The sequence below is a fragment of the Chelonia mydas genome, chromosome 12, assembly GCF_015237465.2.
Source record: "Chelonia mydas isolate rCheMyd1 chromosome 12, rCheMyd1.pri.v2, whole genome shotgun sequence".
NCBI lineage: Eukaryota > Metazoa > Chordata > Testudines > Cheloniidae > Chelonia > Chelonia mydas.
The window spans coordinates 6,088,065-6,158,293 of NC_051252.2; the positions used below are offsets into that span (position 1 = coordinate 6,088,065).

General features: G+C 48.0%; 2 protein-coding genes across 7 annotated transcripts in view; both read left to right on the top strand.

Annotated features, from left to right (window-relative positions):
* The first annotated feature begins 1,922 nt into the window (after positions 1-1,922).
* CSNK2A2 (casein kinase 2 alpha 2) lies at positions 1,923-44,756 on the top strand. Of its 5 annotated transcripts, XR_005222180.2 has the most exons (13): positions 1,924-2,088; positions 3,039-3,150; positions 16,624-16,725; positions 17,765-17,815; positions 25,586-25,645; positions 27,765-27,848; positions 29,661-29,771; positions 29,989-30,090; positions 30,530-30,630; positions 32,093-32,241; positions 32,534-32,627; positions 37,348-37,595; positions 44,398-44,756. XR_005222180.2 is itself a non-coding variant. In XM_043526284.1 (12 exons), exons 1-11 carry the CDS (start codon positions 1,985-1,987, stop codon positions 32,608-32,610), a joined length of 1,053 nt encoding a protein of 350 aa, XP_043382219.1. In that variant the 5' UTR covers positions 1,923-1,984; the 3' UTR covers positions 32,611-32,627; positions 33,088-33,982. The 5 variants fall into 5 exon arrangements, 4 of the variants coding, with proteins under 4 accessions (XP_043382219.1, XP_037733307.1, XP_043382220.1 ...); XM_043526284.1 differs by lacking the exons at positions 37,348-37,595; positions 44,398-44,756 and adding an exon at positions 33,088-33,982 and having other exon boundaries at positions 1,923-2,088; XM_037877378.2 differs by having other exon boundaries at positions 37,348-44,756.
* Positions 44,757-59,926: 15,170 nt separating this feature from the next.
* The window catches only part of CFAP20 (cilia and flagella associated protein 20), a 16,948-nt gene continuing 6,645 nt past the window's right edge, over positions 59,927-70,229 (top strand). Inside the window, exon 1 of one of the 2 annotated variants that reach the window (XM_037877795.2) lies at positions 59,927-60,178. In XM_037877795.2, the coding sequence (XP_037733723.1) occupies positions 60,095-60,178 (84 nt within the window). In that variant the 5' untranslated portion in view covers positions 59,927-60,094. The remainder of the gene's footprint in view (positions 60,179-70,229) is intronic. The other variant, XM_037877794.2, reaches the window with a different exon arrangement.

Consider the following 70,229-nt stretch of genomic DNA (forward strand, 5'->3'; position numbering starts at 1 on the left):
CAAAGGAGACCAGGGCAGGCTAGGTTTAAAATGGTTCCCTTTATTCTGAGGTCCGCTGTGTCTTTTAGCCACCACTGCACGTTGGGGATGGTGTGAGTGGTGCCATGGTGTTTAGCTTGAAATGGTGGTGGGGTACGCAGGAGGTGATCGTGTAGAAGCAGCAGTAAGGTTGGATGGAGATGGAGAAGTAGGTGATGGAGGGTGTGTGATGGAGACTTTGGGGGGACTGAACAACTAGGAAGGAGATCTTAGGCTCTGAGATGTGGGGTGGGACCTGGTTGGATGGGGAGTTGCAGGGCTCTGGGACCTTTGGCTTGTAGGGGGTTCTAGGACATGTTGGATTTCAGGGTTATGGAGCTGGAATGGAGTGGAGGCTCAGTAAGGCTCAGGGTCTGTGGCAATAGAATAGGGAATTAAAGGATTAGGGGGATTAGGAAGAGAGGTGAGGGGTTATAGGCCTTTAGTGGGGAATTATAAAACAGTGAAGATTGTGGATTATAGGGCTCTATGGATAGCGGGGTGTGGGAGATTTATAGGGTTTTGGGGTAAAAGGGATTATACCACTTGGGTTTGGAGAAGGGTTACAGGTCTCTAGGAGTAGGAGGGAGGTTGGGGGTCAAAGGGATTATAGGGCTTTAGGGATAGGTGGGAAGACCGGGGGTCGTGGGGATTTAGGGGCTCCAGAGGGCATGGTTGTAGGGCTTTAGGCATAGGTGGGGGTCATGGGGCAGGGTTAGAGGGCTCCAGGGGTGGGTGGGAGTTATGGGGTTGGGTCATGGGGCTCTAGGGGTGGGTGAGGCTCGTGGGGCGGTGTCGGAGGGCTCTGGCGGTGGGCGGGGTCAGAGGTCTCTGGGGTGGGTTGGGGTCGTGGGGTGGGGTCGGAGGGCTCTGGAAGTGGGCGGGGTTGGAGGGCTCTGGAAGTGGGCGGGGTCAGAGTACTCTGGGGTGGGTGGGGGTCGTGCGGCGGGGTCGGAAGGCTCTGGAAGGGGGCGGGGTCGGAGTCAGAGGGCTCTGGAAGTGGGCGGAGTCAGAGGGCTCTGGGGTGGGGGGGGTCGTGGGGCGGGGTCGGAGGGCTCTGGAAGTGGGCGGGGTCAGAGGGCTCTGGAAGTGGGCGGGGTCGGAGGGCTCTGGAAGTGGGCGGGGTCGGAGGGCTCTGACGGTGGGCGGGGTCGGAAGGCTCTGGAAGGGGGCGGGGTCGGAGTCAGAGGGCTCTGGCGGTGGGCGGGGTCGGAGGGCTCTTGGGTGGGTGGGGGTCGTGGGGCGGGGTCGGAGGGCTCTGGAAGTGGGCGGGGTCAGAGTACTCTGGGGTGGGGGGGTCGTGGGGCGGGGTCGGAGGGCTCTGGAAGTGGGCGGGGTCGGAAGGCTCTGGAAGGGGGCGGGGTCGGAGTCAGAGGGCTCTGGCGGTGGGCGGGGTCGGAGGGCTCTGGGGTGGGTGGGGGTCGTGGGGCGGGGTCAGAGGGCTCTGGCGGCGGGCGGGGTCGGAAGGCTCTGGAAGGGGGCGGGGTCGGAGTCAGAGGGCTCTGGCGGCGGGCGGGGTCGGAGGGCTCTTGGGGTAGCTGGGGCTCACGGCCGCAACAGAGCGCGAGCGGCTGCGCGGAGTCCCCCCGGCCGCAGGGGTCGCTGTGCCCCGCCCGCCCAGCCGGTCTCCGCCGCAGACTCTCTTGCTGGCTGGGCCGCGGCCGCCGGATCAGCCCCTTTTCCGGGTTCGCTGCGCTGCGCTCGGGGCCGGCTCAGGCTGCCGCCGCCGCCGCTGGGGATCGGGCCTCGGGCAGAGACCGCGCGGGACCCGGAGCCCGGCCCGCCAGCCCCGCCCCCCCCCCCGCCGGGCCGGGACCGGCCCCCCCGCCCCGCTCCCCCCCCCCGGGCCGGCCTGGCTCTGCTGCCCCCCGCCGCCGCCCTCCTGCGCTCCGTGCCCCGCCTCGGCAGCCCCGCCGGCCCCCTCCGCCGCCGCCTCCTGCAGCCGCCCCCGCCGCTCGCCCCCGCCATGCCCGGCCCGGCCGCCGGCAGCAGGGCCCGGGTCTACGCCGAGGTGAACAGCCTGAGGAGCCGCGAGTACTGGGACTACGAGGCGCACGTCCCGAGCTGGGGGTAAAGCGGCCCCCGCCCCGAGCCGGGCTGGGGGGGGGCTGGGCTGAGGCGCAGGGGACTGGAGGGAGGGGGCTGGGCCGCAGCAGGGGGGCTGGGCCGCTGGGGACCGGGAGGGTGCAGTGGCGGGATTGGGCTGAGACGCCGCGGTGGGGCCTGGGGTGAGGTGGTGGCTGGGGCTCTGGGAGCTGGTGAGTGGGCGGGGGGGGCGCAGGCTGGAGATCCTCCCCCCAACTCAGGGCCCTCCCCCCAGTCCTGTCTTAGGGAGACCCCGCTGCTGCCACCCACACTCCGAAGCGGGGGCAAGGGGGAGCCCGATATGCGGAGCCTTCACCCCTCTGCCAGACACAGGGCCGGGGGGTGGATGGGAACTGCCCCCCACCCCATGACTAGATCTTCAGGTGGGTGGTGGAGTCTGGTCCCGAGTGCGCCCCAAGGATCTGCATTAGGGGAGTTGGTACTGCCCCTCATGGCACGGGGAACCTGCCCGCGAAGCCCACCCCAGAAACAACCTTGCAGTAGCCTCGGTGAGAGCAGATGCCCAGGGGTGGGTGGAGATCTCCGAGCTGCCAGGGTCTCTCTTCCTTCCTGAGAAGGATATTAAACGCTGGGGAGAGAGCAGGCTCAATGGGGGAGGGGGGGTGTCACAGTGCCCCCTCCCCTCTTCTCTGTGGGGCTGTGTGACAGAGAGGAGATGGTTGTGGGCACCTGTCCTGCAAACTGACCTATTTGATTAAAGGTTTTTCTCAACCTAGAGAGGGCCTAGAGAGACTAGTTTGAGGATGGGTTTGCAGAATGTAGCTGTTTCAAGCCTGCCCCCTCACCAGGAATCAGATCACTTAATGCACAGAGCTGTCTCCAAGTGCTTTGGATGCAAAGGGCTAATCGGGCAGGGAGGAAGGAGAATTCCAGCCCAGTAGCCTGTCAGTTATTTTCCTTTTCGCTGTCCACAGTAATCAGGACGATTACCAACTGGTTCGGAAACTCGGCAGGGGAAAATACAGCGAAGTCTTTGAGGCCATAAACATTACCAACAACGAGAGAGTGGTTGTGAAAATCCTCAAGGTGAGTGTCCAGTTGATGATCATTAGTCTTTTTTGAGCTGGAAAAGTGTAGGGAAGGGGACATCTTGCTAGGGTTTTCGGGGGGCATGGAGAGGTGTCTCATAAACCTGGGTTTCAGCCCTGCCCCCTCTGATGTTGGGGTGCTGGATTACATCTCTGGAAACACATTTTCAACTTGTGTCCTGTAGTGATGTTTTAATCTTTCTCCCCTCCCACCCTGGGTAGTAGGAGTCATGGGGTGCTTGTCAGATTGAGACTGTGAGCTCTTTGGGACAGGAATGCTGTGCGTCCTGATGTTTGAATGAGACTGATGTGCTGTCTGCACTTGGTAAATAATATCTGGCAATGTTTGTCTAAAATGGCATGTGAACTGTCCTGTCAACAGTAATGTGAAGCCTTGAGGGGGAATCCTTCCATTAACCTTTAAATGATTGGCATTTAACTGTGACAGAGCCAGGCTGTATAGATTTCTGGGAAAGCAAACTAAGTCTTGGACTTGGTACTCTAGAAAGTATATCGGATGGCAAATTCCTGGATAAAGTATATTGGATGGCAAATTCCTGGATCTTTAACATTAGTAGTAAACATAATTGAAAATCAAGGCAAAGGAGGAAACTTGTTTACCATCACTCACTGCATGGTATGTTCTGATCTGGTAACATCCCCATGATAGTGGCACGTTAAAGACACAACTACAGAGGTAGCTATTAAAATCCTAATGGTTTGGGACAGCCAAGTGCTCCATAGTGGCATGTGGGGAGTGCAGTTTCTGATATCTGCGAGCACTGGAAGCAGCATGCTCAGCCTGTGAAAGGACCAATAACTGCATTATTTAGCAGCAGACCATTCAGCTGATTAAGGAAGGATATTAAAGGGGAGAGAAATAAGAGATTGATGAATTAACAGAATGCTTTGGCTTTGCAGTGGTTGGCAGCTGCAGTCCTTGTCCACCATCATTTTCTTGCTTTCCCTCCTAATGTACAGAAGCCCGCTTCCAACACTAGAAATGCTGAGAACTCCGACATGCATCAATCCTCAGTGCTACAATTGGGGTAGGCTGGCTGTACTTAAGGAGTGGCCCCTCAGCCGCTGTGGCTAGTAGCTAACTGCCATGCAGGCATGGCTCTTTTTGGCAGAGCAGCATATATCTGTCAGCCTGCGAATTGGCTACTAGGTCTGACAGAGTTTGCTCCAACAAAATCCCCTTGGTAGCCCAGGCTGCTCTGATTGCGTGGCTGGCCAGCTGGCATTGGCTCTGCTCCTTTCCTTTCTCCTTCAGGACCAGGTGGTCTGCTCATCCAGGGTCTCTGATTTCTTAATTGGGGTTCAGAATTAAGGTGGCAGTGATCTGAATCTTCAGTGAGCGTCTCCACACCAAACAGTTGGCTAGTTGGACGGTATATTCATATGTAGAAGTGAGGCTTGCATGTTGTAGCTGAATTTTTTTGGTTTACTGTTCAGGCCTGTCCCTCCTTTGAATGCTGCTGCCATGATCCATGCATTTGTTTGTCACTCTAAGGGCACAAAAGTCAGCATTTAAAGAGAGAATATTAAAAGGTAGCCAGAGTATAATTGTCATATGGAGAGATGTCTCTAGACTAAGCACAGGAAACCATATGCTTCTGTTTACCACCAGTCTGGCAAATCCACCCTACGGCTTTGGTGGTGGACCTTCAGATGGCTGATCCAGTGCCAGGAGAACACATGTATCACCATATGCAAATGGGTGCCAGTGAGCCACTGCTGCGAGGAAAGGGTCTTCTGAAATCTTCCTGTCTCTCTTCCTCCCCCTTCCTGCCCAAAGGGCCTGCAGTGGGATGATATCTTCTTCCTGTTGTAGACTGGATCCATGTCCATTTTGGGAGCCTGTCAGCATCACTTGTGAGTCAGTTGGAGAGAGTCATTTGAGCAAGGCAAGGCGTTCCCTCTCCCCAGGGTCTGAGTGTGCTGCTCCAGCAATGCACCTAGTGTCTGCTGGGCCTGGAAGTGAGATTGAACTGTCAGTGTGTTGTGCTGCCCTTAGGCCTCAGGCTGACATTGTTCACTTCCGTGTGTAAACAGCATTCCTGGAGTCACATTGTGAAAGCAGGAAATACAGGAAGATAAAGATGAGCTTTCTTCAAAGTGGAAACTGGATTAGTAAAAGGCAACTTTCAGATTGCCACCTTGTGTGTGGTGCAAAATCATAGCACATGTAGATAATACGTCACAATCTGATCTACATGGATTACTTAGTTTCCTGTCACTACGTCTGTAACAATTAAGCCTATTTGTGTATTCTTGAGTTTTAGTAAATAGGATGCCTCTTTCTGGCCCTCAGAATTCAGCCTCTCGTCTGTGAAAGGAAAAATTAAATTTAACACGTGCGTGTGGCTTAAAAAAATCACTTGCTGGTGGATAAACCTATTTAGCATCTTAATTTTTTTGTCACATTTCCTGCAGTGCAGAGCTGTTTGTATGTATTGCTGCACCCTCTAATGGGGTGCTCTCCTAGTCCTCGTTCAGTGTGCAGCTTGACACAGTGCTTCATGAACTAGACAAAAAGAACCGGAGGACTTGGGGCACCTTAGAGACTAACCCATTTATTTGAGCATAAGCTTTCGTGGGCTACAGCTCACTTCATCGGATGCTGTAGTTCACGAAAGCATATGCTCAAATAAATGGGTTAGTCTCTAAGGTGCCACAAGTCCTCCTGTTCTTTTTGCGAATGCAGACTAGCACGGCTGCTACTCTGAAACCTGTTAACTAGACAGGTGTTCAATATTTTTACCGTCACTGTTCAATACAGCCCCATGTCTTATCTGCTGCATGCCACACTGCACTGATGTGTTCTTTATAGGCTTTTCTGTGGCTCTTACCACCGTAATGGCTGAGTTCCTGACCTCACCCCTGTGATATCAGGAAGTTTTATCGTGGTTTCTCAGATGCAAAACTGAGCTACAGAGGGGGTGGGGTGGGGAGAGAGAGAGAGACTTGTCAGAAGTCGCACAGAAAGTCTGTGAAAGAAGCAAGAATACAGCCTAGATTTCCTAAGTCCCAGTCCTCTGCCTTAACCATTCTTCTCCCATAGCCTCTTGCCTCATTTGGTACATGCCAAATAGCTTTTACAGTGAATGAGGGCAGGATGCTGCAGGCTCCAACTTCATTTCAGGACACACCATACAACTGTGGTGAATAAGGCAGGATGCTCTGGACCATATCCTATTTCACTACAAAACCTTGCGTCATGCGCTGTGAGCATGTCATTAGATATTGTCATAGTGCATCTGCACAAGACTGTGCTGGCAACCTTAACTTTGTCACTTCCTGACTTTTGAGTGCTTCACTTGCCAACCTTAATGCTCTTTTAATGTAACGTTTTTGTATGAAACGTCCCAAGCGTGTGTGTGTTTTATTTTAAGCAAACGAAGAAAGCAAGTTCCTCCAGATCCCACTGTAGCGCGACAACAATTAAATGCTCTGTGGTGCACCATATGTACAGTCAGTGAGTCGGAAACCCTTGCCTTGTGCCATGTGCGCTTTTAGAGATCACTTCCACAGCAATCAGCTGTTAAAAGTGAGGTCCACTTGTTTGGCCTTTGCACTCTTCCAGTGGTGCAAAGAATCTGTAAGGCCACCCGAAGCAGGCACCACCTATGAACCAGGCTACTGAGGGTTTTCCTAGTATGGAGTATTTTTTGGGTGATGTACCTACCTCTCTGCCAGCTTAGGGTGTGTAAGGCATGCCCTTCAGTGTAGGGGAGTATGGTCAGGGTGCTGCTGTGCTCCGGTGATTTCCATCTGGTGTAACTGCCTCTTGGGGGGGGGGGGGGGGGGGAGGCGGCATTAGCAATTGAAGTTAGAACAGCCTCGGGGATGCTCTAATTTTATGGGAAGGGCCAAGCCAATCTGAGGATCGAGAGACATGCAAAGATGGCACATGGCCACTGTTGCCTCCCACTCAGGTCCTATCCCAAGAACAGCTCAGCCGGACCAAGGATTGAGCCCTGAAATTCTGCTGCACAGCCAAAGGAATACCAGGGCATCATCTATTTGGTGCCAGTTCCCGTTATGTAATGTGCATACATATTCTCAATGGAATATCAGAGTTATCTAACATAATCCAGTGCAGATGTCCAAAGTCTGATTTGATTTTTTTTTTAAACATCATAACTCAAACCCAGTCAAACTGGATTTTCACTGGACCAGGGAAAGGACCATCTACAATTTACGTGCTGTACACCTGCCAAATTTCAAGTTTTCCATCACCTTCTGCTGAGTTAGAATCATAGAATCATAGAATATCAGGGTTGGAAGGGACCCCAGAAGGTCATCTAGTCCAACCCCCTGCTCAAAGCAGGACCAAGTCCCAGTTAAATCATCCCAGCCAGGGCTTTGTCAAGCCTGACCTTAAAAACCTGTAAGGAAGGAGATTCTACCACCTCCCTAGGTAACGCATTCCAGTGTTTCACCACCCTCTTAGTGAAAAAGTTTTTCCTAATATCCAATCTAAACCTCCCCCATTGCAACTTGAGACCATTACTCCTCGTTCTGTCATCTGCTACCATTGAGAACAGTCTAGAGCCATCCTCTTTGGAACCCCCTTTCAGGTAGTTGAAAGCAGCTATCAAATCCCCCCTCATTCTTCTCTTCTGCAGACTAAACAATCCCAGCTCCCTCAGCCTCTCCTCATAAGTCATGTGCTCTAGACCCCTAATCATTTTTGTTGCCCTTCGCTGGACTCTTTCCAATTTATCCACATCCTTCTTGTAGTGTGGGGCCCAAAACTGGACACAGTACTCCAGATGAGGCCTCACCAGTGTCGAATAGAGGGGAACGATCACGTCCCTCGATCTGCTCGCTATGCCCCTACTTATACATCCCAAAATGCCATTGGCCTTCTTGGCAACAAGGGCACACTGCTGACTCATATCCAGCTTCTCGTCCACTGTCACCCCTAGGTCCTTTTCCGCAGAACTGCTGCCTAGCCATTCGGTCCCTAGTCTGTAGCGGTGCATTGGGTTCTTCCGTCCTAAGTGCAGGACCCTGCACTTATCCTTATTGAACCTCATCAGATTTCTTTTGGCCCAATCCTCCAATTTGTCTAGGTCCTTCTGTATCCTATCCCTCCCCTCCAGCGTATCTACCACTCCTCCCAGTTTAGTATCATCCGCAAATTTGCTGAGAGTGCAATCCACACCATCCTCCAGATCATTTATGAAGATATTGAACAAAACCGGCCCCAGGACCGACCCCTGGGGCACTCCACTTGACACCGGCTGCCAACTAGACATGGAGCCATTGATCACTACCCGTTGAGCCCGACAATCTAGCCAGCTTTCTACCCACCTTATAGTGCATTCATCCAGCCCATACTTCCTTAACTTGCTGACAAGAATGCTGTGGGAGACCGTGTCAAAAGCTTTGCTAAAGTCAAGAAACAATACATCCACTGCTTTCCCTTCATCCACAGAACCAGTAATCTCATCATAAAAGGCGATTAGATTAGTCAGGCATGACCTTCCCTTGGTGAATCCATGCTGACTGTTCCTGATCACTTTCCTCTCCTCTAAGTGCTTCAGGATTGATTCTTTGAGGACCTGCTCCATGATTTTTCCAGGGACTGAGGTGAGGCTGACTGGCCTGTAGTTCCCATAGTTGCTAAAGCTATTTTAAAAAAAACCCCGAAACTTGGCTGCAGTCATTTTTTCTTAATGGGGGACGGGGACGGGACACTTTTTTCAATCCCTCTGTGCCTGAAAATGGCTCATCTGTTTTGCCTAAAACCTCAGGGAGCCCGCCCTCCCCTTTTCTGAAGGTAAGAACAAGCATAGCAAATTGCAGGCCCAAAGTTAAAAATTTGAGAAAGTTACAAATGAGTGAAAGAAGATGGGAATAGTTGGGACCATTCTAGTTAAAGTTGCCAGTGCACACCTTCTATAGTGTCACTTCCTTGTTGATTTTCACAGCCTATGAGTTTGAGTTCTCTCTTGTGCCTGTTGTCTCTAATACTGGTGTCTGCCCAAGGCAGTGACTGTGTGTGTGTATCTATCTATACATCTATCTATCCATCTATCTGTAGGATTTTTCCCACTTCTGTTCTCTCTAGATTTGTATATTTTGTTCAGTGCGCTGTGTGTTTTCAGACACATAAGGGAGAAGATTCTTCCCCTGAGGCATTTACAGTCTGAATCGGCAGCACGCGCATGAAGGCTAGGGAAGGGCTGCAATAAAAAGCGGAGAAATTGAATGATGAAGTGTAAGGGCTTGACTTTCTAGTGAGAATGGAATTGTTCTCTTGCTCGTTTTGGTGCTTTCAACCCTGGAGCTGCTGCATTAGCTCCTACGCCTAATTGCAGTGTGACAGTTTGGTCCGTTCCCCCCCATCAGAGTTACTGGGGGGGAGGGGCCTATCCAAAGCTACTTTTAAGCAGCGGTTTTGATGAGCGGGCACTACAGACTACTGTACAGTATTCTATTTTATCATCCTTTTTGGTTGTCATATCCTCTCAGTAGGATGAAAACCTCCTTATCTGTCTTGTTTTGTTAGATTCTCTGAGAACCACTGTATGATTTTCTTTGAAGGCTAGAGTCTTTATAAGCCTTTTTGAAGAAACTAACTTTAAGACACTTAAATGACTTTCGTATTGGTGTGAAGAAGAGAGCCTGGAGTAGGATCAGATGTGTCACTGGTTCCTCATGGCTGCAGCTTTTGACTCAGTCACCATCTCCATCCTAAAAACTGAACTTGTACCAAAGCATATTCCTGGTAGTTCTGTGCCTTCCCCTCTACTCTTTCAATTGTGCTGTGCAGAAGTGCCTCGTTTCTCTTGGCCCAAAGCGTCTGCCTGTTGCATATTCCACAACACTCGTTTAAACACATCACTGATGTTCAGCAAAAACACCCAGAGAAACCATGAAATACACAGGCGGTGGAGCAATCTATGCTGTTAGCCTTGTGCGGTTTAAAGCTTATTCTGTTGCCAGAGTCCCATTTTTGAATGGCGTTGTGACTGATTAAAATTGTGTACTTGATTTAAAGTGGTAATACAAAGATGTCACTCAGTTGCACCAAACAGCTACTGATTTATCATACAACATGGTCATTTCGTTAGTAAAGAACTAGGAGAGAGTTCATAGCCGGGTGTTGGCAAAGTGGGCGTGTAATCAGTCTGTTCACGCTGGCATTGGACAGAACCTTGGTAAATAAGTTCTGTTAGGCTGGTCCAGGAAGGAGGATCCAGGTTTGGGTCCTGAATATCTCAAGTGCAGCAGTCTTGAAGTGTCCCGGATGGAGCCCTGTCCATCCATCCTTCAGCTGAAAGGATGAATGCTACCGGTATGCAACTTTAGAGGGTGGGAGAAGAGAATTATGAAGGCAAAAACAATTTAGCATTTTCAGATGCTTTTTTTCTCCTCTTTGCTGTTCTTGGGAGTTTTCTTTTAAACTTTTTTGTAAAGGACATTTTGCAAGACAGTGAAGGCACAAATTGTTAAAACAAATGTTCATTTTCACAACTGCTTTAAATCTGTATTACTTAGTTTTCCAGCTAACATTTGCTAGTGACAAAATAAATTCAGCTGTCCTGAAGCCATTTTCCCTGTTGAGCAATCAATGTTGTGCTTAGTAGGTTGGTTATAATAACCCCCTTGGTAACAATTGTTAGCTATAAACAGACCTTTAGTACAATCTACTTATTAAACATTGTCATATGGATGCTAGGCAAGTTCTTCTGAGGCTGGACTCTGCACACCAAGATTTGCTTACTGATTCATTGGAATCATTACGGCATGTGCCGATAGGATTTGGTGAACAAAAGAATATTCCGTTTTTTTTTTAAAGGTTGAAAATATTAGTTTGCCTGATTAACGTTGTCACTTCCCGCCTTGAGTGATGAAAGTTGCATGTGCAATCTCAAATCTGTTATAATAAGGCTTTAATTGCATGCCCAGGATAATTCTCCTAAACAGTATTCTCTACAGTTCTAGTTACACAGACTGCAGCTTATGTATTTTTCATTCTCACGTATGTACACTGTCTTTGTCATAATCTGGCTTCCTATATGTAACCTTGTCTCTAAGGTATGTTTGTTAAATGTGGTCAGCAGACATGCACTGCACGTTTTGTTTTCGGTCCTCAATACCTCTCTGTAGATGCAGTTTGGGAGAGGAGGCACCTACCTACAAAAGTGAGGCCTTATTTGCACTAGAAGGTTGTGCTGCTTTAACTATATTGATGTCATTAAAGTAGTACAAATGCAGCACCCGGCAGGGACGCACTTACATTAGTATAAAGATGCTTTACACTGGTAATAGGTATTCCTGTACAAGAGGAAGAATAACTATCGCGATCTAAGGCACCTTTATACTGGTGTAAGTAGGGCTTTTACCAGTATAGCTATTTCAGTTAAAAAAATAGAAAGGGGGGGTGGGAATCACATCTCTACCTAGAATAGTTATACTATGAAACTTGGAAGTGTCGCCCTGCCTTAGCTGTTAAGTGAGGTGCCCTGCATATACAAGGAAACGTCCGGTATTATGTCCAGTTTGTGTACTCTTCAGCTAAAGGGCTGAGATGGGCTTTGTTTGGCATTCTGAGGCTAGTACCATGGCAGTCAGAGGGCAGATAGTTAAGGTTGTAGGAGAAAACTGTATGATGTCTATGAGAGCGTGACCATAATGCATGTGTGCAAGGGCGTTGAGGGAAAGTTACACGTGACCTTCAGGCTGGCTGCTCCTGACCCTCGAACATTAACTGTGCCACCCTTCTATTCCCCTGATGCAGTACGTAGTGGAACTTCCTAGAGCATCCTTTTTATAAAGGAGAAATGATAGACAAAAATGCCATAACCCTGACAGTTTGGCTAAATACTGGCAGAATGGCCCTGGGCCAATCATTTGGTAAGGTATCAAGCAGAGAGCCCTCTCCCATCTAACTTTAAATAATGCTAGGCAGGGCAGGCTTACATTAGTATAGTATACCCCAGCTATGGCATTGCCAAGGAGTACGAGAGCAGGGTTTACCTCCCGTGCTCCTTAACAGGTCAGCTGCTGTAGAAGCTCCTGGCTGTCAGGAGGGTTGGAGGGGGGGAGAGACCTGCTCAGGTTTGCAGGGCTCTGCAGAGCCCTTGCCTCTGTCCCCGCACACCTTGTAAAGTGCATGGCTGAGTTAGCTGTGTGTATTGTTTGGCCTTAGCTACATGCTTCATGAGCATAGCAGTAAAAATACACTGCATGTGCATTGCAGGCAGTTTTGAAAGGGCCCTAACTCAGTCAAGTTGAAACCAGTTATTGCTAGAGCTATCCAGACAATTTCTTTTTAAGGACAACGATAACCCTGTCAGACTTCAACGTCTACCTGCTGGCATTTCAGCTACAAAGATTTTAGTCACTCTCTTTGATCGGAAAAGAGGCCAAACAGTTTTTTGCTCACATTTTGAAAAGAAGAAAAACCACTTTCAGCCAGAGACCAAGCCTGGAGATTTTCATGACAAAAGGCAAAATGCTGGGACATGTATGAGTAATTGAAAAGTGGGTTAGAATAGAAACCTTTCTTCATGATTAACTGGAGCGGTCATTGCTGCTGTCATGAAGAACTAAAACGTTCAGGGTGGAGGAAGCACAGTACCTCTGCCTACGCTGGTGCTAAGGGCCTTGGAGTTAGTACAGTGGAAGGGGAAAGTGGGTTTTACTCCTCCCCCCTGTTAGACTAGGGCGTGAAATACAGACGTTAACTGTCTGACATCACCTTGAGAGAGAGACAGGGAGGGTGAGGTAATATCTTCTTTTGGCCCAATTTCTGTGGGTGAGAGACGAGCTTTTGAGCCGAAGGAGAGCTCTGTGTAGCTTGAAAGCTCGTCTCTCTCCCCAACAGAAGTTGGTCCGCTGAAAGATATTACCTCACCCATTTTGTCTCTCTAATATCCTGGAACCAACACCACTACGACAGCACTTCAAATGGCATCATTTTTGTCCTTCTGACAAGTTAAGGATGCCTCTTCAGCTTCCTGGCTGGGCCTAGATATTGCAGCGTGTGTGACAGAGCAGCTCACGCAGAGTTCTGAGACTTCGTTGGTGGCCAGGTTTAATGGGCTTGTGCTGAAGATGGAGTGGCAACCTAGTTAGTTCTTTCAGTTACTAGCAACACCGGGTGTGCATCCAGTAACTGTATTTATCTATGTGCCTTTAATTCCATCTTGGCCTTTTGGTGATAATCAAACCACGGGAACAAAGCTAGAAGGTTTACATGTCCATTCTTATATGGACAGAATTATAGTTCCATAGTGAAACCTCTCCCTGGTGGCTTAAAAAACAACCAACCCTCCCTCACTGATTACAGTGCTGGGTCCATAACACACACAGGCAACTGCTCCCTTCCCCTGCTGCCGCAGACATTCCAGTTCTGTCATTGCTACCTGTGTGACGCTTGCCTTCCATTGTCCTCTCTCCATTGGACACTGGAGAGTGGTGACGGGCCACGGCCCTGATTGACTCTTGTAACTGATGGGCATGATGCAACCGTATAAAATTGCATTATATCTTGTGCTGCAATTCATGTGTTATGGGAGCCTCAGTAACTGGTATCTGTGAGGCTTTGCTTAATTGTTTCCATAGTAAACCCATGTTTTCAGTAGTTTGTATCTTTTCTGCAGCTTTCCCCTTTGAGTTGGAAAATTTCTAACCTTGGTGTCTGTTGGAAGATGACCTGTTTTGGAAAGTTTGAGTTAAAATGGTTCAGCCGTGTTTGACAGCATATGAGAGAGGAGATACTTGCTCCGTAATGTAAATAAATGCAGTTGTAATGCTTTCGGAACAGCTCTAAAGCTAAAATGGTTGGAGAGTGAAAACAAAACATAATCTGGTAGAGAAATAGCCCTTATTGAGGGATAGTGGCTTTGGAGAATTCTGGTGAAAACGGGGTTTGTTTTGATTTGACCAACTTGAGACCTGACTCTTTCTCTGTGTACATGCAGTAAAGATAGGATGATATTTTAACTCTTTGAAGGTGGGATATGCAGCATGCCTGTATCTAAAACTTAATTGCATACTGCAAAATTTACTGTAGGTTCACAGTGAACTAAAGGGCTACGCAGAAGCCCTTGCCTCGTTCACTGCGCATCTTGCAAAGCTGGCCAGATCCTCCCTAAGGTGTTCAGGCCACAGTGTTCTGGCTGTGTGACTATTTGGCTAGTTACTGTATGGAATTTTATCTTTCCAAAAGCCTAAAATGACTTAATTTGAGAGAGAGTTTGAGATCATGACTAACTGTATAGTAGTGTGTATTCACAAGGGGGTAGAGTTAAGGTGATATTAACTTTCTTCTCCTAATTTGTGGGTGCTTAACCGTCCCACTTTAATGTTTTCTTAATGTAGATTTTAAATATAACCTATTTAATGGGAGTCTGTTAACTGAAACTTCAGTTTTTTCCTTTGGCTTTCTTGCTTTTTGAGCAGTCTGTTTACTGAGAGTTCGTTGGTTTGTGTTTGATATGCTCTTAATTATAGGCAGGATCTGATGCGGGGGGTTAGTGTTCATACCTGCGAGTAAGGGGTTTTTGTGACTTTTGTTTTTAAATTGAAAGCTCTGAGAGACTTTAAAAGCCTCTCAGGGATCTTTAACTTTCAGTGCTTCAGGAGGTAGCCAAAATGAAAAAGGAATGTTTTTCAATTCAATGTTACAATGGAGAGTCTCTAAAGTTTCTCATTCTACAAACCATTTTTTGGGGGGAGGGGACAGAGCAGTATGTGAGTAGGAGAGAGTGCTTTTCATGAACTTAAATCCCTTCTTAGTACCTCACTGTGGTTCTCCATGGCTCCGTCTGCAGATCACTCGTGGCCCATGAACCATTGTTCATAGCCATTGTCTTAAAATCTTACTTGCTGCGCTGCTTTTTCCTCCAAGCAGGTGCAGGAATAGGGAGTCAACAACATTAACTCCCCTTATGCTGAGTTATGTAAATTGTTTAGCCTAACTAAAAGAAGGCTGAGGGGAGATATGATTGCTCTCTATAAATATATCAGAGGGATAAATACCGGAGAGGGAGAGGAATTATTTAAGCTGAGTACTAATGTGGACACAAGAACAAATGGATATAAACTGGTCATCGGGAAGTTTAGACTTGAAATTAGACGAAGGTTTCTAACCATCAGAGGAGTGAAGTTTTGGAATAGCCTTCCAAGGGAAGCAGTGGGGGCGAAAGACCTGTCTGGCTTTAAGATTAAACTCGATAAGTTTATGGAAGAGATGGTATGATGGGATAACATGATTTTGGTAATTAATTGATCTTTAAATATTCATGGTAAATAGGCCCAATGGCCTGTGATGGGATGTTAGATGGGGTGGGATCTGAGTTACTACAGAGAATTCTTTCCTGGGTATCTGGCTGTTGAATCTTGGCCATATGCTCAGGGTTTAGCTGATCGCCATATTTGGGGTCGGGAAGGAATTTTCCTCCAGGGCAGATTGGAAGAGGCCCTGGAGGTTTTTCCCCTTCCTCTGTAGCATGGGGCACAGGTCACTTGCTGGAGGATTCTCTGTTCCTTGAAGTCTTTAAACCACGATTTGAGGACTTCATAGGTGAGAGGTTTTTTGCAGGAGTGGGTGGGTGAGATTCTGTGGCCTGCGTTGTGCAGGAGGTCGGACTAGATGATCATAATGGTCCCTTCTGACCTTAGTATCTATGAATCTTTATATGGAATGGGCAGCTGATCAGTCTGGTTGGGGAAAAAAACGTTTTATTTGATAAGAACCCTCCTTCATAAAGTTTACTCCCAAAAAGAGGTTTTTGGAGTGTGTATGTTTGAAGACAAGTTTACGACAGTTTAAAAAAAATTGTAAGGATATTTTGAAGTGTGTATAAAAGCAATAACCTGTCGCCAGGTGCAGTTTTACTGCGTGTTCGCACTCCCTGGGGTAGTTGAAGGATTACATGGTGTGTAATTATACACTTAAATGTCTAAACGGCTTCATCAATGTTGATATCTGGAATTTCAGCGAATTAACCAACTGAAGGATGACTCGAGGTAAGTTACTTCCCGAAGAAATAAGAACTGCACAGCTGTAGAACTAAAAAAACCACGTGTTAAACCAGTAAACACAGGCTGTGGTACAGCGTCCGCCGTATTTATCATGTGATAATAAACGGCAATAATGCATAACAGCTAACTCTTACCTTTTCCGTGTTGGGTGGTTTTCAAGTGCTTTTAGACTTGGTGATGACCACAGTACTTGTGGCTGGTTTTGTCTGTAAAGTGCTCTGCCATTGCATGTAACGGAAAAGTAACCCATCCTGACAACAGAGAATTGGCTGTTTGAGGTGCCTGTCTGCCCTGTGTCAGCCCTTTCTGAAAACTGCTGCCTTCTTGCAGCTAGGAGTGTTCTCACTTGCCCTCCGCCAAGAGGAGGGAAGTAGTTCAGTCCACTGTAAATCACTGGATGAGAACTGGTGGTATCTTCTGAAAGGGTCTCACTTCTAATCACTTTTGTGTATTTAAGCCAGTGAAGAAAAAGAAGATAAAACGAGAGGTTAAGATCCTGGAGAATCTGCGAGGTGGCACCAACATCATTAAGCTGATTGACACTGTCAAGGATCCAGTGGTAGGTATCAGTATGTCCTGAGGTATCTTGTGTGCTGGGCTTGTCTTGAGCTGTAGTCTGTAGGGTAATTGATGGAAATACATGTTTCAAGTGCAAAACTCCTGTTTGTTGCTGGTTGTCTTGTTATCTTAGCCTTCATCTTGCTTTTTACATCTTCCCTCACTGAAGAGCAGTGTTGGGTTTTTAGGTTCTTTTGAGAATACTTTGATTTGGGTGACCTGGTAATCTTCCCTGTACGCCAAAATCCTTGATTCCCTTTCTGTATCTAATGATGCCTCTTGAATTGATTGGTGGGGGGGAAAGCTTGGTGACTCGAACATGCCTCTCTCTCACTCTCTCTCATGTGCCATCTCTGCGTCATGGCCACTTGTGGCTTAAACAATGGTAAGATTTGTCCAGGTGAATTGATAGCAGATGCTCATCCTTCCACTTGGTTACATATTGTTGTCTTCCTACCTAACAGCTTACTGCTTATTTCCTCTTCCTTCCTTCCTTCCTAAATAATATTTCTCTTGTTTGGTCTGGTTTGTTGTTTAGATGCTACGTTTGCCCCTTTCCCAGAACGAATTCTTTGTTGGTTGGGGGATGACAAGGGAAGGGGTTGTTGGGCGGGGTCACATGACCTTCTAGTTTATTGACAACTACAAGAGAAAATGATTAGCAAGTTCTAAGTATTAGCAAGAGAATGATGCAATTTCACTTATCAGCTCAGCTGTGAGGAGAGACATTTCACATTGCTGTGCACTAACATCTTGTGCTATCTGTGATCAACAAGCTGGAGGGGGGAAAGCGTGGTGGGAAATGCCTAGCTGATGCTTGCTGTCTGAGTAATAAGCATGGTTTGTTCCAGTGCACTTTGGTGGCAGAGCGGGGATTGTGTTCTTACCCTGTTGTGTGGGGCATAACAGTGGGCAGAAGCTTGGGGAAGGAAAGTAAATGCAAGTGTTTTTTGTCAGTCGGAAATTCTGGGGCTCAGAAAGGGCAGAAGGTACTGCTCTTGCAGGAAGATGGCTAAACCATTCATCTTTCTCTCTTGCAGTCAAAGACCCCAGCTTTGGTGTTTGAGTACATCAATAATACAGATTTTAAGGTGAGTCTGTCTTTGACCTAAAGTGGGGGAGGTGGAAGGTGTCATGGTCCTCTAAATTTGCCATGCACCAGGTTTACTGGAGACCCTTTGAAAAGCCTAGTTGCTGTTGACAACAGTGGGGAGATAATGGATTTGGTCTATACACTACCTTCCCTCGTAACTTCAGCCAACACAGATCAAGTACGGCTCTGAGAAATAAAACTCGAAACTGCTCAGCTGTCCCTCCTTGTGACTTTGAGGTGTGAGTTCCAAGGATACAGGAAAATGGGAGCGTTTACTGCATTTCCTAGTTACCCTCTCTCAACATAGCAACTGCTGCTGTGCTGTATTTTAAATCTAAGTTAATCCCTCTGCTATCATACTCTATTTATGGCAGGGCTGTTGATGGAGATGGTGGCATTGATTTGCATAGAAATCCTGCAGAGCTGGTGTGTAGAGTCGTGACTTAAGGTCTGAGAGTGTGTTCTCACTTGGAAAGATCATAGCCAAGGTCTGACATGACTGTCTTGGAGGAGATGTAAAGCTATTCTCCAGACTGCTGTATATTCTCTGCCTTTGTGTTAGGTGGGGAACTGAGTGGAATATTTCTCTCTCCTCTGGTGAACCTCTCTGAGTTGGTCCATCAGTGAGCATATTTGCTACTGTAACAGTTTCTGACTGGGGAGAATGAGCTAATCTGCAAAAGAGTTGTGTAGTTAGTAACTTTCTGAAGTAGGTGTGGTTATCCCTCCTTGCTCCAGGTGCATTTGTATCATAAGTTATTAACTCTGCGAGATGGCCTTTTAATGAGTCATTTATAATTAATTCTAACAGCCATCAGTTAGCACCCCACTGTCTCTGAGAGCCGTTTTCTTACTCCATATGTAGGAAAATACTGTACTGCGATGTCGAATAAGGTGACTGAGTGTGGGAACTGTTCGTAGAGGCGTGCTTCTTAGGATTTAGGCCTCAAGTACTCAAGAAATGTACAAGGAATGTCACTGGGCTGTTGCCAGTACAACTTGCTCTTACAGAGAGGAGCAGAACTTGGTCCTTCACTCCCAGGTCAGCAAGGGACAGATTTTTAAAGGTATTTAGGTGCCTAAAGATACAGATAGGCACCTAATGAGCTCCCATTTAAATCAATGGGAGTTAAGCACCTAGGTGCCTCTATGTATCTTTAGGTGCTTCGAAACCTTTGGTCCCAAGGTTATTACATTGCATCCCTTTTGCTCTCTAGTGAATTTCTCTGGACTCCAGGATGGTCCCAAAAGAGCTCAAATTCAAGGCCTTTCAGAGGTGGAGTTGCTAGAATACGGGGGAAAGGAGGAGAAGAACTAAAAAGAAGAAACCCGCTGAGTTCAGAGCTTAGAGAACAAGCGTGCCCTGTGTTCCACACATAGCATTGCAAACTTATGGTTTACCAAGAAGGTTATTAACCTTTTCCCTCAAGAGGGGACTGCTAGCAACTTTGGCCTCAGTCACTGAAAACATGCCGAAAGGAATAGGGAAGCAGTATGTTGGCCATGTGAAAGACCTGCAAGTTCTCTAAGCCTTGTGGTTCAAGATTGCATGCCTGGCTTCCATCACGTGGGAGTCAGTGTAGTAGTGAGTGGTGTGCTACTGTGATGTCATGTAGTTAATCTGGCTGCAGCATTCTGGACATTATTTACGCTACGTAGGGATTTAGCAGGGAGACCAGAATATAGTAACGTGCAAGAGAATCTGTCCTGCGAGTGTTTGAGGGGAAGTGAGCATTGCCCCATTAAAGTGTTATGCAGCAACCTTTCTGGGCTAATTAAAATGACCTTGATTTGTCTGGGTTTAATTTGAATCAGCTGGATTATGCAAACAGTGTGTACTGTTCTGAACTATGGGATTCTGTACACACCAAGCATGCTGCCTCTAGGCATTTGGCCCCAAGGACATAGCCATTTTGGTTGATGGCTGGAAATCTTTTGAAGTACTTATTACGCTTTATTTACACTTTTTAACAAACAGCATGAGATAAAGCCAAGTCCTAGGGAAGCAAATCCAGTTGTTTTTAACAAGGATCCCTTCTTGCTATCCCAAAAAGCCACAAGTGCCTAATAATCTCTCTACACAAAAATCCAAAGCAGGGCATATTTCCAAGTCAGTGATTTGATTCTCAGTTCCCCAGCTGGTGTAGCATCAGGGGAGATATTAGATATAACTCAAGACTACCATCCCTGATGGGTGTTTGATAATACTTAGTCCTTCCTTGAATGCAGGGGACTGGACTAGAAGACTTCTTGAGGACCCTTCCAGTCCTATGATGCTGTATTCTATGAAAACCTACCCAGTTCTTACCAGATAATGCTGTCTCCTAAATACTGTTCTAAACATAAAGATATCTGGGTATAATGGTCAGTGGATACAGTAGCAGGGGAGTTAAATGGTCTCTCCTGATGGTTTGGTATGGATTCTGTGTCACATTCCTAGCAAACTGTCATTCCCACCAAGAACAGGAATAGTTGTTTGTTTTGTTTTCCCCAGTGATCGCAAGCTAAGTTGTGCACTGTTATCCATGTTGTTCGTATCTGAACAGGACATCAGAAGTTGGATTGCTGAGTTGTGGCCTTTGCATCAGAAGAAATTAAATTGTTTTAAAATGAATCATTAAAAAGTAAATATAAAAAGCCTGAGCCTTGAGGATCATCAAGACACAAATATGAGTCCAAGTTTTAAAGATTCTTTACTCTCTGACTTCTGCTGATTGATATGAGACAGAACTGGAAAACTTTGCTTGAAACTGAAAATATGAAAATCCTGTCTACACCATGAGACATTCAGCCTGGCTAGGAAAGAGTAGTATATTTGTAGCCTAAACCTCAGTTGCCTTGTTTAGGACCTACATTTTTTGAGTTTGCAGGTTCATGTATTTACATGCACAGATGACTGAGTGCCTATCTAGCCAATGCATGTGCAAAAATACACAAGAGGATCTCTCCTTTTAAAATAAAGCCCCAAAGTCTGTCTGTCTCTGTACTAAGACAGGAGCGAGGTGCTTGGAAGGTTGAGTGAAAACAGGTCCAAGAATCCTCATGTCAGTTCTCACCGGCTCTCCTTGAACCTTATTAATAAGATGTTAATTAATATTAATAAGAGACTGAAACTGGAAGCTTTCCTTCTTGTTTCAGTTTTTCCTTCTTTCTTTCAATGGTCCATGTTTCTAATTCGAGTGATAGGGAATTGTCCTCTTGCTCATTTCGGTGGCATTGGTCCATATGCTAAATGCTTGAACTTGTGATTGCTATAATAACTTGTACACCCAATGGCAGTGTGACAACTGTGTGTGTGTGTGTGTGTCAGAAAAAATTGTCAGAGCATGAGCGAAGGGTTCTCAAGCTGGTTCCAAGTGACTGTTTTGACCATGATGGGCCACTGCCAAATACTTTACAGTATTACATTTTTATCTTTCTCTCGCTCTCATTTGTAATACCCTCTTTGAAGCTAGAAAATGTCCGTATTGATCTTCTTTTCTGGCAAATGCTTTCCCTCGTGCTTTCAGTGAGATTACATTTTTGCTTAATGTTAATTGCTTGTTACTCTACTTGGTTAATGTCACTTTCTTTGGAGCACAAGCGTTGCTAGTGGTATCTGCATAACCCTGAGAATAGTGCCGCTTGGACTCCCTCAGCTGCCTCATGGTCTGTCTTTGCAAGAGAGGAGCCTAAAACATTGTAGGTCCTACCGAAACTAAAGCTACTGGAGTTCCCAGATTTAGTGACTCAAACTTTAGAATCAAAGGAATTTAAATATTTTGAAACGATAATATTTGGATTCTGTGGTGATAGGCGGCCCTAGAAATACCTTAAGTAGATGAATACCTTACCTTTTAAATTGGTCAAATTATAATGTTAAACTGCTTAATTGTATACCTGTGGGCTTGATGAGCCAGAGTTTGAAAAATCATACTTAAAATTATTTTCTCACGTGAAACGGAATGTCTCTACTTAATGAGTGGCCAATATTTCTCTTAAATTCTGTTTATACTCATGGTTATCTTTGAGATCACAAGCTACCCACAAATGATTGCCTTTAAATGGTGACTTCAGACCAAATGAAAGTCAGGCAAATGGGTATTAGGTAGAGGCACAAAGTGCCCATTGTCTTTCCGTTTCCAGTTGGAAGTTAAAACAGCTGACACGCCTCTATGGTCCCAAGCTCCTCCCTTCTCCCCCAATAACCTTCAAATGATGCATATTTGTATAGTACCAGAAATGTGTGGTACTTTATAGGTCTGCAAGATAGTGGCTCCTGCCTCAAAGAGAAAGATGGAGTCTCTTTCGAGCAGCCCTGCACAGGTTGTGCTATCTTATTTTTAGTAGATCCCACTATGAAAGGCAGGAGTAGAGTTTACAGGCTGTTTAGAAGAGGTGTTTGAGAAGAAGAAATGGCAGAGGTGCACGGCAGATCAGGAAGGGAGATCTAGGCTGTATGGGGCAGAGTCGAAGAAAGTGAAGGAGCTCTATCCAGATAACTTTTGGAGCAATTGGGATTACATCTCTACCCAGGATGAAGATGACCAGAGAATATGAAGATGGGTTAGCTGGTCTCTCCTCTTTCTCGGTGTATGGGGTGATGCAGGCAGGCTGCTAGGACTCCTGTGTCCTGGGATTCTCTTTAGTTCTATTTTTCACCTCTTGAGTGACAGCTTCCCTGCACCTTCCAGCCCGAACTTATGCATATTGAGGATAAATATAGTTTCCCACTACATTTGCAACGCATACATGGGATATAAAGGCATGAAATAAAACTGTTTCTTAGCTTAGCTATAAACACCAGCAGCCAACAGGCAAATGTTTTTCAAGTGATCCCACTGGAATGCTTTACACCTCCAAGCAGCGCCCCTTAAATGCAGTACTATGTTGAAAAGTCCTAAAAAGTACAGCGCCTTATTCCAGAAATCCGTGCCCCCTGCGTAGGCAGGCAGATTAGCTCGCTGTAGTGAGAAAAAGTGTTCACTGATTAACTCCTCTTAGCCCTGCAGGGACCAACTCGGCTCAGAGAGGGAGGGGGAGCTGGTTCCCTCTTGGGCGTCAACAGAATTGTTCAAGGACAATCAATTCAATCTGTACAAACCCACTGAAAGCCCTCGAGGGCTGTACAGGTGCCACTGAAGGCCTGATGGGCTCGCGGAGCCTTTGTTGCTGGTGCCGATGTGCGAGAAGGAAAGAGACCAGTTTGACTGGCAGAGCAGAGCCCACGTTCAGTTTGAAGGGCTGGCAGTTAACAGAGCAGATGTTAACAGAAAGCACCGAGATACAGAGCCTCACAGTGATGTTTGTGTCACTCTTCAGACTAAAACCACACTGAGAACAGAGCATGAGAAGGAGACTCTGGAGAGAGAACTTGGTGAGAAAGGGACCTGCCAGTGCTCTGTAAATAGTTTAAATAAAGAGAGCCTGGAACCCTGCTGGGAGGATGTTCATTTTATTTCTCTCTCCGTGGACCCAGATTTCCCAAACCTGTATTCTTATTGGTGCACCATGCTGTGGAGACCTTGGCTCTGGCTTTAAAAGGCCCTGTGCTTAGCAGGTTAAAAGGGTGGTAGAAACAATCAGTGGGCGTAAAATGGTACAAGGCAGCCTGAGAGAGGAAGGTTCAGGAAGAGAGTTTTAAAATACCCCATTCCACCCTTGTGCCAAGGAGTCCATTGAGCAGTAGCGTGAGCTCCTCCAGCAACTCCTCTGACTTTCTCTTGTTAAAACGTAGGGAACTGTTCTGTATTTCATATTCCGTTTGCACAAGGAAGGGTGTTGAAAGAGGCTGTTGGGCAACAAACTTCAGCTGAAAAGGCAGCCTAGCTTCAGGGGAACGGTATGGGGAGAGGGCTGGGAGGGACAATAGTTAGAATACCTTCGTCAGGCTAAGAGGGGGAAAGAGTTTATCATCTCTTTCCTACTGTCTTCTCTCTCCTCTTGGGAGAAGGCAGCCCGAAGTGGGACTAAGGAGTGAGAGCACTTGGGTCTATCCCCTGATCTGACATAGACTCCCTGTGCTGCTTTGGCAAGTTGCTTAGCCCCAAATGTCATTTAGGTACCTTGCTCCCATTGAAACCAATGGGAGTTAGTTACCTAGGTATTTTTGAGGATCTGGACCTTAGTCTCTCATTTTCAATCTGTAAAATGGGAAGAATAATCTGTCCCAGCTTTCTGAAATCTGCAGATGAAAGGTGGTATGTTAGTGAAGACGATTATGGTCTGTCTTTCGTGGAAAGGTTAATTTCATAATCCCCCCCACCCCCCCAATTTTTCAAAATGGCTTGTTTGAAAACTAAATAAATTTTCAGATGAAAGAGCTGTGCTCCACTAGCAATAATCTGCTCCAGGGCATGCAGAAGGAGGCTGCTGGTGTGCTGGAGGAGAGCAGACGGTTCTCTGGTGAGCCCCAGTAGCCTAACAGACACCCTGTTGTGGCTTATTGCTGTATCTTACAGTCTCATCCTTGCTGACTTGTGCCTGCTTCACTGAGTTGCGCTTGAATGTTAGGATCACCCTAGCTCACGAAAACAGAATTCAGTCTGCACCCCAAGAGGCACTAACCAGGTCCTGCGCTCTACCTGTGTTGTACGTCGCTGGATGAGCAGGGATGGTGAAGGCTGGGCGGTTGAGGTGTGTTGCTGAGAGTGCCTTGGGCATAGGCGGTGACTTGTTTACCTCACTCTTCAGCATTTAACACCAGACCGCGCCAGCGTTGAGGAGAATTCAGGGTCCGCTCTCGTTCCTTGGAATGTGAACTTCAAATCGCCACGCTGCGGTTTTCTTGAAACTACCAGGCAGTGCCCTGAGACCGCAGCTGGCTTTGAAGTTAATGAAATCAAACAATTTGACTGGGCTTTGAGGAGATGCTTGTTTATTAAAAAGGAAAAAAGGTTAAGTCCTGCTGTTTTCTGTAAAACTCAATGTGCATGTCATGCTTCGCACAGCTGCTGTTTCCTAGCACCATGCTGGGCCTCTTGGGAAGGAGTGAAGAACTCACCCCATGGAGTAGGAGCAGTGGAACAGGGTTGGGCTGAGGAAGGTGCCGATGATGGATATAGAGTGAAATGCTAAATCTGTGCTAATCATGACCCAAGGGGTGGCTCACGCTGGGCATGACTGGGTGACAAAGACATTAGTGGTATTGCTGATGAGTTATGGTTTTAAGTACACCCTGGGTCTTAAATGCTTCCCCGCTGCTTTACAGTAGCCGTGATTACTAATCCCAATGGGAACATAGAGGAAAGAGTGAGACTGCAGTAGATCACTTGCACTGCCAGTAATGAACTCAGTACTGTGATCTCTTTCCCACCTTGTGATGGAGTCTCTGGACTACTTTTCCCTTCCATGTTACTGTCTCTGTCCCTTTGCAGCAACTGTCACTCCAGCCTTCTCGATCAGTGTAGATCGTCTCGATATGCAGAGGAAACGTGAAAGCTAATATTCTCCTAAGCATCTGCTATCTGCTTTCTGATGTTGTAGGGGATCATCCAGTTTAGGGGAAGCAAAGGGGCAATGATGAGTCTGTAGGATGCCGACATTCCCCACTGCGGAATCTGTGCCCTCATTTCCATGTACATATCCGGTTAACTAGAGTAACCCTACGCTGACACCTGGCATTCCCTTTGAGTTCAGACGCTGGCTCCCGGCGTTAGAAAAGGATGCAGAGTGGCTTCGGTACTTGAGGAGGTGGGGGTTAGGAACTAAAAGGTGCAGTTTTAGACTAAAACAATCAAGATCTGAATATTTATTTGCCCTTCTCTTTCTCTCCCACAATCTGTTTCAGCAACTGTACCAGATCCTGACAGACTTTGATATTCGGTTTTATATGTATGAGCTGCTCAAGGTGAGTGATGGTCATGAAGTACGATCAAAGGCCACAGAGTCGGGCTGGGGGAATGAATGTCTCTGAGGCAATGGCAGAATTCCTGGAGCAGCCCGCTGGCAAACTGACACTTCGGCTTGTTTCCTCTCTGGTAGTTTAATGCAGAATTGTTGTCACATAACGGAGCCCATTTGGGAGGGTTGATGTGAGAAGAGCAAACTAACCAGCCCCCGTGGAGGAGAGAAGAATGTGGGAAGTTCAGAACTGAACTGGGGCTCTCTAGTTGTCTTTCATACTGTAGGTGGGCTAGGCATGGTTGGCATTATGCAAAGCCAGAGGGGTTGGATCACCAGCCCTGTGTTGTCTTGATACTGCAGAACCTGAGTGCATGTACAAGAGGGGCATTTTCCTGAGCTTTTACAGAACTTGATTTGGTAACCCCAATTGTCCAGAGTCCCCAGGGCAATTAGGGAGTTGGGTGGGAGGTAGGTGGCTTCAAATCTTCCTTGCCCTGAATGAGCCTGTGGGTCAGAAACAAGCTGGCTCATTAAATGCTTTGAAATCTTTCAAAGCCCCTGAAGTTTTTTCTGTCGGTGGGGCTGAGGCTTTAGACCCTCATGGCTCTGCTGGCCTTCGACTTACCTCTTAGGGTAACTAAGGCCCTTTGAGTCCAGACCGAGAAACTTACAGTAAGGCACCTATTTGGCTGGTACTTCTTCCAAATGACAGAGAGGGAAGAAAAGGGATGAATGACATCCTCAAGGGAGCAGTGTGTGCCCTTATGCTCTTTTGAGTTTTATTAGACACCCCACCCTCCCCCCCTTCTCTCCTGAGGCTTGTGGGCCATCATGTGGCAGGTCTTTGAGATATGCTGAACCGTCTCTATGGGATCTCAAGCTTCAGTCTGAAGGAGCTAGCAGAGCACGTCAGTTCTCAAAGCTGTGTTCTGGGCACTCTCCTGTTGAATCTCCACCAAGGCAGCCGCTGTTGTCTGTATTGGTTCCCAGCAGGGCAACTGGATTATTAAAACTGCCATTTCCAGGCCGCCTGGGCTGGCTTTGGGTCTGGAAGTGTCGGAAAAGGCTGTCCAAGCCCTGGAGTGTCCACTCCGGGGGTCAGTGACTCAAGATGACCACTTGGAATAGATCTCCTAGCCACCCCATGCTGTGGTTACCCATCCATGTTCCCAGTCCTTTCAGGAATGATTGTGTGTCTGTCTGGGAAGGAAATCCCCTTCTGATTGAACTCAAGGCATGCTATGAAGCTCCAGGCTGCTTCTATTTTCATAGAAATGAGGGAGAGGAACAAAGCAGGTTAGACAAACTGCATAAGGAATTCAGCTCCACAAACACAAAAAAGGCAGAGAATACATCGTCCTCTTCTAAAGCCTTCCATGTGAGGATCTCCGAGCACTTGACAAACCTTGATAGATTTATCTCCACCATCCCTTTGAGGTAGAAAAGCTGCATGCTTCTCGCTCGTTACACAGAGAACAGCTGCACAGGGACGCAGCTAGCCCAAGGTCCTCGAGCTGAGAGTAGAACGCATGTCTGTGCACTCTCTGCTTGTGTTTCCTGCCTTGTGCTTTGAACCACATCATCATTCCTCCCATAGCGTTCAAGTCATTATGCGCCTTGCACAGGTGTGATCTTTGTTTAGAAATTATTGGTAGATCCAAGCAAATTCTGGAGTCTCAGAAGAAAAGCCATCCTCAAAGGCCCTAAAACATTGAGCAAATGGTAGAAATCACTGCATTCCTGGGGAGTTCCTCTCCTGCCAGCAGTGACAGCGGAAATGATGGACAGTCACTTGTGGTTGTGGGACATCTATCTCACTGGCTCTTGAGCTCTAAAGTACATGCTGGGAGCACAGATCCAGGAGTCGGGGCCTTGTATGACAAATGAACCAAGTGTAGAATGGCAGCTGCATAGTCCCCTTCTCTACCGGCAACATGCCTCTTCTGCCGCAACCAGGATGGTGAGCGAAACAAGGGTGGTGGTTCTTCATTGTCCTTCACGTGCTGTACTCTCCCCATTCGGGCACACCTACTTTACTGGCTGGAGAACCATGTGCTACATCGTGGACTTTGGTCTGTGTTTACTGGTTTGTCTAACATGACTGTATATTGTCTGTCTGCCAGGCCCTGGATTACTGTCACAGCATGGGGATCATGCACAGGGATGTCAAACCCCACAACGTCATGATAGACCACCAACAGAAAAAGGTACTTCTGCAGTGGGGCACAGCGTTATCGAGGGTTTGGGGCAGCTTGAAACTTTGCCACCACAATGTCCTTACTCTAGGCTGCGGCTTTCTTGTTCCCAGCCCCGACCACTCTCTCTCCCCGAGCGAGATCACTTGTACAACACGTCTGCTGGGGATTGTCGGTCTGAGCTAGCACCCTTTACTTCTGCTGCCTTTTCTCTGAGCGCTACAGAAGCAAAGTGCTCTGACTTGGCCAGGATGTGTGGGGATTGCTTCTAATTACTCCAATTCCTCTGCTTATTTGGGGAGTGGTTTCCAACCCTTGCTAGAAGAGAAGGGTCACTGCTACTGCCTGGAAAGCTTGGGACGGGGTAAGAGAAATAGAGGGAGGGGAACGGGGCATAAGTGGGAGGTCAGAGGGGCAGAAGTTCCTCTGTTGGACAGTGTGATTGTTATGAGTGTTCTGTTGTGACATCCTATCTTGTCTGAAGAGGACGTGGATTTTATACACTGGGAACGTAAGCTTCTCCTGTCCTTGGATCCAGTGAAGTTATAGTCTCAATACAGAGTTTTGCTTTCTTTGGGGATAGGTGATATTGGTGCGTGGGGGGGTTGTGGGATCTACCAGTTCTCTAGCTTTTGGGGTTTTTTTTATTTTTTTTTAAACCTACTAAGTAGAAGACCCTTCCCCCGGTTAAATCCCCAAAAGCCAAGGGGCTCAGAGTAGAGGCTGTTGCCCCAGCCCTGGCTCATCTGTGTGTGTGGTATTATGCGAGACCGCAGTATTTTCAGAGCCCTTGAGTAACTTCACTCCACTGGCTTGAGCGCTGTGTCCTCTTCTGAATTCTGTAGCTATTTTACGTTTCAGATGACTTTTCTAAGTGTGTGTGGATGAAGTTAGTGGATAACCTCCTTTCACCTGTGGTCAGGCTTGATCTCCTAGGTGAAAGCCTGTGGCTTATCTGCACAGGCCTGCCGTGTGCAATACCGTGGCCTCTTTTTCACGTGTCTCCTCTGTCATTTTTGACGCACACTGGTCAATCCATGGGATAAAATACCTTAGTGGGTACTTGCCCATTGTGTCAGAAACCCGATATCCAGCACTGGAGTGCCGTCTTAACTTCATGGCTGCATGTGGCAGTGAACTGCTGATTTACCCCATTCTCATTTGGGGTGGATGCTGCATATACCAAAGGGACAGTGGTATCTCAGGGTCTTTCCCTCCATCTGGCCAGTTCAAGTGGTGCCATAGAGTCCTCCCACCTGCACATTTCTCCTCAGCTGCTAAGCCACGGTAGCGGTCTCCCAGCTGATGCCAGCAGCTCAGGGGTTGACAGTCTCCCAGGCAGTTATAACGCCATCTGCAGGTCTGTGCAAGTGTGGTGCTGTCTGCATTTCTCACCCGAAAGGGCTGCTCTAGCCAGTGACTCTCTCGTAGCTCTTCCCACTTGTTAGCATTGATGCTGCCTTCACACCCAGCTGTGCTTTTGATTTTTGTTTAATGCGGCTGGTTCCTGCTTGTTCCCTAGCATCCAATTAGCTGTCTTTTTATTTGACTGGTGGCGTTAGTAACCGATGAGTCACCCAGCAATAGATTATTTGATTAGGGTTGCCAGGCAGAGACTTCGCCGAGCCCTGGTAACTCCACAAAGCCCTGCAGATAATGGAGTGAGGTGGCAGCATGAGCAGAGACCAGGCGATACAGCATCATTGCACAAAGGGCTCCGGGCTTTCGCCAAACAGTTGAAAAAAGCTTTGGCAGACTTGGCTTCACCTGACTTGTTTGTACTTGGCAACGAACTCTGTGTGTTTCTCTCTATTGCGTGTTTAGTTGCGGCTCATAGACTGGGGTTTGGCAGAGTTCTACCATCCAGCTCAGGAATACAATGTCCGCGTGGCCTCGAGGTACTTCAAAGGACCGGAGCTCCTTGTGGACTACCAAGTAAGAGTCTGCATCCAAATGGCTACTTAGTGTGTTGCTTGTGGTTGCACTCAGGCCACTTTTGGTTTGTCCATTTGCCCCCTGGGGGTTACCATGTTAGAGCAACTTTGCCATGAAGTTGGAAAGCCGAGAGCCTCCTTTGACTAGGGGTCTTTTGGGGCTTGGGTCTAAGGTGTGTGTGGCCTTCCTCCATTTGATTTTGTTCTCCTCCCCTCAGATGTACGACTATAGCTTAGACATGTGGAGTTTAGGCTGCATGCTGGCCAGCATGATCTTCCGAAAGGAGCCCTTCTTCCATGGCCAGGACAACTATGACCAGGTGAGGAGATGCTGTCTGACTCTGAAAGGGGGAATTCTTGTTTGTGTCTTCCCTTTGGTTGGGGCTGGGACCATCTGATTGGTAGGCATTGTTATGCATTTGATTGAACTGAGGTGTCAAGGCTTGCACAGCAGAAAGCATGTGCCTTCTGGAAGGCCCAGTGATATGTGGCACAAATTGTTGTGGTGCTGGAGAAACAAGTTAGTAAGGGGCTTTCCTTGGACTTCAGGATTTCCCCAACACTGAGCTTCTAATCTCTGGCTGCTCAGGTGCTAACAGACTAACTTCCCACTCTTGTTTGTGGTTACCAAATGCAAGCGGACCCATGGATGCAGCAGCCCTTCCATCCATCCATCCAGGACAGTGGTGTCGGGACAGTCTCTTAAGTCAGTGACCTGCCCTTCTCTTGTTGCTTCTGTAAATCTGTCTTTTGTTGCAGCTGGTTCGCATTGCTAAGGTTCTGGGCACAGATGAACTGTATGGGTATCTGAAGAAGTACCACATAGAACTGGATCCGCACTTCAATGATATCCTGGGACAGTAAGTAGGGGAGGCAAGAAGCAAAACGTGACTTTTGGTTTCTTTTCCTTAAACATCCATCCCAAGAGTGACTCCAAAGCACAAGTGCTGCTTTAGGTCTCCTGGGCTGCGGTGTCATTTGTCTGCCTCTTATCTAGCTATTGATGTAACTTAGGTTTTTTTCTATCCTCCGGCTGTCTATGCACTGAGTAAGCCACTAGATTTGCACGGTTCTCTGCCATTCCTCGTGATGCCAGTAAAAAGACTGAAACTGGTTGGGGGGAACCTAGCACAGATGCTGGGAATTGTTCCCTACGAGTCAGTCATAGAGTTTAAGGCCAGGAAGGACCATCAGATGATCTAGTCCGATCTCCTGCATACCACAGGCCACCCAGACCACGCAGCATCTGCATGCTAACTCCAACAACCAAAATTAGACCAAAGGATTACAGCCCACTGGAGACTAGTAGGGGGACCAAGGTGCACCAGTGTCTGAGGCCCCTGCAGTGGCAGGGAAATCCTGACAAGTGACCCCCAAACGCACGCTGCAGAGGAAGGCGAAAAATCCCCCAGGCCACTCTCAATCTGACCCGGGGGAAAATTCCTTCCTGACCCCACATATGGCTATCTGTGCTTTCCTTAGATCCCAGAAATTGCTTTGCCTTCATGCTCTCAGCTTGCAAAATTGTGTCACAAATTTGCCAGCCCAGACCCAGGATCTACTTGCCCATCCTTTCCCATGACAATAATGAGAAACCCGGGTTGATATTTTCGAAGCAGGGTAAGGGATTTAATCACCCATCTCCCAGTTAAAATTAGTGGGAGACAGGTGGCTGAATCGACTGCATTGCTTTGCAAGTCTTGATGACGATCTCTTACTGGTCTGTCAAGGGAAATTACCCACCTCGTGTGGGATGGCGAGTAAAAAATTTGCGAGGCTGGCTTCGAACTAGAGACATTCTCGCCACTCTGAGCCTGCTTTTAAAGCCCTTGTATGTATCTCATAGACTTTAAGGCCAGAAGGGGCCATCCTGATCATCTTGTGTGACCTCCTGCACGTTGCAGGCTACAGAACCTAGCTGTCACCCTAGTTGTTTGGAATTCATGCCTGTTCTTTATCGAATGGAACCCTTGACAGCAACGGGCCTCTGTAAAGCTGCTCATAAAGAGAGCAGTTCTAAATTAGCCTTACTGGGCAGTTCTCTCCCTCTCACTGATACAGAACACTTCACTCGAGCCCAGCATGGCCAAAAGCCAAGGACGCTGGGTTGTAAAGGAGAAGGCTTGAGTGGCACTGCCCATGTTGGGTGGCACTAGTGAAATGCCGGATGTAGAGGGGGTTGATAGGTAGCTCTAATTAGCTCCAACACTGCCCTCTAAATTCACATATGGGTGTGGTAGGTGAACCCTCCTAGGATCTGATGGTAGCTGCTGTGCCATTCAGAGATCGGTCTGTACTATGAAAGACATCCCTCTGCTACAGGCATTCGCGAAAACGCTGGGAGAACTTCATCCATAGCGAGAACAGACACCTGGTCAGTCCTGAAGTCCTGGACCTTCTGGACAAACTTCTGCGATATGACCATCAACAGAGACTGACTGCCAAAGAGGCTATGGAGCACCCATATTTCTGTGAGTCCCAGGGGGAGCAAGGCCTGGGGTCAGAGTCACATGGCTGGGTTTGAAAAGGAAAGAGGGGTTTGTTGATCAGGTGGGAGGTGAGTCTTCCATTCAGTACCTCCCTATGAATCTTGCTGTCATACTGACGGCTGGAATTCCAGGTTCTCCAAAGTCTAATGGAAGCTTGTGCTGCTTGGAGGGGGGCGTTCCTTGGAAGAACCTAAGCCCTCATGAAAGCGAAGCTTTGATATTGCTCATTGTAATACTGCTTCCCATCCCTGGCTGATCCTTGTGTCTCTTGCAGACCCAGTGGTGAAGGAGCAGTCCCAGCCCAGCTCAGAAAATGCTGTGCTCTCCAGTGGCCTGACAGCAGCACGATGAAGGCTGGAAAACAACGGGTAACTCAAGATGTTTACAAATAAAAACAAAACCTTCAGTCACACAGTGAAGGGAATAACCAAGACCCCTCCCCCATTTATACTCAGCAGAAATCTAACCTCTGGGGGGCTAGCGCCTCTGTTCCTCTCTGGTGGTTGTGGATAATGTAACTCAACCTGTGGTACCAAAGCCCTGGGCAAATGGTTTGCAAGATACCCAGGGCTCACGGCGACTGATTCTTGTTCACGTTTCCATGGCGCCTGCTCTTCCTTCCCAATCTAGCCTTTTCCTACCATGCTGGTGGAGCAAACTTGCCATTCCGCCAGTGGACCACAGCATGCATCTATATAAATATGCCCTTTGGAACTGTGGACACTTGGGGCCAAATTCAGACTGGGTAGAAGCAGATAGAGCTCTGAGGTCTGGGAGTCACACCTGCTCGCTCCAGGTCTGAGTTTGGCCCTTTCATTTCGGTTTCAGTTGCGGAGGAAGAGTGTCTCAGGATTGGTTTGGATCATTAAAACCAACTGCCACTTTCTAAGTTGCTCAGAGAGAGGTGAGCACCCCCGCAGGTGCATTCAGAAAATGTGTTAGGCCTGTTATGGAAAGTCCTGAATGTAGAGACAGGAGGTTTTTTCTGTAGCAGGCAAAATACTTTCCCACAGACCTCAGGAAAACTGATCCTGCAATAAGAGAGATACAGCCATGTAACTTGTTTCATGGCTCACATGTGATGGCTCACGCCAGGTGAAGTACAATTCCAGAGTATGAATCTGGAGTGTTTCAGGCCAGCACCATTGAATGAAGAGCAGAATGGGGAAGTTGTGAGGAAATGCAGTAGGAGAGCTTGGGGATGCAGTAGTGGGAACAGCAAGGGGGGGGGATCAGTAAGCAGTGGTGTGGTGGGAACAGGAAGGGAGCGGTGCTTTTGGGGTGACTAAAGCTACTGGTCCAGAGCTTGGGTCCATGTAGTGTGTTAACAATCAGCCAGATGCTGAATTCTGGGGCTAAGATTCTGTTGGGGGGTGGGGTGGTTCTCTTGTGGCTTTTCATCTGATCCCTTGATAGCTTTATAGCCCCACAACTCACAGTTGCTTCCTTTATTTGTTCTATGTGTCATTTCTCCAGCGGTTCTAGAAACCTCCTAAACCTAGAAACCGGAGATAGTGTTTTGCCACCAGCACCTAAACACAGAATTTCCTTCTCCGGCATTGTCAAATATTTAATTTTTTTTTTTTTATAATATAAGGTTGGAATGTTTCTATTTGAAACATCTGTTTACATTCCATATCCCAATAAAGTTATATTGGCATTGATAGCAGGTCAAATCCATTTGTATAATTCACTGAAACCAATAAATATCTATACGTATGAACTTCTGTTGTCTTCTAGTCTATGGGGATGTGCAGAAACTAAGAACAGCTGAAGGCTTTGCATCCTGTAGTTAGGATTGAGTTCCAACTTCTGTTCCAATTTCCTTTTTATCAGAACTGGCTCTTTAACTTGCTCTCACGAGCTCCTTTTGGCCTGATACTTCTCATGCTTGCTCTCAGCTCAAAGGTGGAATTCTGTGAAAGTCTCTGCAAAATCACTTTAGCTGCTGTTGAGTTCAAAGGAAGCGTCCTATGCCCAGGGAATAAACTTTTGGGCTTGCAAGACTCTCTGGGTATGTCTACAGTGCGGCTGGCCCATGTCAGCTGACTCGGATTGCGGGGCTCTGAAATTACAGTGTGGTTGTTTAGGCTGGAGCCTGGGCTCTGGGACCCCTGATGGGGGAGGGTCTCAGAGCCCAGGTTCCAGCCAGAACATCTACACTGCAGTTTTATAGCCCCGAGACCGAGTCGCACCAGCTGTGGTTTAACTGAACTGTGTTCATACCCTCACCGCTGAAACTTCAAACCGGGGTTGTTTTCTAGAGCTCTCCTTCAGGGAGAGAGTTCAGGTTGGAAAACCCAATATGTCACACTCTTCGATGTGTCCTGAATTCTTAATCTGCATGTGTATGTATGCGCATGCGCGCACACACACACACACACACACACACACACACACACACACACACACACACACACACACACACACACACACACACACACTTCTCAGTGTGGGTGGGTGGATTGTTCGCTATTAAGAACTCACGCAGTAGGAAGTTGGAAAATTTCAAAAGTGAAGGTTCCTTGTTAATTATGAACCTCCAATAGACTGTTTGTTTTAACCTGTGCTAGTGGTTCTCAGCAGTGTTCACTCTGGGATGGTGTCTCCCCCACTGCCTCCCCACTTTGTCTCCCTCTTCTGTCTGTTTGGGACCCACCCCCCTTTTTAGACATATGGAGTCAGCAGAGCAGTTGCGATTGCCTGATGTGTTCACAACCCCAGGTCTGAGAATCCATGATTTATACCAGAAGCTTTCAAATTGTGGGGCACGTTGAGGTTTATTTGGGGGGCACGAGGAGCTGATGCAGCCGGGCTGAAGGACCGGGGGCAGGAGTGGGCTCTGTCTGGCAGGGGAAGCGGATGGGGCTGTGTGTAGACATCTCAGCTGCCAGAAACAAGCTCCCTGCCGGTCTCGCTCCCCCATTACACAGCTGCAGCACTCACCTACTGGCAGTTACCCTCCTCTTCTGGGGAGGTTGATGGGGACTGTCTGAGCAGGGAGCTGAAGGCTGCACCCTGTGAGTACGGGCCCCTGTCAGACAGAGCCCCCTGCTGACACTGGCCCTTCAGCGTGGCCTCAGGGTAGAGTCCCATCCACTTCCCCTGCTGGACAGAGCCTCTGCACGGGAAGCGGACGTGGCTGCACTTGAAGGCCTGGGGTCAGCAGGGGGCTCTGTCTGGCAGGTGGCCAGTACTAACTTTCCGCTTCCCTGCTGACCCCAGCCCATAACGCTACCCTGTTCACTTCCCCTGTGCAGTGGGGGAGCGAGACGGGCAGGGAGCTGTGTCCCGGCAGCTAAGACTGCTGGACCATGCATGCAGCAAGTGGCTTCCTCAACAGCCACATGGTGAGTGCCCCCTTGGGTACCAAGCATCCTCTCTCCCCTTGCTTAGAAAGAGTGGGGCACGCATGAGACAGGTATCTCTGAAAGGGGGTCTCAGCAAAAACAGGTTGGAAACCTCTGATCTATAACGGTAAAACAATAGATGGCAATGAGGTCATGTTAGTGTTGGGGTAGGACCTTAACACTGGGAATCTCCTGACTTTTCTGATTGGTTGGCTTCTTAGCCTCAATGTTGCATAAACTCCAGTTTTTTGTATTTAGCATTAAATTCCACCCTGTTAAACCAATGCTAAGTGAATGTCGATGTGCATGTTTGGGAAACGCAGGGGTTTACATTTCTTGTAGCAGTGGGGACCATCTGCATTGCTCAACTCCTGGCTTTTACATTGGTAACTAATGGGGTGTGGATGTAGAATCTTCACCCGCAGTCCTTTTTTAATCTGCAGAGGGAAAAGGGGTGGAAGGCTCTGGGGGAGAGGACCAGGCTCATAGGACCCAACTTCAGACCTCCCATTGATAGGTGTGGAGACCTCCACGCATTCTTCCCTGACCCAGCCATACCGACATGCACTACACACCTTGTCCTCTGGCTGGCCCTTTTCTCTGAAGATCTCAGCAATGTTTTCCAAACCCAAAGTAAGTTAGGAAGAGATATAGTGTTTCCCATCTTAAAGAGGGGGAGCCATGAGGTATAGAACGGTTAAGTGACTTGCCCCAGTCAGCCTGCAAATTCAGCCCAGTCCCACCACCTCAAAGCTGGCGTTGAGACCAAATGTGAGAAGCTTCAGCCCAAAAGGAAATGAGAGAGCTGACTGAAATGGTTATTATGGAAATACCCTTGCAACCTACCATTCCTTGCTGCTGTACTGTACAGTGAGTAGTACGTGTGTGCGCACAGCTCCAGCTTGATCCCTGTCTCTCTGTGAGCCTGTCAGTGTTTTAGGTGCTCAGAGCCGGGAATGCCACTTCCCCTGTTCAGTAAATATTTCACATCTCCTTTTCCTTATGATGATGAAAAACGCTTTGTCTTCAGAAAGAAAGGGCAAGGGAGATCCCTGACCACACCCCTTCTTGTTTGCTCATGAATCTGTCACAGGTATGGCAGTGAGATGGGTGAGCTCACAAAGGTACAGTGAAAATTTCCCGCCTACCAACCCGGCCCAGTGCTACAGCACCACGTGAAGGGCTGGAGTTCAGAATCTGAGCTTGATGCTTTGCTCTCAAGATCAGCAGGGCCTGGGAGGACGTTCGAAGTAGTGCATAGGGAAGCTTGGTGTGATGAAGGCATCTGAGTGGGGGTGAGATAATGTGTTGGGGCCACAGAGAGACTCCTATTGGCCCCCAATAAAAATGTTATCTAAGGGGGGCATTGCTAACCATATGTATGGGAGGCAAGGTAGAAAAAACAGATTTTGATTCACTTGCCATTCCATGCGATCATAATTTAGCACTTCTACAATGCCGACATCTTCTAAGCACCGCGTAAGCCTTGCACCATCCTTGGGAATTAGGGCAGTATTATCCTACTTTACAGGTAGGGAAACTGAGGGACATAGGTTCTGTGACATTCCCATGCCTGTGTAGGGAGTATGTTGTGGGGCAAAGATTAGAACGTGCTTCTGTCTCCTCAGCTCTGTGCTCAGCCTACTAGGTGCTGAAGAAGGAAAAAGTTCTGGCAACGCATTGGCATCAACTGCAGCTCGCGCCTGATGCTCACTTCCCTCCTCCCATCTCTCCCTAGGTCCGATGCTGTTCCTCCCAATTTTCCATAAGCAGAACAAGAACCAAATCAAACGTCTTATCAGCGTGTGTACAGAGCTGGCGGCCGGACGGCGTTGCGGTGGCAGGTGACGAGACCAGAGACCGCACCGGCTCCATGGCACCCACCAGTTTATAAACACAAACCTTACTTCTGAATGTAAAAGGTTCCTCCACCTTTGACTTCCTGTTGACCTCTTCCTGACCCAGAAAGCATGGAAAATGTGAAGGGTATGCAAACCGGTTGTTGGCTAATGTTGCTTCCCCCCCATGCTGACCTTTGCCCCCCCTGAACCCCAGCGTAACGTATTAACTAGCTGGCTCCAGACTTGACGCAGCAGGGAGGGGGCAGCGGGGGGAAATACGGCATGATGGACAGTTCTATATTATAATTAAAGGAATTCTATATTATTGAATAAAAGTTTTAAAAGAATTGTATGGAGAGTATTCAGTATGGAAGGAGCCATGGGGCGTGCCCCCCCTGCAGTGGAGGATGCTGGGGCTGGTCGGAGCCCTTCCTGGTGCTGTCTCCTGCCATTCGCTTGTTTTCTGTTGGGGGGAAGAGAGTGAATCTGCTGTACAAAATCATTTGAAGTGTAGTGGTGGCCTAGAACCCCCTGCCTCCAACTACTGGACGGGCTTAAGCAGCCGGGCTAACGGGGGACAGGAGCTCGTAAATTGATAGGAAAACTCCACACTGGGCCTAGCATCTTTCCCTCAATGTCAAGCTCTTTCGGAGGCCTGGATAAACACTAGACGCTTGGTCCCCCAAGTGGTGTCTGCACCGCAGCAGAGGGTGAGACTGGCTGCCACTTTTAGCTAGTATCCCATTTCCCTCCCCCTGCCTCTGAATGAATGGCAGAGCCAGGAAAGGCGCGAACACTTTCTCCTTCCCTGCCCCAGCTGAGAAGGAAGTGATACAGGGTGGGGTCTCTCAAGAGATGTCCTAATCAAGGGAGGCCTTTGCAACTGTAGTTCAAGGTCTGGCTGCCTGGAGATCTCAGCTGGATTTAAAAAAGGATAAGGAGATAGTGCAGACAGGGGGGGGCTAACACCCTTGATATGGACACACACAATGGGTGACTTCAGTCCTCTGCCCCAGCCCTCCTGAGCAGGGAAGAGGCTTATTCTTGTGAATCCTAAACACAGTGGACTCCCTACCCTCACAGTTCTCTGTGGGGACCACTGAGCCCCCCCCTTCTCACACACCCCTGCCCCCCCCCCCCCCCCCGGGCAGAACCAGCAGTGCTCACAATGCTTCCTCTTTAGTGACTGCTCCCTGGAGTGCTTCTGACTTCCTCCTCGGCCACTGCCTTGAGCCGCACCTGCATCTGGGTAGTGAATCGAACCAGCTAGTGGGCTGAACCAGGGTTTTCTCCCCGCTCCTTCCGTCCCTCTAACCCCTGCTCATATCAAATCTCCTTCCTGCTAGCGGTAGTGGTGCCCCTTGCGTTTCCTGACACCTCGGTTAAGGAAGAGATCTCCGTCGGACGGGTGGGCCCATCCCTGTCGTGGCAGCCACCTCGTCACCTGCACAGTCGTCAAGTGTTTATCCCAGCTGTGTCTCTGCACTGGGCGGGCAGCGTTTCCGAGCCAGTGAGCTCGAGCTTGAAATTAACAAACCCGGATGCTTGAAGCTTCTTTTTAAAGTTCCAGCAGGACTCCAATTCTACTTTTGTCATTCCTTTTCTCTGGCCCTCCTCTCTGCCTTCAGCTCCCCTCGCATAGTTTTTATCCAGCGCCTTGGTACTGAAGCTGTCTGTTGTAAGGCTACCTCTGATATAAGGCTATCTGCTGTATGTTTTGTCTCCTGGCTCTTTGGAAGCTCATTATAAATACCTCTTTATAACAAGCACCTCCCTGTAATGTACATTTAGTATCTTCGACGCCTTATAGAAGTGGTGCTATGTATGTGTGCGTGTGTATATAAACTCTGTATTTATTATCTGTTTCCATGTGTGGGTCTGTGTATCTAGGGCAGTGGTGGGCACTGTGTGTGCAGCTGAGGGATTTGCTTAAGGGGAAAAAATATGCAGGTGGAATGTTAAAATGGACTCTATGCCTTTAACATGTTGTGGCCTCTGCCACTCCCTACTTACCAGCCTCCTAGTTGTGAGCATGTTCCCAAGAATACATGCCAGCCCTGCTTGGTTTTTCAGGGCCTTGGAGCTGACGGGGACGGGTCCCTGGGGATGTCTTCAGTAAGTCTTCCCCAGAGGCAATCGCTCTATCTCTAGGTATTAACCCTGGGCCCATCCCTGAAGCATCTTGGCCTTTTGTTCCAGGAAGAGCAGCTACCTTCTGGGGGTCACAAGGAAAACGGTCACTCTTTGGTGCTCTGTTAGGGTTTAGCTGTAGTTCATATCAGCCCAGGACTGTGTGTAGGCCATAAAGCATGAACTCAGAGCTGAAAGCCATCATGAACCCCAGTTTCCAGGCTAGAGTATGAAATGCATCGATGTGGTAAGAGCACAGTGAGCTCATTCAAGAGGGAGGGCAAATGGGCATCTGATGCCCTGTGATCCAGCAAAGAACTTTACAGGAAGGAATTGAAATAAGCAAGGGGCATTTGTTGCCTCTTAGCCTCCAGGTGGCTCACCTGATGGGGGTGAGGAAAAGAGAGACCTCATTTAAGGACTAACAGACACTACTGTCACTGTGTTGGAGGCCCACCTGCAATATGCTAGTTCCCTCCACACGGTTAAAATATGCTTCAGACTTGCCTGTCTACCTAGAACTAAAGCATTTGCCAGATCAGGCTGTAGCCCGCGTCAGTCACACCTGTTAGAACATGGTCCCATCTGCACAAGCACAGCACAAACGTGACGCCCTGCTGTGTTGTAACTGGGTACCCCAGCATTGTAGTCTTTGTCGTGTAGATGGGACAGCCTGGTAGCTCCAGTAACCTGACTCTCATCATGTTCAAATCCAGCCTAGGCCTCCCTTTATGCTTAACATCACCTTGTTAAAATGGCCTGGCCCTGAGAAACAGTTTCACCAGGGAAAGGACTTCATGTATCATCCATACAGGGTGCTACGGAAGCCGCATAGAAAGAGGTCTAGGTCTGTTTTCAGTTACAACATGCCAATTTGCATAGGACAGTGGCTTCCTACTGCATCCCAGCCTCCATCTTATCACTCACCTTTCTCCCTCTGCTCATCCTTTCCACCTTGTGTGCCCTACCCCCTGCTTGATACACCCTCAGTCGCCTGTCTTTAAAGGGGCACCGTTGACTACTTTTTTTGTTTTAATTTTCTTTTCTTTAATTTTCTTATTTGAAACACCCTCAGAGAAGCTCCCGAAATAAACCGGTCTTTGCCTACCGATCGGTGTCTTCCATTTGTCAAAATTCTGAGCCTTTTCCTCCCCACCTCGCTCGTCTTTTCGAATCCTGCAGAGGCAAACGTGACTTCCATCCTCCCCACCTCCTGGCCTTGTCAGTGTCCACACAGGGCTAGACCTGTCCTGATAGGCTGCTGCAGGAGCAGCGTGATGGATGATCTATCTTTTTGCTGGGGTTTGGTGAAACTAGGAAGTAGCCTAAAAAAATTCAGCAACAAAGTGGATTTAAGAAGAAAGAGAGAACTTCCTTCTGGCTGGTACTGATTTTTAAGATAGGTCAAATTTTGGATCATGGGCTACTTGACAGTGCCCCTTTAACTTCTTGAGCTCTTGTCCAGCGACAGACACACCTCCTCTGCTTTGTCCCAGTCTCCGCTTAGTGGGTGTCTGTGTTAGTCAGGATTCAGCAAGTGTGACCGTTCCAGAGCCTCCATCCTTGGTCTTCCCCTGTGTCCAACTTTCCCATCCATAAGGAGCCATCTGTTCGACAACTGCTCCTGCCTTCATGTTGTAGACGTTCCTTTCCTTCAAAGTTCTTTTCTTGGCCTGCTCATTGGATGGGCCCTTATCCATTCCCTCTCCTGTGTGGTCATGTGGTTCTACTTTATCTTCAAAGAGCTGCCAGTGCCTCTGAGATCTTAGAAGCTTGTTCTATTTTTGAAGTCATTCTGCTTTACAAAGTGCAAAAGGGGTTAAAACTGAGCCAGAGTTTTGCCTTGACATTATGAAAGGCGTAGGCTGAGGTTCTGACTTATATCCAGTATGTGTCCATTGTCCTTACAAGCCTGGGACTCAGCAGTATCCTTCCTCCTCTGTTGTCTTATCTATGATGGGGGAAATAAATTAAGGACTAGTGCTCAGCTCCTCATAGGTATTTAGGCTCCTAACTCCCATTGAAATCAATGGGAGTTAGGTGCCTACATACCTTTGTAGATCTGGGCCTAACTTCGAATCTCTTTTCTCCTGGTGAATAGTATCTTACTTCACTGAAGTCAGTGGAACCATTCATGGAGTTCAGATGATACTCAGCCTAGATGACAGTCAAAATCTGGCCCACGATGTTTTCCCTTTTCTTAGTTTCCTTCCCCTAAGTTAACATAAAGTGTCGAACTCAAAATCCTGTTGACCACCGCAGCATTTTGTAGTGGTCAGTTTTACCCAGGAAAAGTTCTCACAAGCATCCCCCTGCCGTTAAACTGGCAAAACCAAAGACCTCACAATTAGTCAACGCTCTATATTATTTAAATGGTGACTTGCTAGTTTGTCATCTCTTGCCACCAGGATACAATTCCAACAAGCTCTGAAAGTTCCCAGTGTATGAACTATGTTCAGGGAGGGGGGAATGTTCATGTTTTCCAAAATAATTCCTGTCACCATGTAAACTTACTTTTTTTTAAAGAAAAATCTAATTTTCAAGTTGAAATCACTAAAATGTCAAACTATGAAAGTCTGCTGCATCTATCACACTAGCTGTTCTATTGGCTTAAAAGCATCAGACCTCAAAGTCTGAGCGACACTCTGTTAAAAAGTCCCCTGAGAAATGTGCTGTGGGATTCTGGTACCGTCATCCTCTAGGCAAAGATTTGCTCTGCTGCTTTGGCCCCTTAAATCCATGATCTCATTATGGTCTGGTATATTATGGAGTCTCATCCACCTGCAGTTATTTTCCCCTTCATTATTGCTAAGGATGGTGGCATGAAAACAGGATTTCAGAGTAAATCTGTTCTTGCTTTTACTTTTTCACCGGTAACCAGTTATTATGTCCTGGTGATTTGCTGGGCAAATAACTGTTGTCCCTCGCGTAATTGTAACTTCAGATGGGACATGAGCAGAAGGCTTAACACCTTCTGTTTCCATCCTAACTGGCGTTCAATCTGGAAAACAAAGGGAACAAGAAGCTGCCTAGAAACAGGCTTGTTTCTGTCTCTTCCTTTCTGCTAAGTCTTTTGTAGACTCAGTGACTTTTGTAGACTTGGGTCTTGCTTTGGTTGGCTTGTGCAGATAACCCCATTAGGAATAATGGTGGTTTGTGCTATCCACTCTTCATTGAGCGACGATGACCACTCTCAAAACCACGTGGCATTTCTGCTCTGTGTGAGTTGCAGAGTGATTTTTAGCTCAAGCAAACAAGTATCTTGCTGTCTTCACCATCCCTGCATTTATATCAGCATAGATTCCAATACCTCTTCTAGACAAAGGTTTGTTCTCCAGTTACTTTAATCTTGGGTATATTCTATTCCCTGTTGAGGGAATAGAGGTTCTGTGTGAGTAGATAAAGCTTTTCCGTTGCCCAGGACAAAGATTAAAGATATTGCCTCCTGTCCATACCACCCCAAAAGGTGGGCAGGAAGTAAAAACGTGCGTCAAGCCCAGTTGTGAGCCAAGAGCCATGTGAGGAGCTATCGAAAAACACACGATTGAGTAGGATTAAATAGCAAACGGAAGATGTTGATGAAAAATCTTCTGGCTCCCTTTTGACATCAAGATGTTGAGCTTGTCTGGCCTATAGTTAAATACAGATTGTTTCCTTGCTCTTCAAAGATGATATAAGGGTTGGTCAAGATAATGCCCTCGGCTGTGTTTTGTCTAATTGGGGTTGCTAGTCCTTGAACAATGGGCATGTAACATCTCTTTATGGGGAAAAGAGGACTCCCGGTTATTCTGAAAAAGCTCTCTTACGATTGCTTCCTGTAGACCTCCACAGCCAGGGCTTGATCCCCAGCCCACCAAAGTCAGTGGAAAGACTCCCATTGATTTCAATGGGCTTTGGATCATGCCCTCACTCACGTGACATTTACAAGTTACTGTGAAGCATGTGTATGATTAGATGAATAATTATTGAGAGGAAGGATTTATTATCTTTATAATTCCCTTCCGTAAACATGTCCAGCGCTGTTGGTTTTCAGAGGGGCACCTAGATTTTTGACATGTCTTGTGCCAGTATTTTAGAGGATTCCTGAAGGTCTCACCACCTTGAAAGTAATCTAATCTCCAGGGTATTCTGTAGGAAAAAACCCCAAATTCTTTGGAGGATGATTTTATTTTTGGAGCTGGACCTTCATTTACTGTCTCAGAGCCACAGAATTCTGGAGGCCTCTTCCTAGCATATTTAATACGAAAAAAGCAGAGTAGAAACTAGTGCACAGTTGCCAAAACCCAGTGCCCACACACACTGGAAATTCAAGGGAGAGTGTAATATACCAACAGCTTCTCTGGTGATCAGACGGACTCGAAAACATTTGCCATTTTCAGGGGTCACAGAATCAGTTAGGTTAAGGTGCCTTTCCAGGGAGTGCTGCAAGGTCCTGATCCTGCCCACTGGGCAGACTCCTGTGCCTATCTGGGCTCCCCACTGACTTCAGTGGGGCTCCACACAGACACAGGGTCCAGGTCAGCCTGCAGGATCAGGGGCCAGGTTTGTACAGCTGGAGATTCGGGGCTTGGTCCTGCTCCAGTGAAGTCACTGGGAGCAAGACTGGGACACAGGTTAAAACAGTTTTCTCTCCAGCGCAGCACTGGGCTGGGATTTTCAAAGGCGCTGAAAGGAGTGAGGTGCCTAAATCCCATTGAAATTCCACGAGTGTTGGAGATCTATCTTCCTACCTTAGGCTTCTTTACGAATTCCAGCCTTCGATATTAACACATATTAGCATTCCGTTAGGTGACTGTGTTTTTTATGCCTGTTTTTAGCATCGTTTCCTGCATTACACGTCTCTTGGGAGGAGGAAAGAGAATGGAGATGCCTTGGATAAAAGTTGAAATTGCCTTGATTTTTCTTTAGAATTTACTGAGAAACTAGGGCAAATGGTTTGAAACCACAAAATGTTTCCATGTATATTGCTCCTGCAAACCAGCTAGCAGTAAGATGTGTGCCTGGATAGCATCTGCACAGTGGATGCATGAGGAGCTGGGCTGTTCAGAACGGCAGCTGTGTATTTGCCCTAATCTCATGTGTTAACAGACTGGATTTATGGAGTCATTTATTTAATTGTGTTGTATAAAGTGTTTGTACTCTAACCAATTGACTAAATATAGTTCTAATTTTTAAATAATGTGTTATTACTTTTGGTGTGTTCTTAGTTGCTTGTGGGGGAGGGTGGGCGCGTGCTCTGTCTGCGAGAGGCGTGACAGTAAGAGACTGTGACTGGGGAAGAAATAACCACTTAGGGCCCTGCTCCTGCAAAGATTTATGTATGTGCTTAACTTTAAGGACTGCGGGCTCGATCTAAAGGCAATTGAAATTAATGGACATGCTCCCATTGACTTCAATGGGTTTTGGATCAGGCCCTGTGAATTGTCATTGAAGGCAAAGGAACTGCTCCGGTGTATGAAGTTAAGCATGTGTGTAAGTTGTTGCAGGATCAAGGCCTTAATTCATTTAGATCTTGCCCTCATGTCTAGTTGGTCTTTGGATGTTGATAAAGACACTTGTCTTCATTATTTTGGGGGCTTCAGGTTTTTTTGCTTAAAAATGCCACTCCAAGCTGAAACTGCCAACAAAGGGATCTTGCTGGATTTCAGTTAAAAAGGAGGTGAAATAGATGCATGTCTGTTTAAGGCCAACTCTAATAATGGCAAATATGGTTCTACTCAGAAAAATGATTGTAAAAATGGCATTTTGGGGCTCCATGTTTCGCATTTTTTCAGGGATTCCTGAGCAAATCTGCATAATTATAAGTAATGAGATGGGGGGAAGTGTCTTCTGCCAGCTGCTCAAACTCAGCCTGGGCTTTGAGAGTCAAGCTGTGATCTTTCTGATGCATCATCACCAGTCATAAAGGGTTGGCAGGCTAAATATGTCCTCAGTGACGCCTGTGTGGTCCCATTGCCTTCAGATGTAACTGATTGGAACTCAGTAAACAGTTCTGTTGCTAATGCACATGGAGGACTTGAATCCAGCTCACGCTGTCTTAGCTCTGTTGCTGTGGAGGGTTAAAAGGTATAAAAAGCAGCAAAAAATGTATTTTAGGCCCCAATCCTGCAATCACTTCTGCTGGTGTGAGTAGTCCTCTTGATTGGAACGGGACTACTGGTGCGAGTAAGGTTACTCGTGTGAGTGTTTGCATGATTGGGGCCGAAGTTAGCAGGCACGACTCCCTCACATCTGAGTAAGAAAGTGCCATTTTTCCATAGTCACTTTTCAGAGCATGCTCACGCTTTAAAGAGCTCTCTTCTCTGGTGGGATTCAAAAAGAGTTTTGATTTTAAAAATAAAGTGAAATTGGGCAAATTATTTATAACCCAGTATATTGAAAACAAATCAGCTATTTCCCTAGCGAAAGTGGCAGTCAGGTATTTGCTGCTGCCAAGCCAAAATATGTACTTAGCACAGCAGTTACCCCATAACTAATCCTTTTCAATAAACATTTCTCTGTGAGTCCCGTTCCCCCCCCCCCCCCCGCATTTCATCATCCATGCTGCATCATTAAAAATAAAAGATTTGTGAATTACAGGAACACTATCAGTTGACTTGGGGGCCAAAATTTAGACCTCCGTCTTGCAAAGCCTCCCATGCTTACCTTTTCCACAGGAATAGAGCCATTGAAGTCGGTGGGGCTGCACACATGCTTAAAATTACTCCCTTGTAAAACTGCTTGGGAAATTTTTGTCAATCGAGTCTTCTGTCAGAAATTGCCGTTTTTGTGAAATTGTGTTGATTTGGACCGGAGTGCCAGTGGGAAAAAATGTCAGTGAATTTTTTTTTCAGAATTTCCATTTGGCAGGAATTCCGATTCTGAACGAAAACAAATTGTGAAATGTCAACATTGCCCACAAAACAGAGATTCTGAAGTCTATTCGCTCTACTCCTGGGTCTGTCTAGGGCATTGGGACATGAGATGTTTCCATAATATAAAATTGAGGTGCGTGTGAGAAGGGATTTATTCAGGATCTAACAGGAATGTGTGCATGACGATGTGTTTCACGGGAATATTTTAAACGTTCCCCAAGCTGCGGTGGTGGAAATGCAAATCCAGCAGCCCTGGGATGTTGCACTGGAAACTGAAAGTAAAAATGATTTCAGAAGCAAAGTGAAAGTGATCACTCTGCTGTCACTGTCCAAGCAGTGTGAAGAATCAGGGTTGTTTACTTCTCTACACTGGTTTTGATAGTACACAGATAAGGAACATTTCTGAGTATGAAAACAGATGCGGACAGAGTTCCTCTCCCATGGAGACTTACAGGAAATAAATCATCCCCAGGCAGCATGACTGCAGATGCGGTAGCACAAAGACCTTCACATGCATCATGTGTTTATGCATGAAGAGTTTGGGCCCAGACCCACAAAGGCACTTAGGTCCCTAACTACCTTAGAAGATCTGGGTCTCTGTTAGAGTCCAGATTCAGGAGCACTGCCAACGACCGCGCTTGGAATGGGCAGAAGCCACCATCTTGGTTTCAGCAAGAGCAATAGGCAGCTTAGTCAGATTGGTTCAGGGGGCTGTTTGAGTTACATGAGGAAAAATGCTACCATCCTGCAAAACCCACAATAGAGAGAGAGAAAAATAAGGTAACCACTTGTCTGTTTTCTAGGGAGCCAGGATTATGCAGAAGTTAAAACAGGAGGGGTCAAGACTCCTGGGTTTTGTTACCAGCTCTGCTACTGATTCAATGAATGGCCTTGGGCAAGTCACCAAGGGACAGTAGTAGTAGTTCCTTGCTTCTTGAGTAGTCCCCTGAATGAGCTGAGATGACACACAGAGTAAGGTACTACTCCATGTGAGTAAGGGGTCTGAACCTGCTACTGACCTCTTTGAACCATAGTTCCCATCTGTAAATTGGGAATGATACTCCCTCGTCCATTGGATGTTGGATGGGTGTCTTGAGGCTCAGTCCATTCATATTTGCAAAGGGCTTTGAAGGCTAAACAAATGCAAAGGGATTATTGAGATTTACTCTAATGGCCTCTTTGTGGTGGGGCGTTGCTTGTGGCTGTATGGCGAGATGGTGGTGGTAGATTATCCAGTCCTTTTATGTAACTTGCTGCCCATCACTTGCGGAGCTGAGCACACGTCACCCCGGGACTGTAGCTGACCTTCTCATTGTACCACATCAGCTCTTCTGAGGATTGGTGCTACTTCCCTACCCCCACCCCCAGCCATGCCCCTAAATGCATTTAAAGCTGTAGGGACACTTCCCTTGTAATATGCTCCATGGTGCCTGCCCAGGGGAGCTTTACCATTGATGTCAGTGGGTGCAGGATCAAGCCCATAGTGAGCTAGTACGTTTTCTAAATGTCAGCGAAATAATGGTTGTCTAAATTCACTAGCTATGCGCCAGTAAGAACTAACTGCTAGGCTGCAGTGAGATGCTTTTTGCAAATTGTTCTCTGTGTGGGGAGATTCTGGGTTTGGTTTAGTTTTTGAGTCAGTCGTTTTAGAGAGATTTGAAAAAGTCTTATCCAAACCGGCAGGAGCCTCCAGCATTAAGGCTTAGTGCTGGATCAGTGGTTGGGAGAACTTCAAAGCTCCAGTCTGGCACGGAACCTGGAGCAGAGAGATTGCCTAGCTGAGGGAGGAAATGCATGCTGGGTTTTTAGAAGAAGGGGGGTCGTTGCTATTCATCAACAAAGGTGCCCGTGTTCCTGTTCCCTCTGCCCAAGGAGGTCTAGGAACCGACCCTTAAATACCTCTTTGTGGAACTGAATAATGAGAGACGCTGCCCTCCAGGGTCTAAACTTGATGTTACTGCTGCTTAGTCAGAGGCTACTCCAGCTGATCCAGCAAGAAGAAAATGAAAGCAGGTACCTAGTGAGAACACAAGAAGCTGCAGCTCTCTGAGGAATCAAAAATTATGAGCTACTGTAGCTATAAACCAACAAACCAAAAAAAAAAACCTCCTGCAGAAACCTGCCAGTGGCTGCAAAAGGAAAAGTGGGACATTTTAAAAATGTGTCCAGGCAGTAAGTGTTCATTAGGTATACGATCAGTCATTTCATTAGCTCCAATGTACTGGCCCCGGGTATGTGGGCTGGAACAGCCTTGGTTTAATATTAAACTTGGATGAGTGAACACGAGAAGGGAAAGGAGATCACACTCTCCCCAAAATGGCTTGACTTTCTTGCAGCTCAGCTCAGTTCAGTTCAATAATACTTTGTTGGCAGTACAAACTGCAGAGTGGGGCGTGTTAACACACTCAGCAGCTTGTCGGAGGTGGGTAGACTCCGCCTGAGCCGGGACTAAACGGTACATTTAGGGGTTCATTTCTGCTGCAGCAAGTATATGGTCAGGCTGCCATTTCAACAGTCTGGTTATCCCTGTGTCCCTTTGTCATTCTAATGTACAGCTGTGACTCAGTGGCAGCTTGCAATGGTCTGAGACTTAAAAAGAGGTTTACACGCCACCCAGAGCCACTTAGGAGTCATTGCACTGCAACCATCTCCCAGGGGTTCTCAACCTTTAGCTTTCTGAGCCCCCCCCCGGCCATGGGTGGCAGGTATAATAGGCCAGGGAAGGCTTAGGCTTGCCTGGTGCTGCTGCTGGACACCCAGTCCTTCCCTGAAACCCCCACTACCTCCTCCACTCCTCACAGCGCCCCCCTCCCCGGAGGTCCCTGCTGCCCCCCCAATTCCTCCTCCTTGGGATGCGGGGGGAGGTGAGGAGGGATGCGGAGAGCCAGGGGCTGGCGGACTGAGGAGGCTCAGCTGGGCGCTCGGGGGGGCGGGAGGAGATGGTGCCTTGGGAGGCCGGTGGCTTGGCCTGGCACTGGGGCTGGCCTGGTGCTGTGTGAGGCCCAGCACTTGGGGAGATTGGCGGCTCGGCCTGGTGCTTCGGGGGGGGGGGGGGAGGTTTGGGGGACGGCGGCAGCGTCTTGACCCGATGTGGCTGGGGCAGGCACACCGGGGCTCGGGGGTGTGTGTGTGTGTGCGCGTTCGGGGACTTCGGGGCTCTGGCATGCGGGGGTGGGGCCTTGGGCAGAAGGGGCAGGGCTGGCAGGCTAGCCTCCCTAAAGCGGGGGTTCCCCCCCACCCATGGAGTACCCCCCCCCAACATGCTATAAAAACTCCACGGCCCACCACTGCCACAACAGCTGTTTTTCTGCATATAGAAGCCAGGGCCGGCATGAGGGGGGTGGCAAGCAGGGCAATTGCCCGGGGCACCACGCCACAGGGGGTCCCGCAAAGCGCAGTCGCGCAGGCTTCGGCTTCAGTCCCAGGTGGCAGGGCTCAGGGCCCCGGGCTTCAGCCCTGCACAGCGGCCCTTCGGCTTTCTGGCCTGGGCCCCAGCGAGTCAAACATTGACTCTGCTTGGCGGATCCCCTGAAACCTGCTTGTGGCCCCACACTCCTGGCTGAGAACTGCTGCTTTACACTGTCTTCTACATCAGCAGGCATTTGTCTTTTATCCATTCCAGTGACAAGCACTTGGTGATTCATTCCTTAGCCCCGGGTTCTGTGGCTAGTGTCTATGGGGACTGTGATGAGCTGTCCTGAGCCCTGTGAGGCCCCCTGGTCCTATCACACCCCACCCTAGTAAAGCAGCTGTAAAGGTGGGTCCCTCAGGCCTGCCTAGAAAGGCTGCAGGGAAGCGGCCAATCAGAGCTCAGCAGGCTCCAATAAAAGCCGCTGCAAGGCGGCCTGCGCTAGTCAGTTCCTGGCAGGGACCAGAGGAGCAAGCAAGGTGCTCTCTGCTGGAGTTCAAGGGTGAGCCGGAAGATGGGTTCTAGTGACACTGGCATGCTGTGTGGAAGAACTTCAGCCCTGAGATAAGGGTGAAGCAGAAGGCGCTATGTGGAAAGTTGCCCAGGGAACAACAGCTGCAGCAACTATGACAGGAAGCAGCACGTGGCTGCTATTTGTAGGGTCCCTGGGTTGGGACCCGGAGTGGGCGGGCCTGGACAGTGGCAGCTCCAAGAAGGGGATAATGCTTGTTTAGAGGCCCAGGTGAAGGGCAGGACTTAAAGAGTCTCCAAGGAGAAAGCCCTGGGGCTACAGCTCTATACCAGGGCAGACACAGACTTCAAGCTAGCCCAAAAGAGGCTGAGAACTGAACCCAGAGACAGGGCTGCAGATACTGACAAGGGCACTGTGATAGGCCCTGTTGGACCTTTTACCCCAGATGGGATTCCTTCATGTGATGGGCCACTGAAGACCCTCTTGACAAGTTTGGACAGTACTCACAGGCACTGTGAGCAGAGAAAGAGAGTGCAGGTTTGCACACACCTGACAGAAGGACGCTCACGAGAGGTGAGTGTGCCCCCTCGCTGGGAGAAAACATCAAATCTGATTTTCTTTTTAAGGTCTCTCTCTGGCTTGGTATTTATCAAGCATGAATTTTCATATAAATCTTTTTTACTCCTGAAAATTATGGACCTCAGTGCTTCAGAGATCCGCAGCAACACACGGTTGCCAAAGAACAGAACAGATAGGGAAAGGAAATGTATTCATTGCTCGTAAACGGGGAGAGAGAATGGGGAGCCTGGGGAACCCTGAATCTAGGTTCTTGGGGAGGGCTGTGTGTATTTTTCTCTTCTAAGTTTATTTTGGAGCCACTTCACAAAAACTTTAACAAATAAAACCCCTGCTCCTGGTGATCTATCCCAGAAGAGCAGCCTCAGCTCCTGGGAGGCAACTAATTACTCATGTAACAATACATCATCAATGTATTAATATTTCTATTGGTGTAGCACTTAATGACTCCAGCCAGGACCCCATTATACTAGGAGCTTTACACATGCATAAAGGAGAGACAATCCCTGCCCCAAAGAGCTTTCATTCTAAGGCCATGATCCTGCAAGACTAATGCACCTGCATTACTCCTGGGGGAATTCTGTGCCAAAAAATTAAAAAGTCTGCATGTAATATTTTAAAATTCTGCATATTTTGTCAAAATAACCCCATATAATCATGCCACTTCCAATTATTTTGGTAGCTTATTTCAAAATCCCTGTTAGCAAGTATGTCTGTAACAATAGAGACAACAAACAAGATTCAGGAAATTTTTTTGACAAATCGATTCCTTATAGAATTCCCCCAGGAGTATAAGTAAGAAAAGATCAAAGAGCATGTCTTACTGACATTTCCAAAGTAAAGAGGAAAAACATCAAAGTTAATTAAAGTTAATAGTTCTAACACTTTATTTGCCCTCAAAATCTTCTTTTAAAAAAAAAGGGTAAGGAAAATGTTTTTCCTTAGGAATGATGGCATGTGTAGGCAGGTTAATTTTCATTACAGTTTTACAAAGCTGTTTGTATTAGTGTTGAAAGGCCACTCCTAGAAGCAAATCAACTTAATAAACGTAAAGGGGGTTCAGCAGGTAAGTTCTTTTTTAGCAGTTGAGCAAAACTGGGTACTCTGGAACCTCAAAACCGCTCATTGTTGCTAGCCATTTTTCCATCTACCTATAAACCAATTGAACCAACAGATATATTTAAGACCGTTGAACATTAGCATAGCAGACCTGGACACTTTCCCCTCTGATTAGTTTTACATGTTTCATGCCTCCTGCTTCTTTCCTCTAATAAATGAAGTTACTGAATTCAAAAGCACACTAGGAAAAGTTGAGACCCAGAGTTAGAGGGGGGGGCGGTATTAGTTGGCGAAGAAGTTTCTCCCCTTCCTTTCAACCACGGTTTGAAAGAAACGGCCTGGCTGAGACCCAGGTGCCCTAGGTTAGAAGCAATTGGAGTGGCGGTTCCAGCACGGCTGCCAAGGCTCAGCAAGGTAGGCCCCCATGCAGCTCTGTTTCACGCTGGTTCAGGCTCTAGCCGATTTGGCTCAGACAAGCTCCTTCACTTCATTGCCCTGCCGGGGCAGGCCAGACTCCCCACAGGATCCCAGCCTGATGCCATGCCGGCCAGTCAGCTGCTCATGGAGACTAAGGGAAAGGGCAGGGCCTGGCCAAGGCTCCCCACGGCTTCCCCACAGCTGCTTGTGTCAGCCCCATGCCTCTGCAGGGCATGCCCAGCAATGGAGGCAAGGGGCATGCACTGGGGCTGTCTCCATGGGCGGCGGGTGGAGCCCCCCTTTGGGAAGGCTAGCCTTCTGCCCGCACCCTCACCTTGCCCGGAGCCCCAAGACCTCCTCCTCCCCCGCCCTGGGGCCGCAGCCACAAGCCCCCCTGCCCAGAGAAGCCCAGAGCATGCCCCTCCCTGGCCACAGGAGCCCAGGGCTGGCCAAAGTCCCGAACCCCCCACCCAGAGTAGGGATATAAAGTTTAACCGGTTAACCCGGGGGTCAGCAACCTGTGGCATGCGTGCTGATTTTTAGTGGCACTCTGCTGCCAGCCAGGGTCCTGGCCGCCAGCCCCGCTCAGCCCGCTGCCGGCCTGGATGGACGGAACCCTGGGCCGGCAGTGGGCTGAGAGGGCCAGCGGCCGGGACCCCGGCTGGCAGAGGCTGGCGGATGGAACCCCAGACCAGCAGCAGGATGAGCGGTGCCGTCGGCCAGGATCCCGGCTCGCAGAAGCTGGCGGACGGAACCCCAGACCGGCAGCAGGCTGAGCGGTGCCAGCAGCCGGGATCCCGGCTGGCAAAGGCTGGCAGATGGAACCCCAGACCAGCAGCAGGATGAGGGGTGCTGTCAGCCAGGATCCTGGCTGGCAGAGGCTGGCGGACGGAACCCCAGACCGGCAGCGGGCTCAGCGGGCTCAGCGGCCGGGACCCCGGCTGGCAGAGGCTGGCGGACGGAACCCCAGACCGGCAGTGGGCTGAGCGGTGCCAGCGGCCGGGACCCCGGCGGGCAGAGGTGGCGGACGGAACCCCAGACCAGCAGCAGGATGAGCGGTGCTGTCGGCCAGGATCCTGGCTGGCAGAGGCTGGCGGACGGAACCCCAGACCGGCAGCGGGCTGAGCGGTGCCGTTGGCCGGGACCCCGGTGGGCAGAGGTGGCGGACGGAAGCCCAGACCGGCAGCGGGCTGAGCGGGGCCAGCGGCCAGGACCCCGGCTGGCAGAGGCTGGCGGACGGAACCCCAGACCGGCAGCGGGCTGAGCGGTGCCGTTGGTCGGGACCCCGGTGGGCAGAGGTGGCGGACGGAAGCCCAGACCGGCAGCGGGATGAGCGGTGCCATTGGCCAGGATCCCGGCTGGCTGACGGAACCCCAGGCTCAGCGCGCTGCCGGTCTGGGGTTCCGGTCGCTGGCCCGTGCCAGCCGGTGTCCCGGCCGCTGGCCCCGTTCAGCCTGCTGCCAGTCTGGGTGTTCCATCAGGGGGCCCCTGTAAATGTAAAATTTATTACTGGCACACGAAACCTTAAATTAATGAAGACTTGGCACACCACTTCTCAAAGGTTGCCGATCCCTGGGTTAACCGATAAGCTTGATGCTTATTGGTTCCAGTTAACGATTAAACTCCACTGCCCACCCCGATGCCCCCAGGGTCCGGCTGCAGCCCTGCTTGCACTGGGGGTCCTGACTGTTGGCCCCACGCACGGGGCTCCGCGGCCACCCCCGGATGCCAGGCGCTGACAGCAGCAGAGCCCCAGGTGCGGGGCCAGCAGCCAGGATCCTAAGCACATGGGGAAGGGGGGAGTGCAGGGATCCCAGGCATGCGGGGATGGGGGGGAGCCTCACATAAAACGAGGGGGGCTGCAGCGCCACCGCTCCCCTAGTTCCCCATTAACCGTTTACCCAATTGAATTTCAATAGGTTAAATGGTTACTTCTTTTACTCGCTATTTAGATCCCTAGCCTAGAGGAGCCCCGGGATGGCCGAAGCGCCGAGCCTGCACCCAGAGGAGCCCCAGGTCAGCCGCAGCTGTGCCTCCCCTCCCCAGACCCAGCCCTCCCAGGGGAAAGCGCCTGTCAGAAGACCCTTTTTGATATGCCCCGTGCAATGGTATGTGCCTCCTTAGCCGCCCCAGAACCTGCATGGGGCATAATAAAGCAAAAATGTCATGGCCAAACCCCGCAACCAGGGGTCCAGCAGCCACGGCAGCACCGGGGTGGGGGAGAGCCTCCCCTGGCCTATTATACCCGCCGCCCATGGCTGTCTCCCAGTGAGGAGTGCAGGCAACTGGCTGCACAGAGGTGAGGGATCATCCTGCAGCCCTCCTCCCACACCCTACAATACATGGACTCGGTGGCAAGGCTCACAAGGGCTGGGCCTGCCCCATAAACATCCTGGGGCCTGCCCCTCTGCACTGGATGCACCATAATAGCGAGTGAGAGGGACAGAGTCTTGCATGCATGACCAACCCTCCCAAGGTGATGATTTATGTCTCCCCCAGCTGCTCCCGATGTGACCACTGCTTGGGAGGCGAGCTAGGAGGGGCGTGTGACCCTCTCATTGCTTCTCTTTGCCTCGCTATCAGAATCACAAATTCTGCAGGAAAAAATAAAATTCTGTGGAGAACATGAAGTCTGCACAAATTCTGCCTTGCGCCGTGGTGTAGAATTCCCCCAGGAGTATTTTATGCATTGTGTGCCGCCCCACGGAAGTCAATGGAACTATGAGAGTGAATCTTTGAGGGAGTCAGTGTGGACAAGGGGGATCCAGTGGATATAGTGTACTTAGATTTTCAGAAAGCCTTTGACAAGGTCCTTCACCAAAGGGGACTTAAGCCAAGTAAGCTGTTATGGGATCAGAGGGAAGGTCCTCTGGGGGACTGGTAACTGGTAAAAATATAGGAAACAAAGGGTAGGAATAAATGGTCAGTTTTCAGAATGAAGAGAGGTAAATAGTGGTGTCCCCCAGGGGTCTGTACTGGGCCCAGTCCTATTCAATATATTCATAAATGATCTGGAAAAAGGGGTAAACAGTGAGGTGGCAAAATTTGCAGATGATACAAAATTGCTCAAGATAGTTAAGTCCCAGGCAGACTGTGAAGAGCTACAAAAGGTTCTCTCAAAACTAGGTGACTGGGCAACAAAATGGCAGATGAAATTCAATGTTGATAAATGCAAAGTAATGCACTTTGGAAAACATAATCCCAACTGTACATATAAAATGATGGGGTTTGAATTAGCTGTTCCCACTCAAGAAAGAGATCTTGAGTCATTGTGGATAGTTCTCTGAAAACATCCACTCAATGTGCAGCGGCAGTCAAAAAAGCGAACAGAATGTTGGGAATCATTAAGAAAGGGACAGATAATAAGACAGAAAATATCCTATTGCCTCTCTATAAATCCATGGTACGGCCACATCTTGAATACTGCGTGCAGATGTGGTCGCCCCATCTCAAAAAAGATGTATTGGAATTGGAAAAGGTCCAGAAAAGAGCAACAAAAATGATTAGGGGTATGGAACAGCTGCCCTGTGAGGAGAGATTAATATGACTGGGACTTTTCAGCTTGGAAAAGAGACGACTAAGGGGGGGTATGATTGAGGTCTATAAAATCATGACTGGTGTGGAAGAAGTAAATAAGGAAGTGTTATTTACTCCTTCTCATAACATAAGAACTAGGGGTCACCAAATTAAATTAACAGGCAGCAGGTTTAAAACAAACAAAAGGAAGTATTTTTTCACACAACACACAGCCAACCTGTGGAACTCCTTGCCAGAGGATGTTGTGAAGGCCAAGACTGTAACAGGGTTCAAAAAAGAACTAGATAAGTTCATGGAGGACAGGTTCATCAATGGCCATTAGCCAGGATGGACAGGGACGGTGTCCCTAGCCTCTGTTTGCCAGAAGCTGGGAATGGGCGACGGGATGGATCACTGAGTGATTACCTGTTCTGTTCATTCCCTCTGGGGCACCTGGCACTGGCCACTGTCAGAAGACAGGATACTGGGCTTGATGGACCTTTGGTCTGACCCAGTATGGCCGTTCTTATGTAATATAGTTAAGCATGTGCAGAAATGTGTGCGGGATCAGGGCCTGTGTATATGACTATTCATGTTTTATTCCAGTCCACTAGCTGAATTTTTTTAAATAAAAAAATAAAATGAAAAAATCTTGGTGCTCACCTACAACATTTCAAAGGAAAAAAAAAAGGGGGGGGGCCTCTTTTTTGCCTCTTTGTGATGATGAAGGGTGTTTTGTTTTCAAAGAAAACTCAGTGGGGTTTGGGAGTTCTTTGGTTCTGCTTGTTCTGTTACCTTAGCAATTCACTCTCTAGATCAGTGGTTCTCAACCAGAGCAGGTTTCAGGGGGTCCGCTAAGCAGGGCTGGCATTAGACTTACTGGGGCCCAGGGCAGAACCGAAGCCTGAGCAACTTAGCTTTACGGGGCCCCCTGCGGTGTGGGGCCCCAGGCAATCGTCCTGCTTGCCACCCCCCAATGACAGCCCTGGCTTTTATATGCAGAAAAACAGCTGTTGGGGCATAGGTGGGCCGTGGAGTTTTTATAGAGTGGGCACAGGGGGGCGGGCTCAGAAAGACAAAGGTTGAGAACCCCTGCTCGAGATGACCAAAGCGCTAGTAGGGTAGGAGAAGAAGGGCAAGCACATGAGACCCGATTTAGGGATGGGAGAACGAGAGTCTTATGAAGACTTTTTGTTGGTTTTGTTACAAACTAATTTAAACTCCAACACCTGTATAAAGAGTTGGGAGAAAAGCTCTTTTGTCAAAAATTCAGCAGCCCGCTCGCCTTCTTTAAGGGTGGAGAGCGTTCCCACTCACAGCTCTGAGTCCTCCCCTGAGACCCCCAGCAAAAGCAGGAAAGCAAGGCTTGTCCTGCCGGGGGCTGCGAAGGCTAAAACAAGCAGGGGAAAAACATAACCCTCGCAGGGTCTCAACAGCCCAAAATGCAGCACCATGCTCCAGCCCAGCGATTTTGCTCCCCCGGCACCGGGAGGGAACTGCAATAGGGAGACCAGAACGAGCTCCTCTACCTCCCTTCCATCTCCTCACCCCCCAGTCTCCCCCTCCCTTCCATCTCCTCACCCCTCCTCTGCCTCCCCTCAGCCACCTCCTCCCGTCCATCTGCCTGCCCCTCCATCTCCCACTTCCCTCCATCTCCCTAAGCCTCCCCTGCCTCTATCTCCCCCTGCCTCCCCCTCCCATCCATCTCCCCACCCCTCCTCTGCTCCCCCTCCCCTCCATCTTCCCTCCCCTTCCTCTGCCTCCCCCAGCCTCCCCCTCCATCTTCCACCCCTCCTCTGCCTCCCCCAATCTCCCCCGCTCCTCCTTCTATGATGACATAACTGGCTCTGTGGATATGGGGAAAGCAGTGGACGTGGTATAGCTTGACTTTAGCAAAGCTTTTGTTACAGTCTCCCACAGTATTCTTGTCAGCAAGTTAAAGAAGTATGGGCTGGACGAATGGACTATAAGGTGGATAGAAAGCTGGCTAGATTGTCGGGCTCAACCGGTAGTGATCAATGGCTCCATGTCTACTTGGCAGCCGGTAACAAGTGAGTGTCCCGAGGGTCAGTCCTGGGGCCAGTTTTGTTCAACATCTTCATTAATGATCTGGATGATGGGATGGTGTCATAACTATAAAGGGAAGGGTAACCACCTTTCTGTATACAGTGCTATAAAATCCCTCCTGGCCAGAGGCAAAGTCCTTTTACCTGTAAAGGGTTAAGAAGTTCAGGTAACCAGGCTGGCACCTGACCCAAAATGACCAATGAGGGGACAAGATACTTTCAGATCTGGAGGGGAGGAAAGGCTTTTGTCTGTCTGTGTGATACCTTTGCCGGGAACAGATCAAGGATGCAAGCCCTCCAACTCCTGTAAAGTTAGTAAGTAATCTAGCTAGACAATGCATTAGGTTTTCTTTGTTTTGGCTTGTGAAATTCGCTGTGCTGGAGGAAATGTGTATTCCTGTTTTTGTGTCTTTTTGTAATTTAAGGTTTTGCCTAGAGGGATTCTCTATGTTTTGAATCTGACTGCCTGTAAGATTATCTTCTTCCATTCTGCTCTTACAGAGTTGTTCTCTTATCTTTTTTTGTTCTTCTAATAAAGCTCTATTTTTTAAGAATCTGCCTGGGTTTTTTGGGTCTTAAAAATCCAAGGCTGGTCTGTGCTCATTTGTTTATTCTCAAGCCTCCCCAGGAAAGGGGGTGTAAGGGCTTGGGGGAATATTTTGGGGGAATAGGACTCCAAGTGGTCCTTTCCCTGTTCTTCGTCTAAATCACTTGGTGGTGGCAGCATACTGTTCAAGGACAAGGCAGAATTTGTGCCTTGGGAAAGCTTTTAACCTAAGCTGGTAAAAATAATCTTAGGGGGTCTTTCATGTGGGTCCCCACATCTGTACCCTAGAGTTCAGAGTGGGGAGGGAACCCTGACAATGGATTGCACCCTCAGCAAATTTGCAGATGACACTAAGATGGGGGGAAGAGGTAGATACACTGGAGGGTAGGGATAGGGTTCAGAGTGACCTAGACAAAATGGAGGATTGGGCCAAAAGAAATCTGATGAGGTTCAATAAGGACAAGTGCGGAGTCCTGCACTTAGGACGGAAGAATCCCATGAACCGCTACAGGCTGGGGACCGAATGGCTCGGCAGCAGTTCTGCAGAGAAGGACCTAGGGGTTACAGTGGACGAGAAGCTGGATATGAGTCAGCAGTGTGCCCTTGTTGCCAAGAAGGCTAACGGCATATTGGGCTGTAGTAGTAGGAGCATTGCCAGCAGATCGAGGGACGTGATTGTTCCCCTCTATTCGACATTGGTGAGGCCTCATCTGGAGTACTGTGTCCAGTTTTGGGCCCCCCACTACAAGAAGGATGTGGACAAATTGGAGAGAGACCAGCGGAGGGCAATGAAAATGATTAGGGGGCTGGGGCACCTGATTTATGAGGAGAGGCTGAGGGAACTGGGGTTATTTAGTCTGCGGAAGAGACGAACGAGGGGGGATTTGATAGCTGCTTTCAACTACCTGAAGCGGGGGGGGTTCCAGAGAGGATGGATCTAGACTGTTCTCAGTGCTGGCAGAGGACAGGACAAGGAGAAATGGTCTCGAGTTGCAGTGGGGAAGGTTTAGGTTGGATATTAGGAAACACTATTTCGCTAGGAGGGTGGTGAAGCCCTGGAAGGGGTTCCCTAGGGAGGTGGTGGAATCTCCTTCCTCAGAGGTTTTTAAGGCCGGGCTTGACAGAGGCCTGGCTGGGATGACTGAGTTGGGATTGGTCCTGCTCCGGGCAGGGGGCGGGACTAGACACCTCCTGAGCTCCCTCCCAACCCTGAGAGTCTAGGGTTCCGCCCCCTCCCCCGCTCTGCCTGAGGGGCGGGGCACCCCGGCGTGCGGCTGTTACCGTAGCAACGCGCACGCCGACAACACACGGCCCCTCCGCGGGGCGGGAGAGTAGTTCCGGCTGCAGGAGAAAGTAGTTCCTTGGTGACGGTGCGCGACCCGGCGGAAGGGGGCTGAACCAAGCGCCGCGGAGCCAATCACGGGGAACATTGTGAGGCGCGGAAGAATCTCATGCAGGCTCCTCCCCTTCCTGGGGGGGGCAGGTGACCCAACCTCTCCCTCCGCGCGGCGAGCGGGTGGCCTGGGCTCGGCGGCGGCGAGGAGCGGAGGGAGCCGGGCCGGGCCGGCCGCGAGACCCTTCCCCTCCCCGGCGGCGGGATGTTCAAGAACACGTTCCAGAGCGGCTTCCTCTCCGTGCTCTACAGCATCGGCAGCAAGCCGCTGCAGATCTGGGACAAGAAGGTGCCGGGGCCCGGAGGGGGGGGGATCGGGGCCGGGCCGCTGCAGATCTGGGACAAGAAGGTGCCGGCGGCGGGGGGGGGATCGGGGCCGGGCCCCTGCAGATCTGGGACAGGAAGGTGCCGGCGGCGGGGGGGGATCGGGGCCGGGCCGCTGCAGATCTGGGACAAGAAGGTGCCGGGGCCCGAGGGGGGGATCGGGGCCGGGCCCCTGCAGATCTGGGACAGGAAGGTACCGGGGCCCGAGGGGGGGATCGGGGCCGGGCCCCTGCAGATCTGGGACAGGAAGGTACCGGGGCCCGAGGGGGGGATCGGGGCCGGGCCCCTGCAGATCTGGGACAGGAAGGTGCCGGCGGCGGGGGGGGATCGGGGCCGGGCCGCTGCAGATCTGGGACAAGAAGGTGCCGGGGCTCGAGGGGGGGATCGGGGCCGGGCCCCTGCAGATCTGGGACAGGAAGGTACCGGCGGGCTGGGGCACGGTGGAGCTGGGTGGGAGGGAAGCGCCCCGGGCTCCTCCAACGCCCCCGTGCCTGGCACCACTTCCCGGGGGTGGTGGCAGCAAGAAGCCGCTCGTGGCTCCGATTTTGTGGCGGGGGCGGGCTGCGGTCTCTGGGACGCGTGGGTTGCGCGGGGGCACGGACTCCTCCCCCGGGTCGTAGGGGTCTCAGTGCCGCGTCTGTGCCCGGTCAGATCCTGAGAGGTGGGTAATCTGCTGTCCCTATGGCAACCAGCTGCCTGGCAACCTGCATCCCAGGCCTGGCCATCACTGGTTGCTTGGCAGGTCTACGCCGGGGGGTGGGGGGCCTCTTCTGCTCTGGGACAGTTCCTGGAGGAGTGAGCCCATTCCTGACAAGCTGCCCTCCAAATGGAGTATGTCTTCATGCATGGGGCAGGGTGCGCCAGGATAGGCCAGGGCTATCGTCTCTTGGGGGAAGGCACGGTCACAGAATGATCTTTCTTTGGGTCTCAGTCAGGAAACTTGTGAGCTCCTGCTGCCTTGTAGGCAATGCATGTTACTTGTCCTTTGGCATAGTGACTGGAGCTGGCTGTGCAGCATTCAAATACCATTGCTTGAAAGGCTTTTTCTTTCAATAATATAGTATTGTAACCTTCTAATTTGCAGAGCCACTTCTGCAAAAGCTAGCCAACTTTTGTTCCATCCATGAAACTACTTCACAGCTCGTCGTTTACAGGTGTCATGGAGGCTGCTGCCTATAAGTAATAAGGAAAGCATCTGATTTTCTGTTTTAATTGATAAGAAACTCCCCCCATACCCGCCCCCCACAACTCCTTCTCCAAAAAGAAATCAGGGGTTTATCTGGAATAACCCCAGAAATGGTTACTTGTATCTAAAGGATTGCCTGCACAGAGCAGTAATGCAGACTGTGACGGTTTGATTTCTAAAGCTCGCTACTGTGTTGAACATTAATTGGTCCATGCTGACCCTGCTGGTGCACACTAACAGTTTCCTAGTGCACTTTAAAATAGTATTACGTTAAAGCGCACTAGAGAGGATTACAAAGAGTTTACTCATTACCGTATACAGACACCCCCCGGGTTACGCAAGACCTGACTTACGCAAATTCACACTTACGGAAAAAGTTCCGTAAGCTAGAAATAGGAGTTGTGGGGTTTTTTTTTTTCTCCGTAACATTCGGGTATACGTTTCGGACTTATGCAAAATTCAAGTTATGCAAGGCTTTCCGGAACTGAACGATTGCGTAAGTTGGGGAGCATCTGTATGCAAAGAGGGAGCCCGGGAACCCCGCCCCACACATGCAGTTTTGGGGCATCTGTGTACAACTGAAAAATTCCTAAAAACAAACACTGGAAAATAGAAGCCCTAATGATAAGCAGCAGCATACAGTGTTCTGAAATATAAGAAACCATCCTCGGAACTTCTACCAGTTTTGATCCTTAATGCAGAGATCTTGTCCTTGTCCCAAGAGTGATTGTGTGTTAATAAGGCAGCGTCTCTTCTTAGGAATACCAAGTTTAGTGTCTGCCATTTTCTCTTTGACTCATACTGCACTTTGAGGTCCTCAAGAAGAAAAATTTTCCTCCGCACACTATACAATATGAAGTAGTCAGTGTAAAATCTAGTTAATTTTAGAAAATGAGATACAAATAAGTATCTGTTTCTACCCCTGCCCCCAAATCTCCTTGCCAAATGTTGTGGTCTGAAAATAGCATGTTTCTATTTTTAAAAGTTTAATTATTTCACTATGGTTAGCACCCCATGTTTGTGGGGGTCTTTCGTATAGCAACTGGAAAAATTAAAGTGACTAAGCAATATGCTGTCAAATGGTCAAAGTAAACAACCCGGGGAAAAATAGGTAATTCTTTTTTGCTCTGTCAGTTAGTCATCTTGGGTATTACTTGGAGCAGTAGGATGTCAGCCAAAGATGCTTTTGTTTTGTTTATGTTCCTTTTAAAAGTGGCCTGCAAAGGGCAGTTAAAAATGGTGTCCGTCCCCCCCCCACTGTAGGATGTGTAAAGAAGTCTTAAAAATAAAGACGCTTTCCTACATAGAAATGGCAAGAATGTCAGCTTTGGTTTTGCTGCAGTGCTTTTTAGGCCTCTCAGATGTCTGTCAGCTCTTGCAGGTGTTGAACCTTTAACAGAGACATCCCTTTCCCCCAGAGTACTCATTAGTCACTGATGATCTGCAAAAACCAACCCCAAAATAAGTTAGAAACAGTCTGACTAAATCTTCTCCCCCCAAAATTGCTTTAGTATTCAGTCTCTTGTGACGACATAATCTCACTAGTTGTCCATTCATAATTACCTGAAATTCTAATGTAACTTAGGAGGCAGGAAAACATCTGTTATTTATAAAAACCATTTCAGGCCTTCTCTGTACATCACAGAGCAGCCCAAAAAGAGGGTTGGGTTGGGGGCAGGCAAGAGCCCTTCTTTTTTCTTTTTGGAGGTGCCCGTTAAATTGGAGGTGTGTTTTGTTACAGGGATCCCTTGTGCTGCTTCAGGGATGTGGGCTAGATATATTAAATAAAACAAGGCCCATTTGTGGTCTGAATGAGAGCCCCGTGGTGCTTTCCTAGTATACTACAGTGGACTGTGTTGCAAACCCCTGTGAGGGCGAAGAAATGTTGCTGTTTTTTTAAACGCTATTCGGCCAACATCCAGGCTGTAAGAAATGCTAGCTTTATAAAGCCTCAGTCATGCAGCTTCTTGCATGTGAGAAGATTGCTGTGCCTGCATGGAGTCTCATTGGAGTTAATAGCAGCAGCCTGTTCGCAAGCAGTTAGTTGCAGGATCAGGGCCGAAATAAACAACACATCTAGAGGAGCCAGTGGATGAAGTGCTATTCTAAGAGAAATACTTGTGCCCATAAGGATGTTGTTAACCATGAGGTCTGTAAGCCGTTCTTTTTCCTTTTGTAATGGTCTCATTAAAATGTAAGGGCTCCCAAGTCCTGCATCTTGGCAGGAAATTAGACATTCACTAGATGACCCTTGCGGACCCTTCTAACCCTATTGCTTCTATGATTCTAAGACTTTGTCTACACTACTGGGGTAAGTCAACATCAGTCGCGCTACTCCAGCTACATGAATAACGTAGCTGGAGTTGACGTATCTTAGGTCGACTTACTGTGCTGTCTACACTGCGCTGCGTCGACGGGAGACGCTCTCCAGTCGACTTACCTTACTCCTCTTGTACCGGAGTCGACTAGAGAACGGTCGATTTAGTGGGTCTTCAGTTTTGGGCCCCACACTACAAGAAGGATGTGGAAAAATTGGAAAATGTCCAGTGGAGGGCAACAAAAATGATTAGGGGACTGGAACACATGACTTTTGAGGAGAGGCTGAGGGAACTGGGATTGTTTAGTCTGCAGAAGAGAAGAATGAGGGGGGATTTGATAGCTGCTTTCAACTACCTGAAAGGGGGTTCCAAAGAGGATGGATCTAGACTGTTCTCAGTGGTAGCAGATGACAGAACGAGGAGTAATGGTCTCAAGTTGCAGTGGGGGAGGTTTAGGTTGGATATTAGGGAAAAACTTTTTCACTAGGAGGGTGGTGAAACACTGGAATGCGTTACCTAGGGAGGTGGTGGAATCTCCTTCCTTAGAAGTTTTTAAGGTCAGGCTTGACAAAGCCCTGGCTGGGATGATTTGATTGGGGATTGGTCCTGCTTCGAGCAGAGGGTTGGACTAGATGACCTCCTGAGGTCCCTTCCAACCCTGATATTCTATGATTCTATGACCCCAGTGTAGACATGGCCTAAGTGAGTGACAGCACTGGTTAGAGATGGATAGTCTGGGTGGGAATTGTGCAAATGCTCTTACATTGCCTGCTGACCTATTATTCTCCCGAGTGCTGGGCCACTCAGATACTTGTCTGTCATGGTGAAGTGCGCTGAACTCTGGGCCAGGTCATTGTGATGGGGGGGTCGATGTCCATTGGGAACTAGACTAAAGTTGGGACATGCCTCTCAACTGTGGCACCCTGCACAGCTGAACCTCAGTTTCCATCTTACAACTACTCTTAAAATGCTCTTTTAATAATCTATTTTTAAAAGTAAATGGGTTTGTCACTCTTTCACCTGCACTCTTACTCTGCTTACAGTTAGGGGTCTTCGAGATTTTTAGCATTTCCTGAAGATCTGGGTTCACTTGTAATATGTCAAGAGCTAGTAGTCTTGTTAGGCATTGTCTGTTAAGGAAACTGGCACTGATGTACCTGTGTTGATGTAATCACTGGTAACATAAGGTAAGCTGCCCTGGTGTAAACCCTACTACGTGTTGGTACAGATTGTCTACATCGAGGATCTGTGCTGGTGTAACTATACTGATGTAGTTACATCTATGCCAATTTTCTTAATGTAGATGGGGGTGGGAGGAGAGGGCAAAGTCTTTCTAAATATCTTGGAAGCTGTCATAAATGTAAAGGGAAGGGTAACCACCCTTCTGTATACAGTGCTATAAAATCCCTCCTGGCCAGAGGCAACATGCTGTTACCTGTAAAGGGTTAAGAAGCTCAGCTAACCTGGCTGGCACCTGACCCAAAGGACCAATAAGGGGACAAGATACTTTCAAATCTTGGGGGAAGGAAGGTTTTCTTTGTGCTCTTTGTTTATGTGGTTGTTCTCTCTTGGGACTGAGAGAGGCCAGACGGAAATCCATCTTCTCCACCCATCCTAATCCAAGTCTCCAATATTGCAACCAGTAGAGGTAAACCAGGCAAGGTGGATTAGTTTATCTTTTGTTTTATGTGAATTTTCCCTGTGTTAAGAGGGAGGTTTATTCCTGTTTTCTGTAACTTTAAGGTTTTGCCCAGAAAGGGATCCTCTTTGTTTTGAATCTGAATACCCTGTAAAGTATTTTCCATCCTGATTTTACAGAGGTGATTTTTACCTTTTTCTTTCTTTCTTTCTTTAAATTAATTGATTGATTTAAAAAAATCCTTCTTTTAAGAACCTGACTGATTTTTCCATTGTTCCAAGATCCAGGGGTTTGGGTCTTTGATGATTTTCTAACCTATTAGTTAGGATATTATTTTCAAGCCTCCCCAGGAAAGGGTGTGTGTAGGGCTTGGGGGGATATTTTGGGGAGGAAGGCTTCTGCAAGTGGGCTCTTTCCCTGTTCTTTGTTTAAAACACTTGGTGGTGGCAGCGTACGGTTCAAGGGCAAGGCAAAGTTTGTACCTTGAGGAAGTTTTTAACCTAAGCTGGAAAGAATAAGCTTAGGGGGTCTTTCATGCAGGTCCCCACATCTGTACCCTAGAGTTCAGAGTGGGGAAGGAACCCTGACAGAAGCTTTCACTTTACATAGACGAATGTGGACAATGGAAACCTTTCCTTGATTATGCTGTGTGAACAGTGTGGCTTTCAACTCTCCTTATGAGTTAGTTTTCATTCCTTCTCTTTTACTCTCCCTCCCCCTCCCCCCCCCCATGGGCTGCAGTTAGTCTCTGGGCAGGTGGTTGGGCAATGAGGGCAGCTCTTTCACTCATCTGCTCTGTACTTAGCATCATGCTCACAGACTTTGCTTCTGGAGTCCAAAGTTGATTATGCCACTGAAAATTGAAGTGGACATCCTTTGCTTTCTAAGATAGAGGAAGAGCTAGTGCCTATCCCAACACCATCCTGCCAGAACAGCCACCAGAGTCCCCTAAATACAGAATGTGTTTTCTAGCTCTTTTAGATGTTTTTGTTCAGAGCAGATCAGTCTTCAGATCACTTACTCAGGGAGTTCATCTCCTGCCATTTCAGAGTCATCCGCGCCTTTCTGGGAGACCTGTTTTGCAAGGCACTGTCACCATCTCCATTTTAACACTTAGTTAATCAGAACCTCTCTTCATTCCTGAGCCCTTGGCTCTCTGATCTCAGGGGAACTCATTGCAAGCTGTTCTGCTACAGTGGATAGAAACTGTTCAACGGAACTTATCAAATCGATTGATTCTCTGAATGATTTCTCCAAGCACGGAACTACTGAGACTTTCCTTGAACTGAAAGATTAAAGATTAAAAGGTAGAGCAACTTCAAATGCTGTTCTCTAGCAATGCAGTGTATTGACAGTCTTTGGTATTCACCTGAATACCAAATAACTCTTGGAATCTGACCACAGAATACAAATAGCTGTTACTTCCATGGTTTCCCTGACCAGTGTGGAAGGGACCGTTTTCTGGAACTACATTAGAAAACCCTGCTATACCCGTGTATGGGTGGAATATAGCACAGTCAGACTAGCATGACTCTCAAGGGGGAGGAGAAGCCACGCCTACAGTGGTCAGGGAAATGATGCTAGCAACAGCAGAGTTTAAACACAGCTGTTGCTAGCATGGTTCCAGCCGCAGAAATGACCTACCCCTGTCTGCACTAATGCTGGACAGCAGTAAAATACTTGTTGGCACCTCTAGAGGTCTCCCTCAGCCTATTTAATTCACTGTTCACCACTTGGACTGAACTTGAATTCTTCTATCAAGGGCTGAGTTAATCTTATATTTCTCCAATCTTCTAGTTACACTGATCCAAGGTGTTACTAGTAACAATAGTAGGTAAAAAATATGTCGATACAAAACTGATTCTTTTTTTTTTTTTTTTTTTTTTTAAAGATGGTTGCATCCTTTGAAGTCCAGCCATTTTTGAGTGTGTGAATAAGAATTTGATTGTCTTTAGAGTGCAGGCAGGTTAATAATTAGTAAATTAGTGTAACTCAGACTAGGATTATCCATTTATATGGATGATAATATCCACAGTTGCATAAAATAGGACTTGATAGGATTTTTTTTCCCCCTCTACTCCCAAAAAAGTCATCTTTGGGATGTGACAATGTATAGCAAATGTTAGCTCAAAATTAGTTTTTCTGGAAGTGTAACTTCTGAGCATTCAAAGTTGCAACAAAAACCCCTTCCTTTAACTGCACTGGTCATTGCTGAGCATCTGCTGTAATCTATAGTTATAAACATTCTCTTTCCACGACATCAAGAGATCTCTTGCTGAGCAATGCTGCTGTAATCAGTATTAACTGCTATCAGGATGTCAGCCTCTGGGGTAGTGAACTGCGTGGGATGGGGTGTTAAGTAATGGTATCCAGAGCCTTTCAGCTGTCTTCTCTTTGGAGCGTCAAATTAGCTCTGGTTGATAACCTGGTTCTGATGAGTCTTTAGAGGCCTTTGTGAAACAAGCTGGTTGTCCCCACACTTCCCCCAGTTTCTAGGGAAGGATGGGGGCTCAATGTCTGAGTGCCAATAGAGTCCTTTGGAGAAGGGGTTGTGTGTGTGTTTTATGCTGCTTTCTCTGTGTACCCCACTTTGGTTTTGATAGCTAATCAACTCATCTACTACCCTAACAAGCTGTTGTTGTTTTTGTAGACTAGTCTACTTCATCTCTAAATGTTGGCATCCCAAATTCTTTGTAATTCTTTATATTCCGCCCTTGGATGCATGTCATGACTATGCCCTCTGCCCTGCTTGGCTGTCTCATCCATGCTTTCTCTGTTGTCCTGCCTACCTTACATCTTTCCTCTTGTCTCCTCATCCTGCTCCTAGGAAAGTTTTGTGAGAAGAAACACGTTCCCTCTGTGATCATTCAATGTGTCTCTTGTGTTTGGAGAGAGAAACTGGCTTTCACCGACCATGACTAGTCAATTTCACGTTGCACTAAATTGACCTGGTGGCAGAAGGAAAAGAACACATTCTTTTACTAGTCAAACATTGATTAACTAATGAACTATCATCCATACTGGCAGTCTCACGAGAAAATCCGAAAACTGAACCTTCCCTATTTCCCCTTTTCGTCACTAAGAAATCTTGGCCTACCAATGGTACAGTCCTGGGATTACCAATGGTTAAGCCCCTTCATTTTCAGTTTAAACAGATTTTTTTTTTTTTTAAATCAAAAAATCCCGGGTCTTACCAAAAGTAATATTTTTTCTCTGATTTTTCACCCTACTTTTGTATCCTTCAAATATATAAAAAATAACTTGTTTTGTTAGGAAACTAAAATACATTGCATGAGATGTGTATTACGATAATATGTTAGCCTGTGTGTGTATGCAAAGCTGCCTGGTGAAGTAAAGCTCTGTATTCGTTGTGAAGATACACACAATAAGCAAACAGGCACGCAGGCAAGCTCTGAAGTGTGTGTGCATCTGAAGGTACTGATGCATCTCATGCCCACCATGTACATGTTTTAGCTACATGCAGTACTGTAGGAGACTGGGTCTTGGAAAAGACTCCTTAAAAAGACTGCTGCGAGCCTATGCTATGCAGGACTTTGGGAAATCACACTGAAGGACTTCACATAACACAGTGAGTGTTTATAAATATTTTTAAATATTGGGCCCAATTATTAAATGTTAATATAGTTCTAAGTCTACAGTAGTAAACTGTTTATTCAAACAAGTTTTATTGGAGATTGAAGGGATATTGTTTTCTTAAACTCAGAAGTGGCATTGTGTTTTGAGTTCTGTTTTAATTCTGCAGCCAACCACATTGAATTCTGTTAATCAAAGCATTCATCTACTGAATACTTTTCTCCCCGGTCCTTCTGTCCGCCAAACTAAACCCTGATATTTACCAAGAACAATTTTTAATATTTTTTGCACCGATTTTTCAGCTGTTTTTGTTGTTGTGGTAATAAACACTGATAAATTCCCAGGAAAAATGAAATAAAATCAAAACCAAAAACGAAGGGGCCTACCAATGGTGAAAGCTGTAATGTAGCCTGAGAGCAGGTATTCTTATCTAACCCAGCTAACAGTGTTACTTTCCCTAATATATAGAACCCCACATTAGTCTTCTAATGGGATGATTCCAGTTGCAGGTAACACAAACATCAAATAATCTTAACATTGCCATGTTAGTTTCTTTTACACAGACCTATAAATAAATGGGAGATGTATTTGGTGCAGAAGAGGCATAGGATTGGAGAACAGGAATACGCTGCTATCCCTTGAGGAGTCTCTCTCTGGCAGCTTAACGTCTTTATCTGTGATGGCTCAGAATGGGATTAAAAATATGGTCTGTCAATCCATGCTAGCATTCCTACCATTACCAGCATCCATTTCAGGTGATCTGAATAGAGACATCCTTAAAGACCAGAGAGAGGTGGGCTCCTTATTTCTCTCTTTTGGCAAACACACACATTATTATCCACTCTAGGTCCATCTAGAGAAACTGACTAAGCAGTTTGAAGATGAATTGCTGGTTTTGTAAATCGTTTTATTACGTACGACTGGACTCCTCCCATTAGATGGTTAATGTGGTTCTGTATTTTAGCAGCAGAGTGGTGCGATATAAGTTGAATCATGGATTCACACGGTTGCAATGTGCTGATTCCGCACAAGGTGATTTCATTAGCAAAGTGCCTTTAAATGCAGATCTCGTTTTTTTTTTTTTAATTTTTTTTTTTAAATGTGGAACGAGCTGTTTTGTTAAAAAATGACGTCAAACCCTGAGATTCAGCATAAGTTGGTTGCTGAGAAGAGCAAGTGTGAGTTACTATGCCGATTCCTATTCTGGCCTTCCTGCACTGTGCAGGGACCTGGCTGTGACTGACTTTACTGGATCATTGGAGATCTCATATCAGCTCTA

Bases quoted from the DNA above. Each gene is read 5' to 3' on its own strand.
- CSNK2A2 (XM_043526284.1), top strand. From the start codon at position 1,985: ATGCCCGGCCCGGCCGCCGGCAGCAGGGCCCGGGTCTACGCCGAGGTG. The intron at 16,726-17,764 runs GTAGGTATCAGT...TCTCTCTTGCAG, and splicing joins ACACTGTCAAGGATCCAGTG to TCAAAGACCCCAGCTTTGGT. The intron at 30,631-32,092 runs GTAAGTAGGGGA...CCTCTGCTACAG, and splicing joins TTCAATGATATCCTGGGACA to GCATTCGCGAAAACGCTGGG.